A 72,089-nucleotide genomic window follows, 5' to 3' on the forward strand; every position below is an offset into this window, starting at 1 on the left:
GAGCTGTTAGGAGGTGTACTCCTTTGGTAAGTGAGGACTGTACATTTGCACCTGTAATGTCTCATCAGGGTGGACATCCTATATGTTTGGAAACCACAGAGGTGTTGATAGACTTCTATTGTAACACATGCATTGATATCAGAGCTCTGAATGTTAGTACCATGTACATTTTTGGATGATAAGTGGCTACACAGTTATTTCCTTAGCCAATGTGTTGTGGGCTTGCTAAATAGGCTAAAACATATTTTTCACTGGTTTTTGTCAACATCATGTGTACATTGTAAGGTTCTGTCATAAATCAACATTGTGATATAACATAAACATACTTTCTTTAGCTATTTTGGATATGTTTGGAATGCTTTTACTATGGAAACCTATTGTTTGTATTGACTACATTGTGGTGCAGGTGTGGTAGTTCACATTAACATGTGGGTGGAGTGGTATGTGTAGTCATTCATTTGGCTTGCTTCAAGGTGTATGTATCTTTCATGGTATCCTCAGATGTGGTTTGTGTCATTGACATTTTCCTATATGTTGCCACTCTTCATGACACGTTGAACTGTATGTGGCCTTCATGCACATGACAGGTGTCCATTGTATTTAAGGAATAGGTATGCTATCTTTGGTTATCTGTGGGTAAATGCTATAGGCTAAGTTGAACCCTATAAGTGTACAATACTTTGTTTACAGGTAGAGAATGACTAAGATGAGTAGGTCCACTAAGTATGTATCATCGTTTTCTATATCACTATTGGTACATGTGTTGGTGTAGTTTTTTTAATGGGAAGCAGGAGTTAGCTTAGCCTTCCGGCTTGTAGACTTGTGCCCCCGTCACTTAGTGACTTTGAACCTACTTAGCTTGCTCTGTTTTAGCGCATGTATTTAATTATATCTTCCCAAGATGGCAGCAGTGCTTCTAGTTAGGAAGATGTTTTGTTTTTCATTATGAGTGCCACCCTGCAAAGGCATCAATATCAGTGTCAAAAGATAAATAAGATGTAGTTATTCACATTAAGTACTTTCCCACTTTGTGCTTTTGAGGGAATTGTTATGTAATTGCTGCCCCAAGCATGTATTCTTATCTATTGTTTGGGAACAGTCATTGGAAGATTAGGTTTATCACAACTAGCTCTCTTTGGGTTAGGGGTTAGGTTCATCACACTAGGGTATCAGGATATAGATCACATCTCATGTCATTTTATGTTATTGCAAGATGGTGGGGGTCTTTGAATTTATGACTATTGTTTTTTTCAATTCTGTTTCTTGCACTGTTCATTATCCTAATCACTGCAGCCCATGCAATTTATCGTAGATTGCAGCATTGTTAATAAAAAAACTATTGAGCTTTTACTGCATCACTTTCACTGCCTGTGTGTGACTGAGACATGGTATTCATGTGAGAAAGTGGTAATCTCAGTTTAACCATGACACTCCCTGAGAAGTCGCACTCTTGAGTTCATGCATAAAGGCTGCACAAATCACCTTTTACTGTGTGGGTTTTTGGTGAGGTACTGCTTGTGAGCCAGAAGGGTTTGGATGACAATTGCGACTTGTTGTAGGATTGGCATAGTTGCCTACAAACAAAAGTGCTCTCATCCTTAAACCAGCAGTCTTTCCTAGAGCAAGAGTCAAACTACAACACTGGTGACATGTGTTTAGACTCTATCATACTCCAAATTTTGATATGCCAAATCGAGTAGGTCTATGTTTGCAATTTTCAATTGTGAAGGTTGGGAACTCTGTGACATGAAATGGTTTTGGCTTGTATGCAACATGCTGTCTTGTGTTTAGCATATGATAAGGTTCCTTTCCTGGGACATGACATCAGGTAATGTTGTAGGAATGTGTAGATTTGGTGTATGTGATATGTGGAAATCAATGTTACCACTGTTTCCCATAGCTTGTTTTTTGGTTGAGTATGTTGCTCTGGATTGGGACCCAGATTAATGTTGCCAAGTCAGTTTATAATGGAATGGTTAGTGTGATAGCTCTACTGATATGATGTTATTGTAGATGTGAGATAGGTTGCTTAAGTGGTATGTGACATTGCTTTTATATATATGTGTGTGGATTGTATCTTGTTGTGACATGATTTTGGCACAAAACCGGTTCCACCTGGGGGTGTAGTACACCTAAATAAAATGTTCATGATGTGTACAGTGTGATGTAAGTGTATAAAAAGAATGTGATGACCCTACCTCTCTTTCTGTTTTCCAGCATCAGCATCGGCAGGCGAAGGAGACAGCTGAGTGGGAAAGATGCTGGCCACAGGACCTCAAGTCATGATACCACCACCACCGAGGGACCCAGTGGCCTGGACTGCCATGGGGGAGACAGGATCCACCTCATCATCTTTGGAACTCCCTGGCAGTGGCAGACCCATCTGAAACCACCCCAGCACCATCTCTGTCCACTACCCCCATTTCTACCACCTCCCTCCCGGTAACTCCCCACCCAGTTGGCCGTGCCTGTTCACTGAAGAGGGTGGGCACCTCCTTTGCCGCAGGTACCTCTGCCCCAGCCTCAATTAACCCTGCTGCCCTCATGAATGCCATCCAGTGACTGGCAACTCAAGTCCAACAGAGTAATGCATTCCTCGAGGACATTCACGGTGCACTGGCTGTCCTACAGAGATCCTTTCAGGCTCTGGCCGCCACACTGACAGCAGCTACTCACTCTTTGTCTACTGTCCCCCTCCATGTTCCCTTCCCCGTCCAAATCCCCCGTTTCCCGACCCAAACAAAGCACACAAACAAACAGGCATGCATCCACCTCAACTTCTAAGGGTAGCTCAGTCAAACAAAAGCACTACAGGACACACCATTGGCAAGCACACAAGCAACATTCAGATGCACATACAGCAATGGTCACAATCTGACCTGACACCCCCACTACCCCAGAATCACAGACAGCACACCTGACATACCTGCAGACACCACACCAACATTCACAGATCTAGCTACTACACCTATCCTACCCACAGACAGCACCACAGCAGACCCTCAGACATCCACCCCAGTCACCACACCCAAAGACGCCACAACCACTGACACTCCTACATGCAGCACATCCACCCTACCTGCAGTCACCACCCCAACAGACAGCAACATACACACCACAGCATCCCCCAGCACCTCCACCCCCCCAGCCTGAAACACATAAATGCCATAACTCACTCACCCAACAGACACCCACCACCCACGTACCTCCCACAAACATGCACCCAAGACATCCACACCAACACCTCTACGACCACACCCTCTCCCTCACACCCAAATACTTTTGCTATGCTCATCCCAGTGTGTCTAAAAAGCTTTCCTTTCTGAGTTTGCCCTTTTCGCTACTCCTGTCTCCCGTGAAACCCCTAAACATGTTGTTTCCCTCCCCAAGTCCATCCCTTCAACCTCCGAGGCCTCCCCTACCCCACTGCAAGTACCCATGCCCCTCTCCCCACCAAGAAGTCTACCCCTCCCAGAAAAGCTAACTCTCCCAAGCCTAAACCAAAACCCCTGAAAGCCAAATTCCAAACCCCCCTCCAAAGCCTAAGCCCATCCTCTCCTCCGCCACTACCCCCAGATAATCCCTGAGGTGCCTGCTTGCCCCCTTGATGCCGCTACCTGTGGAGGTTACATGGCAGTCAGGAGCCAAGTTCGAGACACCAATATGTGCCTTTTGTGCACAAGCTATGGGCTGGCCTAGGGCTTTTGACTTACATCTCAGTTTTGTGAGAAATATATTAGGACCAACCAGTTGTTGGCTTGTCCTCCATTTCTTTTCCTAGGTTAGAGTTGTTCCTGGATGACATTGGCTGTGTGTCAGTACTTGTATGTGTGTGGTACTTGGTGTTCCTGTATTGTATGGCCAGTATGTGTGGGTGTGTGCAGTGAATTTGTCCCCCATGTATAGGGTGTGTGTTGTGTGATGGGCATGTGCATGTTGCAAACATGTTATTGTCATGGTATTGAGTGGTGTTTGTGATGACGTATTTGTTGCTGTGTTGTGTGGCTTTGTGTGCTTTGACTGTGTGAATGTGCGTCTTTTGTGCATGGTATGTGAGGTACAATGTGTTGTATGTGTGATGTGTGTGTCAATTGGTAAGTTGTATAATTGTGTGATTGTGTGTGTTTGTTCCCTGTTGGTTGTACGTTGTTTTGTATGTGTGATGTGTCCATGGGTAATGTCTATTGTGAGTGATTGGCAATGTGTTGATGATGGTGCGGATGTGGTGTTGTTGTGATGTGTTGTGGTGTTATGTGTTATTGTGTGAGACTGGGCCAGTGCTGTTTCGTGCGTGTGTGCTTTTGACATGTGTGTGTCTGTGTTGGCTGTAGTGTGTACTGTATATGTGCGGTTGTGTGTGTGGCTGTATGTGAGTGTGCGTGTCAATGTATAGTTAGATGTGAGTGGCGCCCTCGCACCCCCTTCCCGATGATTTGTTGTGTAAGCGTACAAATATTTTCAATATACAACAGTCACAGGTAAATTTGAGTACTTACGATTGCTGTTGGCGGCAATGGCAGAGATTCCAAAGTCTGTCGGTGAGCAGGAGCAGCGGAATGGGGTCTAGTTCTGGTTCCATGGCGGCTCCGGACGAGTATGGCTTCCTGGTGGTGAGTGTCTCCTTTTATAATGTTTTTTTCTGCCTGCCTTTCCGTGGTTGTGTGACCGCAGCAGAAATCTTGGCGGTGTGCAGCATTGTAATATGTTCGGCTGAAAGATGGTCTCGGCCGACCTGCAGGTGCCTTCCGTCATCGATGGCGGTCTGACTGCAGTGGATGTGCCAGAGTTGCTTTGGCTGTATTCCATAGGGGATACTGCCCAAGTCATAATTTGGCGGTCTTCTTAACCAGCCTGTTGCCGGTATGACCACCCCTGCCACCATGGTGGTACTGAGACCGCCAAGCTCGTACTGAGGCCCTTTGTCTCCAATCATGTATGAAGATGAAGAGATTGGTGAAAATCTGCATAGACTTTCATCCATTGTTTAGATGCGTGAAGATTAAAAGAAATCTTCTGTCAAACAGCTTGCAGCTGTCAAACAAAACTGGTGGTGGTGGAAACCATGTGACAACTCTGAATTCCAGAAGGAAAAGTCCACAGATAAAGGCCATGAGGATAGGAAAATGATAAGGATTGAGTAGTGCTATGGACAGAAATATTGTAGGAAAACTCAGCCAACGCTAAAAAGGATGACCAGTCACTTTGAGTAAAATTACAAAAACAGACAAGGTACTGTTCTAACCCTTGGTTCACTCATTTCATTTGACCATTAGTCTGGGGGTGAACCCCACATGATAATCCCACTTCAATTTGAAGAGATTTAGAAAAAGATTTCCAAACATGGGAAATGTACTGAAGACCATGATGAGACATTTTGGAGAAATAGTCAACAGTAACCATGATGACCTGATTCCCTTCTGAAGGAGGTAGAGCCATGATAAAATCTGTAGAAATAGTACGCCAAGGTTCTAGTGGAACTGGAAGGGGTTACAAAAGTCCGGAAGGATGGAAATGAGAGGATTTTCCATGAACGCAGGTTGGACAGGAACCAACCTAGAGTTAGTATCACAGATGGCCATCAAAAAGAGTGAAAATTAGCTAAAATTTAGATTTGATCCACTTATGGCCAGCAATAGGGGAATAGTGACAAATCTTGAAGGCGTCAGTTCTCAGATCTCTAGAGGGAATAAAAAGAGGCTTACCCCAAAAAACAAGATTACCCTTCTTATGAACAGAGGCAGACATAGTTCCCTATTCTTACTGGGAACTGAGAAATAACTGGCTCAAACTCTGTCACGAAATGACTGTGCCACTCCAAGGACATTTTGAGGCTGTAGAATATATTGGTCAAGAACTGAAGCGACGTCAGGATATCTTCATAAAATGGCATCAGACAGAATATTTCTGGAACTAGGAATATGAGTGATGGTAAGGTCATACTGATTAAAGAAATAAGCCCATCAAGCTTGGTGACTGTTCCAGCACTGCATATTCCGGAGACATTGAATATTGCGGTGATCAAGGAGAATTTTGAAGGGTATTCAAGCTCCCATTAAGAAATGCCTCCATTCAGAGCATGCCTTCATCATAGCTAAAAGTTCTCTTTCTAGAAATGAGTCATTTTTATAATCTGATAGAATTTGAGAGTGACAGACTGTTAGAAATGGGGTCTTTGGTTGACAGTCAGGTTACCCCCTGTTCAAGCAAGGACCCTCACTCTAGTCAGGGTAAAAGAGAATCACCCTCAGCTAACCCCTGCTTACCCCCTTGGTAGCTTGGCAGAGCAGTAGGCTTAACTTCACAGCGCTAGGTGTAAAGTATTTGTACCAACACACACAGTAACTTAATGAAAACACTACAAAATGACACAACACCGGTTTAGGAAAATAGGAAATATTTATCTAAACAAAACAAGACCAAAACAACAAAAATCCAACATACACAAGTCAAGTTATGAATTTTTAAAGATTAAACTCAAAAATAGCGCTTAGAAACAAAAAATGCTTCAATGAGATGTTAACACGGCGTCGTGACGGAGTCGTTCCCAACAAGCCGACACCAGCGGCGCCAGACACGGAGTAGTGTAGACCCCCAAGTACAGTACCTTTGGTGAAGAGTGAAAACAAGCCGATGCGCGAAGTCGGGAATCGTGGCGTCTGTGCGAAACGTTGAATCCGTGCACTTCAAGCGGCGTCAGTCACAACGTGGTGCGGCGACTTCCACGGAGTCGCGGACTTCAGCGGGGCGGCTGCAGCGACGGGCCTGCAAAGAGTGTCGCATTCCAGCGAAGGTCACGGCGTCAGGTGCAGGCGGCGTTACCGGATTCAGCAGCGGCGTCGGTCCGGAGTCGTCCGAAGTCGATTTCCTTGGATTTCCACCAGCTTTCCTTTCAAGGGCCCAGGGACTGGACAGGGCACCACTTGTCAGAGCAGGAGTCTCTCCAGAGACTCCAGGTGCTGGCAGAGAGAAGTCTTTGCTGTCCCTGAGACTTCAAACAACAAGAGGCAAGCTCTAACTCAAGCCCTTGGAGATTTCTTCACAAGATGGAAGGCACACAAAGTCCAGTCTTTGCCCTCTTACTCTGGCAGAAGCAGCACTGCAGGAAAGCTCCACAAAGCACAGTCACAGGCAGGGCAGCACGTCTTCCTCAGCTATCAGCTCTTCTGCAGGCAGAGGTTCCTCTTGGTTCCAGAAGTGTTTCTAAAGTCTGTAGATTTGGGTGCCCTTCTTATACCCATTTTAGTCTTTGAAGTCACCTTTCTTCAAAGGGGACTCACACCTACTTGTGAAATCCTGCCTTGCCCAGGCAAGTCATCAGACACAAAGCAGGGGGTTGGAGCCGGCATTGTCAGAGGCAGGCACAGTCCTTTCAGATGAGAGTGAACACTCCACCCCTCCCTCCTAGCAGAGATGGCTAATCAGGAAATGCAGGTTACACCCCAGCCCCCTTTGTGTCACTGTCTGGTGTGAGGTGAAAAACAACCCAACTGTCAAACTGACCCAGACAGGGAATCCACAAACACGGCAGAGTTACAGAATGGTTTAAGCAAGAAAATGCTCACTTTCTAAAAGTGGCATTTTCAAACGCACAATCTTAAAATCAACTTTACTAAAAGATGTATTTTTAAATTGTGAGTTCAGGGACCCCAAACTCCACATGTCCATCTACTCTCTAGGGGAATCTACACTTTAATCATATTTAAAGGTAGCACCCATGTTATCCTATGAGAGAGACAGGCTTTGCAACAGTGAAAAACGAAATTGGCAGTATTTCACTGTCAGGACATATAAACCACATTACTACTGTATATGTCCTACCTTATCCATACACTGCACCCTGCCCTTGGGGCTACCTAGGGCCTACCTTAGGGGTGCCTTACATGTAAGAAAAGGGAAGGTTTAGGCCTGGCAAGTGGGTACACTTGCCAAGTCGAATTTACAGTGTAAAAATACACACACAGACACTGCAGTGGCAGGTCTGAGACATGATTACAGAGCTACTTATGTCGGTGGCACAACCAGTGCTGCAGGCCCACTAGTAGCATTTGATTTACAGGCCCTGGCACCTCTAGTGCACCTTACTAGGGACTTATTAGTAAATCAAATATGCCAATCATGGATAAACCAATTATATACAATTTACATGGAGAGCATATGCACTTTAGCACTGGTCAGCAGTGGTAAAGTGCTCAGAGTTGAAAAGCCAACAGCAACAGGTCAGAAAAAAATAGGAGGCAGGAGGCAAAAAGACTGGGAATGACCCTGCATAAGCAAAAGTCCAACACAGACTATAGGAAATTCTAATCCGTTGTCTTTTTGGAGCTGAAGAAAAATGTCTCCAATCGCTTGGTCAAAGGCCTCAGTCTCAATGATAAACTTTTTTATTGGATCAGGGTGACGCAAGAAGGATGAATGAGTAAAGTCTTGTTTTGGAACCTGGATGTGTTCCTCAGGTAAAGATTTCCATTTAAACTGTAGGTAAACATCTCTTTTTTTATGCACAAAAGGATGTAGCTGGTTAACTGGGCAAAACTGTTAATGAACTTACAGTAGAAACTGGCTAGACCAAGATAGCATTGATTTTCCTTGGCACTTGTAGAAGATGGCCAATCCAGAATAGTGGAAACTTTGCGTGGATCCATGGAAATTCCAGTACTATTTAAGCGAAAACCTAAGTAATCAACTTCAGACTGGTTGAATTCGCAATTTTCAAGCTTGCAGTAGAATTGATTTTGGCGCAGTCTGGTTAACACTTGTCTGACATGCTTGTGATGCAACTGAGTAACTTTTGAGAAGACAAGAATATTATCAAAGTACAATATGATAAATTGATTGAGTGTGTCTGAGAGCATGTGATCACAAAACTCTGAAATATGGATTGTGCATTGCATAAACTGAAGGATATAACCTGATATTAAGTAACCTAGTTGAGTCCGAAAGGCAACCTTCCATTCTTCTTCCTTTTTCCAGAGAAGGTAGTAAACTCCTCAAAGATCTAGTTTTGTGAATGCTTTATCATTCCTTATTGGTTATAAGATGTACTTGATAAAAGGAAGAGGTTATTTGTCCTTCCTGGTGACCTTGTTCAAGCCTCTTAAGTCTATACATGGTCTCAGCTCTTTGAATTTTTGAGGGAAAAAAAGAGTGACACCCCACCAGGAGAAGTGGAATGGGTTACAAGGCTATTTTGTAGATTTTCTTGTACATATTTCCTTAGGTTTTCTTTCAGATTTAGATAGCGAATACACTCTTCCAAAAGGAGTGATTGCTCCGGGTGTGATAGGAATAGCACAGTTAGACTTTCAATGAGGAGGCAGGGAGGTTTCCTTTGGTTTCTCAAAGAATGGTTTTGAGTGGGAACTTCTTGAGGGAGGTTTATCATTTCAGAGTATTGTGCTGAAGCCATTTCCTTAGGAGTTTAGTAATCATCTGATGAATAGCAATGGTTATGACAAAACTGTGAAGATAAAGACACAGTTCAGGTTTCCCAATTTGATATATGGGTTATGGTGGTTTCAGGGTATCACCCTTCATCAGCTAGGCTAGCTTGAATCCAGTGGCACAGTGAGCAAGGGACCCACATGAAGGGTGATACCCTGAAACGGGTCCCAGGATGCCTGTTTCCAGTCCAGGGAAGTCTGACATTTTTTCTTGTGTTTTTTCTTCTGTTCCAGGGAGTTCCTGCTGTAGAGGTTTTTCCCTTTGGGGTTTTTCCCTCTGGGTCTCCTTCTGGAGGGCACGGACTGCCTTTTGATGTACCATTATCAGCAGCACCGTGGCTACCAGAAAGGGCTGCCCTTACCTTGTCCAGAGCAGGACCTACAAAAATCGATGTCATCCTTCACTTCCAGCAGACCAAAACCATAAGCGATGGGTAGACCATGACATAGTTAAACAGTGCTAGCATTATATATTTGCATGACTATACAGATTTTTTTTTTAAATGTGCAATCCTTTGCTGACTTGAGGTGTGGGTGGTAGTAATATTGTACGGCACGAATATTGCATGAATATTTAATATGGATATGTAGTGTGAAACATCTGGCTAGTAAGGGAGACAGGATAAATGTTCCATATGGTTTGGTGTTCATAAGGTCAGGTTAAGTTTACTGCCATTGATAGCTAAAATAGTGGATTTTAAAATGTTTAAAAAGTTTTGCTTACCTTCTATTTTATTGTGAAATGTGTTGCAGTTTCTCTAGCTCTGTCAGATAGAATCAAGGCCTTGGAGCAGGAGAGAGATGTTGATAGGGTAGCTTTTGTGTTGTATTAGGAAGGATTTTGCTATTTATGCTTTCCTCCAGCACATGCTTGCAATGGCAGAAATTATACTCCAAATATGGCAGAATGAGTAGTGGCCTTCCGTCACTCCCTCTGCTGTATTTAGGGTATACTGCCAGCAACAGAAGAAGGAAAATACAACAGGAGTGATGGGCAGTTGACAGACTTTTGTTTGTGAACGTGCCATACACTACATCAAATGAACCTCCATAGTAGTGGATGAGTAAACAGGCATTTTTAATGCCCTATCTGCCTCTGCCAAACTTTAAATCAGATGGCCTGTTTTAGAGATTGGGTGACAGTTTACTCCTTTGCAAGCAAGGCGAATATCCTGTCTGCCTTGTTACAAGTCCATTTTGTCCTAATGCTCTGGTAATAAGACCAATAAAATATCTCTCACGTTTGCAACAAAATAACTTGCCTGCCAGATTCTAAATTAGCCTTTAGTCGAAATGCAAACAAGATAAATTGAAATAATTCCCATCATTACTGCTGTTTATTAACTGAAACAAATCTAAGTACGCCAGGAATAGTACTCACTTCTAATCCAATGTCAGGAATTACCATGAAGGAACTCACCTGTGATAGATAATACCATTCATGAAATTAAGGGACATAGTTACAAGAAATGATGCATCCCGGTGTTGCAGCAGCGATGCTTCAAAAATAGTTACAATGTGCAGAAATCTGTTAAGACGCCATGGTTGCGCCGTATTTATAATACAGGGCACCATGGTGCATAGACTCAAGCTGCATCAGAAATTCTGGTGCAGCTGTGGGAACTCTGCAGTAATGAATCAGCACTAAAAGTGGCACATCCCTGAAGTTTTGACTGACACAAGTAGCCTAATGTGTTAGGACCAAGTGAAAGACTATAAAATGGTGGATTAGCGCCTTTAAGATCTCACATTGGTCCTGGAGGTAGTGTAAGTAGTATGGCTATGTGTTACTTTAAAGGGGGCATATTCTACTTATGTGTAGGTGGAGACCTGAGTATGTGTTACATAGAGAGTGACAGTGTTATGTGATTGAATACAAGTATATATCATGTTAAGTGAAAATACATATATCACCAACCTTATGTCTGTGATTACCTGTTGTGCTTTGGAGTACGCATACCTGGAGTTGGGGACCCCTTCTTCCATGGAGAAGTGACAATCATATCCTGTCCCTTGCAAAACATACACAACATCACATAGCCATGTTGCAGAGGATACTAAAATCATAGGTGCCATGGTCACAGGTTGGTAAAGGGATCCTATAACATGACTGCCACATGTGTAGACCAACTAAACTAGTGGGGATGTGAATAACAGACATCTTCCAGGGTGTGAGATGACTTCAAATGGCCAGATTCCTATTCAAAAGCCACTGTGTCAGTCCCTGTGCCAGGGTTTGAGAGGCATGCGAATTCTGACGCATTGCAGGCTTCGCCAGACGCATCTGACAGATATCTCAAACAAGCAAGATCTTCCAAATCTCAGTGCCTCCGTTGCAAGTTAGTTTTTTCGATGGAACACCCACTCTGCATGCATTAATTTCTATGTGATGCAGCAGGACCCCTCACAGGTTTTTTGGATGCAGGCCCCAAAAACCTCACATTTGGCCACACGCGTCACATTGTAAATATGGAGCTGCTGCTATGTTAAAAAAAATGACACAGTGGTGGCTCAAGCTCCTTGCAAATATCCCCCTTAGTGTCAGTTTGGAGTTAGTAAATACAGTCAAATATCACTGATGTGAAGAACACAAGAGTAGAACTGAATCTAGACAGACAAGCAAATCCACAATCAACCATCCATAGCAGAGCGTTGCCGGAAATTGATGTCGGAGAAAGGTGCTTTCCTTTCGCAAGTCCAGATTAAATAATCAAATGCAAATTACATGTTATGCCGGCCACGGTTGTATAATGGACCTACGCATTCCGTTGCAAAGCACGTTGTTACGACACGTGCATTACAACGAGAATGCCGTTACTATGCATATCCTTTACCAGGCATGCCTTTAAAATGAATTTTGTGGTAAAAGCATGTGTTTTAAATGCATATGTGTGGTAAAGGTCCCAGCGGGACACCCCCCCCAGTCATTCTAAAAAATACCCCTCCCTCGCCCTCTGCCCTAGATTAGTTAGTACAGCCCTAAAATCGTCTCTCCACCCCAAGCCCGAAAACTGTCCCCCCACCCTAAAACTGAAACTCCCACCTCCCTCCCTAAAATAGTACCCACCCCAACCTCTCAGACATATCACTAAGCCCCAAGCCCGAAAACAGTCCCCCTGCCTTAAACCTAACCCAACCCACCCTGATCCTCCCTAAAACAATAGCTTCCACCCCCAGTCCCAATCTCCCTTACCCGAAAGCCATCCCACCTGCTTGAAAACCTAACCCCGCCCACTCCCTAAAACAGTAGCCCCTGAAAGCCATCCCCTTGCCCTGAAATGTAACCCTTCCACCCTTCACTCCCTCCCTAAAACAGTAGCCCCGTCCACCCCAAGGCCCAATCCCCCTTACCCAAAAACCACCCGCTCTAAAACCTAACCCCCCCACCCCTGCCCCCTTCCTAAACCAGTAGCTCCCCAGGCCCATTCCCCCTTACCTCACTCCTAAGGTGTGGCACAGCTCATTTTGAGGAAACTGAAGGATCTTTTCTTTTCCTCTAACTACCCCTATGGTCTTTACCAGCATGACCACACAAAGCCCTTACCATGCATACCATTGCAAGATAATTCATTGAAATGGTATGTGTGGTAAAGGCTATTCGTGGTAATGGCTCATTCATTGTAACACATGCATGGTAAAGGCTAGTCGGGGAAGCAGCCGTGTTGTAGTAGCTGCTTTGCGCTGGCCACAAATACATGCACAGCAGCACCCCAGTTGTCATTACAGATGTTTCCTGAGAGGGACTTTTTAAAGTAGAATGGGACTTGACCTGTCAGACGGCAGTGACTGCTATTTTATTTGTATATATATGTTCCAACCTTGTTGTGTATCTTTAAAAAGAATACTACTGACACACACACACACAAACACAGCAGAATCTACCAAATATGGGCCTCATCATGTCCACATGACGAGCTCCAGGAACAACAGAACTATGGTCCCCTTCCAAAACAACTACAGCTGTACCTGATAATGGGTAGGTTTGTAAGCCACGGACTGCCCACATAGGAGAAGGAATCATATGTGTGAATAGCATATGTCTTTGAGTCAGCAAAGTCCTGGTGACAGCATCCCAGGACATTTTGCCATCTTCCCTTCTGGTCTGATGAATTTGTTTTTGTTGGCCTGAGGACTGTGTACATTTTACCACTTCCAAACAGTGTTAAAGTGGTTTTGCTCACTCACTAAAACTTGGTAAAACTGACTTACACCTGACTCACATATTACTTTTTCCTTTAAGCCCCTGTAAAGTGGCATACCATATACCCATGGTCTGTAAATTTAATGCACTAGTGGGCCTGCAGCACTTATTGTGACACCCACTCAAGTAGCCCCTTGAAACATGTGTCCAGCTTGCCATTGCCGCCTGTGTGTAGTCTTAAACTGCCAATTTGACCTGGCACTAAACCTCTTGTGTTAGAACTGGCATCCTTGGTATGGTTCTCCCCCTAACTTTTTGCATTCAGCCCTACTGTCTTCATTTTTGCTGGCCTTAAGACTGCACACTTTACCATTGCTAACCAGTGCTACAGTTCTTGTGCGCACGCCTTAAAACATTGTAGAATTTGGCTTATATCCAATCAGCATAATTAATTTGCCTGCAAATCCCTACTAAAGTGGTAGTATGTGTACCCAGGTACTCTAAATTAAATGCTACTTGTGGGCCTGCAGCACCGATTGTGCCACCCACTTTGGTATCCCTTTAAACATGTCTCAGGTGTACCATTGCAGGCTGTGTGATCTGTTTTAAACTGCCATTTCAACCTGGCAAAATGAGCCTTTTGCCAGGCCTAAACCTTCCATTTTAATACATATAATTCATTCCTAGGGTAAGCCCTGGACAGCCTGGAGGGCAGGGTGCTGTGTATTTAAAAGGTTGGCCATTTACTTTTGAGTGCCTGGATAGGCCACCACTGGCAAGATGGGAAGGCAGAGCTGGGCACGCCCTACCTACACTTGAATAGGCCACGTCCTGTCTCCACCCAAAGGACTGCATATCCCCTGTAGTTCGCCTGGAGCCAGGGAACCGGAGGAAAACCTCTAGAAGCTCCCCCCACTTCAAAGAAGGCACCTTGTATAAATATTGTACCTCAGACCCCAACTCTCGAGTACACTTCTGGACCTATGGAGACTCTGCTAGGAAGAAGGACTGCTCTGCTGCTGAAAGGACTGCCACTCTGCTGGACTGCTGCCTTACTGGACTACTTCTTTGCTGCACTGCTGCCTTGCTGGACCGCTGCACTTCTCCCTTCCTGCGTGAGTCAAAGTGATTTAGACCTGCACCTGAACACAGGACTCCCAGAGGGACTCCAAGGGCTAGTCTGTTGGCCTCCCATTCAGATCCACAGGGACATACCAGGCTACTATCCACCTGAACCAGCACCTAGACCCAGCTGGAGCACGTCCCTGTTGCCCAAATGGTACCCCTCAGGTCCTGGACCCTTGGTGTGCCTTCAGAGAGGCTGAATTAAAGTGTTTGGGTTCTTTGTGACTTGCAACTAAGTTAATCTTGACTGCTCTATTCCAAGCTACCAGAGAGTTGAGCACAGGTTTATTTGTTGTTTGTTTGTGCCTCACCTTGACAAGGATTGTGTTTGCTGCCTGAGTAGGTTTCACCCCCCTCAACCAGTAACCCATTTTCCCACACCGTGCCAGGCCTAAAACTCCCTTTGTATTGTATATGGCACCCCTAAGGTAGGCCCTAATCAGCTCTTAGGGCAGGGTGCATTACAATTAAAAGGTTGAACATGCACTTTAACGTTTTATTTGATGGTAGTGAAAAACTCACACACTTTTTCTTTTACTACTGTGAGGCCTACCTCTCCGATAGGATAACATTTGGTTACCTTATTACATTTATTAAGTGATAACATGTGTTTGGGAGCAGGTAGAAGCATCATGTTTGGTGCATGACACTTGCTTTTCTGCTTGAAGCCAGGATTTCCAAACTGACTCCAAGGTTAGTAAGCTAGCCTCCTAATCACAGCCTCAGAAGCAGAGAAGAAGACTCCAGCCATCTTAAATCTGCAACTGGACTCAGCCTAAGTGAGTTCTGGCTCTCCAAGTGGTGCCCCTCCAGTCCTGGACCTCTGGAAGTGGTGGGAAAGGTGAAAGAAGAGGCACAGTCTTTTGAAGTGTAAGTGGGGCTGTGCACAGTCACACCCCCATCCAGCCTTAGGTGGCCCATCCAGGTACACCTTGTACCTCTATTCTGTGGCTGTCAGGGAGCAACACACAACAGCCTACTACCAACTACACCTAGTAATGTTGTCCCAGGAACAGGCTGCAGGCACCAGATGGCAAAGGCCAGGAAAATGCTAACTTTCTAATGGTGGTATTTTCAAAATTGTAACTTAAAATCTGACTTTACCATTAAAGAGGATTTTAATTACACTTTCACAGACACCAAACATGAAACCCTTACTGATCCCAATCAAAAGGTAGCACTTACTACCTGTAATAAGGTAACCCAATGTTAGCCTATAGGGGAGGTAGGCCTCACAGTAGTAAAAAATGAATTTAGTGAGTTTTTCACTACCAGGACATATAAAATGTAAAACTGCATGTCTAACTTTTCAATTGCAATGCACCCTCTCCTATGGGATATCAAAGCCTACTTTAGGGATGACACATATAAAAAAGGGGAGTTTTTGGCCTAGCAAGGTGGATATTTCACCAAGTCAAACTGGCAGTTTAAAACTATCAATAGGCTGCAATGGCAGGCTTGAGACATGTTTTAGGGGGGTACTGAAGTGGGTGCTGCACGCCTACTAGCAGTATTTACCGTACCAACCCTGGTTGGCACTTATATATACATTTAGTATACCAATCAGGTGTAAGCCAATTTTACCTTATTTTAGGGAGTGAGCACAAGCACTTAGCACTGGTTAGCAGTGGTAAAGTGCACACAGTCCTAAGGCCAACAAAAACAAAGTCAGAAAAATAGAAGGGGTAAAGGTAAAAAGTTTAAGGGAAGACTGCCCTAAGCAGGGCAGATCTAATAATTACACTTAGTAATTGATTGCAAATGAAATATACATTTGCATTCGATTCACCAAAGTGATAACTCTCAATCCCCTCCTCGTTTTTGGTAGAGATATAATCAATTCCATGAAACCATAAAACACAACCAAATCTGTATTTTTCCTTATACTATAGTGACATAAGATATTTTGGATCCTTTTGTTGTAATACTATAGTATGTTCCTGTATCCTTAATTTAATTGCACATACTGTGTGCCTCACATAGGTCATGTTACATTGACATCCAATAACATGAACAACACATTTGGTGTCACAGTTCAGAAAATGCTGAATAGTAAATCCTACTCCCCATTCTAGGTAAAGTTTTTCAATTTATCTTTCCCATGTTTATGTTGCATTGTTTGCAAGTATAGAAGACTCAGGGCTTCGTGGGGAGCCAGCTGTTAACTTCCAATGTGGTGCAACATTACTGGGGCATAAGAGATTATTTTAGTATGTGATTATTACAGAAAATGGCCCTTGTTTTTTTCCAATAATTCGTCTAAATGCCCGGCACATCCAGTAGTAAGGGCCAATGTTTATGGAGGATTTTAAGAATATGGTCACTATACAAATTATACTTGGTGATAAAGGCCTCCTGATTCTTTGGATTTGAGTCTCTCCCATCTTGTGTTTTGTACTTCAGAGTGTCCCTCCTAACCTTAGTACAAATTCTCCTTTCTGCTCTTAAGCAGCAGTTATCATAACCCTTTTCCAGTTTTGGCAAGATAATGATTAAATGTTTGCTGTTGACTACAATTTCATTGTTCCCTAATCATCTTGCTGTTGAACATTTCATCCTTGGCATGGTCTCCCTTAACTTTTTGCCTCTGTTTCCCAGGTTGTTGATGTGTGCTGGACTCTGATTTTGCTGTTTTTGTTACTCTGGGCACTTTACCACTGCTAACCAGTACTAAAGTGCAAGTGCTCCTTTACAAAATGTGTATGTCATTGGTGTATCCATGATTGGCATTTTTGATTTACTTGTAAGTCCCTAGTAAAGCGCACTAGAGGTGCCCAGGGCCTGTAAATCAAATGCTACTAAAGGGCCTGCAGCACTGGTTGTGCCACCCACATAAGTAGCTCTGTACTCGTGTCTCAGACCTGCCACTGCAGTGTCTGTGTGTGCAGTTCTAACTGTAAATTCACCTAGGCATGTGTACCCACAGGCCTAAACCTTCCCTTTTCTTACATGTAAGACACCCCTAAGGTAGGCCCTAGGTAGCCCCAAGGGCAGGGTGCATCGTATTGTAAAGGTAGTACATATAGTAATGTGTTTTATATGTCCTGACAGTGAAATATTGCGAAATTCATTTTTCACTGTTGCACGGACTGACACTCTCATAGGTTAACATGGGGACTACCTTTAAATCTGATTAAAGTGTAGATTCCCTTTGGGAGCAGATAGACATGGGGAGTTTGGTGTCTCTGAGCTCACAATTTAAAAATACATCTTTTAGTAAAGTTAATTTTAAGATTGTGTGTTTGAAAATGCCACTTTTAGAAAGTGAGCATTTTCTTGCTTATACCATTTCTGTGACTCTGAATGTTTGTGGATTCCCTGTCTGCAGTCTCCAACCCCCTAGTGTGTGTCTGGGGCCTGGCATGGGCAAGGCAGGATTTCACAATCGAGAGAGACTTTCCTACTTCAAAGGGCAAAATGGGTATAAGAAGGGCACCCAAAACCACAGACTTTAGAACACTTCTGGAAACCAAAAGGAACCTCTGCCTGGAGAAGAGCTGAGGAAGAAGAGCTACCCTGCCTGTGACTGTGCTTTGTGGAGCTATCCTGCAGTTGCTGCTTCTGGCTGTGCTAGAGAACAAAGACTGGACTTTGTGTTGCCTTCCTTCTTGTGAAGATCTCCAAGGGCTTGATTTAGAGCTTGCCTCCTGTTCTTTGAAGTCTCAGGGACAGCAAAGACTTCTCTTTTCCAGCACCTGGAGTCTCTCGAGAGACTCCTACTCTGCCAAGTGGGGCCCACCCAGTTCCTGGGACCCTGAAAGGAGAAGCTGGCAGCCTAAGAGTGAGAAATCCAAGTACATACCATCGTGCAGGGAAAATATCGAACCAACTCGGATCTGCAGCTGGAAAATCGACCCGCCGCCTGCCTCGCAGCTAAAAATCGATGCTTGCCTGCAACACGACCGAAGATCCACGCCCGGGGCTGGATAAACGACGCACAGCATCGCTGACGGAGGCTCATGAGATTGCAACCGGCACTGCGTGGTTTTCGGATCATCGTGCAGATGGGTGTGTAGAAACGACGCAAGGCCTGCCTGGACCCGGGAGTGCTGACCGGATCGACGCTTCACATTGGAGAGAAGAAACGATGTACGCCGACCTGACTAAAGGAGAAACGATGCAAGGTCTCACTCGTGAGTGATATCTATGCGTCGCAAGCCCTTTTTGATGCACACTTGCCAGTGCAGGGTTATTTTTGACACACCTAAGGTACGTTTTCACGCTAACAGCGTTAAGGTTGTGTTTAAAATTACATGAAGGCTCTTTTTGCATTTTTAGTGATAACTTGACTTGTGTATTGTGGATTTTTGTCATTTTGGTCTTGTTTTATTTAGATAAATATTTTCTATTTTTCTAAACCTATGTTGTGTCATTTTGTAGTGTTTTCATTAAGTTACTGTGTGTGTTGGTACAAATACTTTACACCTAGCACTCTGATGTTAAGCCTACTGCTCGTGCCAAGCTACCAAGGGGGTAAGCAGGGGTTAGCTGAGGGTGATTCTCTATTACCCTGACTAGAGTGAGGGTCCTTGCTTGGACAGGGGGTAACCTGACTGCCAACTAAAGACCCCATTTCTAACACTCGCCATAGTGAATGCTGTTAATAATAGATTTTGGGTGGGCACTAGAAGCATATAGGACAAGATTCTTTCTGTACAATGTGCTATATATACTTCCATACTGTACATACAAACTGAGGTCCATAAATTCAATGCTCTCCCTACTGTGGTTTTCTGTCAATTTCACATTGACTGGGGTGTCAATGAAAAAACTAAAATATTCTATAAATGTTTTTCATCACTTGTCCAAAGCATGAAAACATCATTAATGTACGTTTCTAGCACAATTTGCAATTTGTTCAGTTGGAGGCACGCTCAACCCAAGCATGCTCTCTCTCTCTCTCTTACCAACTCATAAATCGGCAAGCATAGGAGGAAGCACATTTGTAATCTGTAGCAGTTCGCCATAGTTGGTTGAACCATTGTCACTATTATTTATCATTTCCATACTCTTGCAATTATGTTCACATGAGTCCGCTGGTAGTGTGTTAAGAAAATACTCCACCGCCATCATACCAAATTCCATTTTAATACTCACATATAACCTGGTTGCACCCATTGTAACAAATATCATATCCTCCGTCCAGGTTGTGTTGTCAAATGTATTCAAGATGACTTTACCCTCTTATACCCTAGATGGTATGCTGTGTATAAAGCCCTGAAGTTATCCACATACTGTGACATATGTTCAATGGGGGAACCAATCCTCGATATTATTGGGCTACCAGAGGAGAAAACCCAATCCATGGATGCATAAATGCATGAATACCCAGGCTCATTAATTCATAAGTATTTGTGTTCTTCCGCCAAAATTAGACAATTCTCTTTCCAATCCGAAAGTTTCATGTTAATAAAGGCTGTTAAATTATTTATGGGATTAAAAGTAATCTTCTCATAGCATGCGTTGTCAGATTGCTATTAATCTATAAATAATAATTTCGCCAATATGATCTACTCTATTTATCACAACTTAATTTCCACACTTATTGACCTCCCTTAAAATGATGGCCTTATCTTCTTTTAGTTTAATCAACACTTGATTTTCCTCCTAAGTTAGATTTATATATTACTTGAGTGCTTCTAAATATATTTTTTATATTTTTCTTTTGCAATTCACAAAGGTAATGTGCTACCCTTTCATTAAAGATGTCTATATTGTTAGAGTGTGTCCTGGGTGGATAGAATTTAGATTCCGTGTGAGGTCCACCATTCAGATTCACATGTTCAGCAATATTCAGCATGCTCAAAAGCGGTTCAGTACTTTCATCGTTTTCCAATGAGAGTGATAACTTCAAATCACGGAAATCAGAAACCATGTTTATTGGTGAAGGCAATTCAGGAAAAGTTTTTTAATACTTTTATTGAAGTATTCCTTTAATTTTCATGATCTTACAGATGTATTCAAATCTACACTTATGTTCACAAGATCACCAAACTGACATGGACAGAGGTTAAGCCCTTTACTTAATACACCAGTTTCAACATCACACTGACTTCTATCCGACAACGTAATAATTTCCAATTTGTTTGTTTTCGCAATATCTTTATTATCATTATGTGGTATGCATCATCAATGTTTTGTATTCACAATACACCACAGAGTTCTTTCTGGTGTGAATCTGCACCACTGACTTTCCACTTTTTTTCATTTTCCACTTGCTGCCTCCTCAGCATCTTTTAGATCTGTCCTTGGTTGTTTGCGCCCCATACACAATTATCTTGTATTGTAATTTAGACTTACTGCTGCTTCCCTAGGGTAATTTAGACTTGCTGCTCTCAAACGAGGAAAGGGAATCATCATTTGCACTAACCTGCTCCGTTCTTTCTGTTCTTTCTCTTCTCTTTTGGTTGCACTTTATCATATTTATGAGCAAAGGTATAAATTTTCCCTCTCTGTAATCTATCTTCCCTCTAATTTTCCAAAGCTCTTATCCTTCAATTGCAGTTGATAATCAAGTATCACCTTCTGTAGAACACCATTATTCTTCTCGGTAGCCTCTTTGAAATCCAGCTTCTCAATCTCTCTTTCTATTTAATCGATCTTTGATTTTAATTTCGGATCTATCTCTGTGACTGTCTCCACTTGTACAGAGTAACAATTTTCTATCTACCTCATGAATATCTATGAGGTAGTTCGAACTGCGACCCACTACGATTTGGAATTTGTGAACTCACCTATTAGTACATAAGTCTGTTTGGAAAATTCCACATTGGTTGCAAATATTTTGGTCACAATTTTAAAACAGTATTTTGGACCACTGACTACATCTGGCTCTCTGACAGCTGAACCAAGGCCTAAGCCACAGCAGCAAATAATTGAGGCGAAGTTAAAGCAGCTGCTCAAACAGCAACGAAATCAACATTTCTGTCAAGATTTTCAGGCACATCTTACCTAGTGTGGCCATGCCAATACTGAACTCTGGTCGGTACTCCGAATAATACCACCCAGATCCTATGAGAAGACACAGAACTAACACAAAACTGAAATCACACCTTATATCATCACATACCAATTGCCCATCTGCAAAACAAGAGGCCTGTCTTATGGGAAGCCCCTGTTGAATGTGATAACTGCATCAATTAAAAATCTAATAATGAAGCCTTTGGATTTCATCAGACGCAATAATTGTAATGATTTTGGTGCATGTCCCTTTAAATGCTGGGCCACCTGCCCTTGTTAAATTCCAACCTGCCAAATTTTAACAAAGGGGCAATCTTTAGCACACCTGTAAATTACAGAATGTGATAAACATCACACCACTTATAACTGAGATGTGTGCACATGGATCGCAATTTAACAGGTCACTTGTAAACAGGCCCTGATTTATCACCATGCCATTGGTTTGATAGAACAGCAGACCCAGTTTGATTGGAAACAGCTTTAAGACTGTTTAGATGGACGAGTGGGCCCGGGCCCTGTGTGCGGATCCCACTTCAAGAAGCAAAACCCTTTGATGAGACCTCCACCCACAAGGCAATGCCATCTCTTCACCGGAAAAGCTTGAATAAAATGCCTTAAAAACAAGAAGCATGGGAAAAGGCCATAACTGAAGTGTTGCAAAGCTAGTTCGATAGTTAATTAAACAAAAATATATAATATGCGCAACTGACACAGAAATAAAAAGAGAAAAAATTACCCAAAAGAGTTAAAGTAAAAAATAAATGCAGATAATTGTAATAGAACTCTGTCAGTTCTTTGTGTCAAGGGGGTACTCTGAACAAGTGTAGAGTACATTTAACGTTTTAATGTGCTCCTAAAGGAAATATTATTCTTATTAGACCAAAGAAAATGTACTTGAATTTTTGTAACCTTGAATTATTGTCACCTGCAGGCATTCATTGTGGGCATCATTGTGACAGAGCTTTTATAATAGTGTGGAATCTCTTTGGCCTATGTCTGCGTCCGTACAAACTATATATTTTTTGGCACAGTCAGGGCTAAATGTTGGTACATATCACCCATTAATATCTCAACGTACCCAAATAAAAGAGACAGACAACTAAAAAGAACTAAAATAAACAAAATGTAAAATATGTGAGGCCAGGCAACCTCAGAAGAACATACATGAAAAACAAGAGTGAAATGAACTAAAATAGAATTTACATTAAAACAGGTCTGAAAGGACCAGACAACCTTTAGTCTGAGGACTGGGGCTGCAAGGAAATAACAAGCATTTGCAGTGCAATGTGTCTCACATATTTCAAACAAGTTAATTGTCATCTTTTGACAACTGCTCCCACGAGCAAAAACAAAAAAAAAGAGTGAAAACTTAGAAAAGACGACTTAACCAAATAAAATTAAGTTAGCTTAAAAAAATAAAACTTTGCAATATTGTTTGCCCTGCTGGGCTCGTTTTTGCCAGTCATAAGCCTTCTGTTTGCAGGGCGCTCAAAGTTAAAACAAAAAAGTACCTCATTCACGTTTGGATCAGCGGACAGGCACTAATTGAGTTGAAATCAATTAGTGATTGATCCCTGCTCCATACCGAGGAATGGAAATAATGCCAGGCCTGTATTTGTCGAACCGACTGTAAAGAAGAGTTCCACGCAAACCAGTAAATGGTGAGCAACAGGTGGGCTCCAAGCCCTTTACTGATCACAACAGTGTCTCGCTAACGAGACGCACGCGCAAGCGCTTGCACTCACTAGCTCGGCCCTTAAAAAGGGGGCAGAGATTTTCATAGACCTGTGAAAGTCCAGACATTTAGGAAACAATTAGGCAGGGGCGGAGGAGCGCCACCCAAACAGGCTAAGAGCCAGCAGCTGAAAACTAAAATAATATGTTATTATCTCTGCCAGCATGTGCAGGGACGGGCAGGGCTGGGCCATGGGGGGGGGGACAAGGAGTGAAGTGCACTAAGTGTGCATGTCCATTTGGCCGGCCATCTTAGGCCGGCCAAACTGATATGCACACTTAGGTTTTTCCAACCCAGCTGTGCTGCACAGACAAGTTTGAGAAACTGCAAAGACCCCAGTGCACTGTCTGAGCGGCAGACCAAGCTGCTGAGACCAATCCTGACGCTGGTCACATACTAGGCATAGCATGAGAGCAGCACTAGGATTGCTGAGGAGCCTGTGCTCATGTGCCAGGGACTGCTGGGACACCAGGAGAGCAGAGGAGTGAGGCGACAGGTGACATCGGTGTCAGAACTGTAAATTAGTTTTTTTATTATATGTGTTTCTCCCATCACCCTCCCTCAGCCCCCTTAACATGTGTGACAGCCACTGCTGCAATTATGATGTCTGGTGCCATTTTTGTACAGACCAGAGGCATGCCAGACTGTGCTTCGGGTGAGTGGAACAAGCACAGATGTCTGATACCCCCACATCAGGCACTGATCAGGCACCAGTAAACTCTTTCCCAACAACCCCAACACCAGCAGGAGTTTGTCCCCCACCATAAGGACAAAACCAACTGCCCCATACATTATATGAGCCTCCTGGAGAAACACTTTCATGATGTACATATAGGTGAATAGCGCAGCCATAGAGATTGAATGGGAGGAAAAAAACATTTACAAAGTAAAGTAATGGCCCACCAATCCTGGCACTGAAGTGCGCTTCTTGTGAGACAACGGGCACATGTTATTGGAAAAATGGCATCACAAATGGCTGAAGTGGACTGTCCTTTTATCCCATGCTGTATGCTCTGTTGTGTGGACGAAAAATATGAATGACAATTGAATGGATCAATAGCTGAAGGGAGATTATGAAAAAATATATTTATGTATGTATGCACTTCTTCTTTATGATTTATTTGATTACATGAGACCAGTGCCAAACCTAAACATGCTCACCATGAAAGACACAATTCTGCTTTGAAAACATCCTGGAGTAACACAATTAATTGCCTGGTTGAGGCACTTTCACCAGATCTGTAACCTTGCCTTGCCATTCTGAGGCACTCTTTTCAGATATGCAACCCTTCAGGCTCACTTAATAAAGGACACACACCTTTGTAAAAGCTCAAAAAAGGACAGCATATAAATTGTCTAGCACTAAAGGTAAAACATTTTGAAATGAAACTCATAAGGCTTGGGGAGATGACAGAGCCCAGAGAAATTCACATACTTCAACTACTCCAGTTGTAACATAGAAATTAGGCATGGCATCACTTGGAAGAGCTTAACCAGCCATGCAAAAAACCTGACTGACATAGTATGAGAGACCTCGTAAGACAACTGAAGCACCATACTAAGACTTCACCAATACATCAATATCTTCAATAGTATCACACGTACCACAGGCAGTGATCACCAGCCCCCACTGGCCACACAGCAATGACGTGTGAGGTAGTTTCAAGAAACATGAGATACCGAAGCTTGAGTTCCCAGTCAACACAGGTTTTGCTTTTTCTCCTGCAGGTGTGAATATTTCGTACAACTCATAATATCAAATCAGGAGCAATAATACGTTTACACCTGATTTAATATTAAAGCCAACTAAACATTTTGTGGCAGTCTCAATGCACCACTTTTCTTGTGCCCCCCCTACCGCCACCTAATGACACCATGGTTGCTCCGTATTTAAAATATGACGTACCATGGCAGTCGTTAGCACAATAGCGTCAGAATGTTTCACACTATTGTGGCGCTTTGCTGCACTATTGTCAAAAATGTTGACGCTAGTGCAGCAAAGCACAGGGAGGCCCATAGGTCAATATAGGTGCATCATTTTAATGCCTGCTCTGAGCAGGTGTTAAAAAAGATGGAAAAAATGGTGAAGTGAAATGTTGTAAATTTCCCTGCGCTATTTTTTTGGGCCTCCATGTGGGGGAACACCTCCTTGCATACATTATGCCTGATGCATAAACAGAGACGCTGGAGCTTTCCTGGGAAGTGAAGCATTGTGTGATTGATGACGTTGAGGTCAGATGCATCACGCAGTGGGAGCTCAGGTTGTTAGGGGCAACGATGAGCGCTTTTTATTACAGAGAGGTTTATTCTTCAGCGCGCCCTGACGAAGTGTGGAGTCATTGTTGCTAGTGGCATCTGGATCGTCTGCACATCGAATGAGACACATGCTTCGTCGTTTTTGAAACATAACTTGTACAGTTTATCTTTTACTGCCTGAGATTGCAGTTTTTACAACAGATTTGGTGTAATTTGTGACTTTGTCCGACATAGTTGTTACATGATTTCAGAGCCACAGTTTATTGATTTATTTTAAAAAAAGGGAAAAAGAAGAAGTTAAGAAAGAAAATAATATTCTGCTTTGACTATGGCGTCTAACAACAATGTTATTCAACCAACTCCATTTTTACAATGTTCTGGAAGACCTACAATAAAATGGAGACAGTGGTTGTGTATTTTCGAAAAATATTTGGTGGCTATTGGAGTGGCAAGATATGAGTCAGACCGTACAACTGTGTTACTGTTGAACCATTTAGGGGTAGCTGGCCAAAAAGTCTTTGACAAGTTGCCTGTAGTGCCTGCACCTGCTGCCGAAGGTGTCAGGTGGGATATATATGAAGAAGTGAAAGAAAGAATGCGAAAACAGTGCTATGAAGAGACTAGTGTACTACCGGAGAGGCACAATTTTGCTAGAAGGAAACAGGGAAATGATGAGTCAGTAGAGGAATATATTGCTGATCTTCGTGTGTGGCTTCAACATGCAAATTTTAAAATAACGTGGACATTTATATCCGGTATCAGTTTGTCTTCAATTGCTTTTCACAAAAAAAATCAGGAAAGATTGCTGACTTGTAGAAATCCTACTCTTTCTGAAGTTATTGATGTTGCAAAGAGTATTAAACATTCAATTCTTTCCTCAAGAGTGTAATGTTTGCAGAAAATTGGAACACTTTAAGGCCATGCGCAGAGCAGGGAATCAGTTGTTTAAAGGGGTTAACAATAGAATCAAAATTAGTAGTGTGGATGTATGTGTACAGTAGTTTGAGAATGTATTACTGACAGTTGAAGGTAATAAATATATGCCAAAGATTAAAGGACCTCTGGTTCAAGAAAAATATGAACAACAGGCATATTTTATTCATGGCTGATGCAGGTGCACCTGTTACCATCTTAGCAGATCATACGTTTATGAAAATGTGTCCACAGAGCTTTAAATTAGAGTGCATGGACATCAATCATAAAGCTTTTGGGGAGTTCAACATTGAAATGTTGGGCTACTTTGTTGGTAATGTAGAGTGTTTAGGTAACACAAATTTTACGTTGGTGTCAGGGGACATGACATTGTGGGTTGGAAGGATCTGGCTAAACTTGGATTAGTATTGAGACCAGGTCATGATGAACCAGTTACGTTAGGTGAATTACCAGTAAACGTCATTGAGGATTGTGAAGATGTGTTGGGACAGATTATGGATAAGTTTCTAGAGGTATTTAAAACAGACAGGGAATGTGGTAGGTTTTGAACATCATATCAAATTAATGTCTAAAATATGTTGTGTAGTACACAAAGTATGCCCAATACCATTAAGTCTTCGCTTTGATTTGAAAATGTTATTGGACAATTTATGCAAGGAGGGAGTGATACAACTGGCTGGAGCTTCAGAGCGGGTTTCTCCCATTGTCCTCACAAAGTAAAAATCAGGTGAGTTGAGGTTGTGTATTGATTTAAGGTCACTCAATAAAAACTTATTGGTAGATTGCCATCCTCTACCGCACATACAAGGCATGTTAGCAAATATTAGTGCGGCAAAATATTTTTCCTTCATTGATTTACATTCAGCGTATCATCAGATTCCATTAGATTAATGTTCACAGGAGCTTACCAAATTTGTGACACTGCTTGGAGCCTACAAATATTTAAGGTTGCCATTTGGGCTTGCATCAGCAGCTAGTGTTTTCTAAAGGATGATGGATTATTTGTTTGGTTACTTAGATTGCGTACAAGCTTTCCAGGATGATATTTAGATTTTCACAAAGAAAGACAAGAACACATAACACAATTAGAAAGAGTATTTGGTATTTTGAAGGAGAGGGACATGAGTGGAAGACCAGAGAATTGTAAAATCATAGTTAAAGAGGCGGAGTATCTTGGACACCTGATTTCTGACGGAGGCATCAAACCTAAGTGTAGTAATTTGGAAACAATCCAAAAAGCACCGGAACCCACGGATAAGGATACCCTTAGGTCTTTTTTTGGTCTTTGTGAACACTGTGCCCGTTTTGTGCTGGGCTATGCCATCATTGTTCAGCCCTCAAGGGAGTTGCTTCATAAAGGGGTGAAATTTGTCTGGCCTCAGGAAGTTGATGGTGCCTTTGAAAAAGTTAAGGGTTGATAATTAGAGCTCCGGCTTTGAAACTGTTTAATCCTAAAGGTGATTGTTTTATCACTGCTATTGCTAGTCTCAAAAGACTGGGAGCAGTTTTGGGACAGTTTGTGGATGGTTGTGAGACAACTGTAGCTTTTGCTTTTGCGTCAAGGACGCTATTGAATGCAAAAAAAACCTATAGCACTATTGAGCAGGAGGCTTTGGCTTGTGTTTGGGCTGTGCACAAATTAAAAATATATGTGTGGGGCATACCATTTGATCTGTTTACTGATCATAAGCCATTTGTATTCTTACTTTCAGGAGATGGTCTGGATAAAGCTTCTGCTAACTTGGTTCGTATTTTAGCCAAATTGCAGTAATATGACATGCGTGTAAAATATGTTAAAGGTGGGAAAAATTTGAGAGCGGATTGTTAATCGCGGTGGATGCTTTACAAGGTGTGGGGGGTAGCTTTCTGAAACCTATTGGGAAAAAGCCATGGAGAGTGATGTTGCATTAGGAAAAGTGTTGAAATATAAAAGAGAAGGGTGGCCAAGGAGAGTTGCAGAGTTTTGAATAAATGTCATCGGAACTAACATGTGAGGGAAATGTCTGCAGGTAATCTAGGGGTTTCAACCACTTGTAAGAGATTGAGACAGTTTTATTGGTGGCCTAAATTGGATTCAGAAGTGAGATCTTTTTTATTGATGTTTGTCCTCAATGTGTAGTGTCCGACAAACATTGGCTGACCAGAGAGAAACCACTGACACCTGTTACACTACCAAAAGGTCCTTGGGACAAAGTGGCAATGGATTTCTCAGGGCCCTTTCAATTGTTGCCTTACGGAAGTCAGTATATGTTGGTTTTATTTGATTATTTAACAAAATGGATTTATTTTGATTTTGTGGATTCCACACAATTAAAAAATGTGATTAACTTTCTTAAAAAGGTATTTTGCGTGGAAGGTGCGCCAAAAGATCTAGTCACAGACAACGGCTCACATTTTCTGTTGAAAGACATGCAACAATTTTTGCATTTACATGATGTTAAACACTTTCAAGTAGCTCTATATAGCTCTGATGCTAATGGACTTGTAGAAAGGGCAAATCGTTTTTTAAAGGAAGGAATTCAGACTGCATTATCATCTGGTATGGATGTTTTGAGTTATTTGAAAAAAAAGTGTGGGCTTAGCATACCACACCTCACACAACTACAGATGTTTCGCCTTTTTCATTACTCAGAGGTCGCAAGCCAAATGTGAAATGTTTTCGAAATTGGTTGTGCAAACAGAAGATATCAAAGAAAATGGTTGAGGATAAGCAGTTGTTACAAAGCAATACTTTGACAAGACAAGTCATGTGAAGGAAATTGAATTCCAAAAATGTGGTTGGGTTATATTAAAAAAAACATAAGGGTCTTGAAAGGGGAATCGAAATGTTATAAGCCTACCAGAGTACTGAGAATTGGGAAGAGTGCTGTGTTACTTTCTGGGAAGGGGTGGTGGAAAAAGAACAGAGTTATACCAATTACTGCTCAGCAAGCAAGGATTTACCTGGAAACGTGTTCAAAGGACATGGAAGAGGATGAATCTATGTTAAGCACAGACATAAATGTTTCTTTTTCAGATAGGAAGATGAGTGTTCGTGGTGCGGAATCATTTACTTCACAAGTGGAGGCAACAAAAACTGTCAAACAATCTTGTTTTCAAAGGCCCATTATGTTGCCATCAAGATTGTCGTGTTATGATCTCACTTAGTGTGTACTTAAGGAGAGTTACTTTAATTTTGTTTTTGTGAAAAGAGGAAGGTGTGTAGTATTGTTTTTGAATATGAGTTTGTTCTTGTATTGTTTCTTTAATGTTAATTTTATTCCATGACATGGTGGCGTTCCAGAGGTTTGGGGTTGTAATGGTGGTGAGCGGCATTCCTGGTAGCTGACCACCGGACAAGCCTGACCTTCGATGCGGCTTAGTGTTGTGGGTTTATTTACATAAATAAACTTATTGTTGACATTCTCCTCGTTTCCCTGGCTGTTTGGATGCATCCCTGTTCTACAGCTTGTAAATACACCCCTTTGTGTTTTCCATCTGGAAGTACAACTGTGGGATAACAAAGTGTGTGCAAGCGTCTACCATTACTACAGAGTGGCAATATAATGTCAATATAAAACATGAATTGTGGTTCTCTCTCAGTGGCAGTTACACCATAAGTAAGCAGGCCTTAGTGTACATTGTGCCAATAGAACGTTTATAAAAGTTTGACAACCGTAAGGTTTTTTTAAAAGTTAGATTGTCGCCAAAATTACAATGATGGTGTTGCGTCACATTCTTTTTGCAGCAACATTCTGAAAACATTGTTATCTTTTGCAGTTTAATCAGTTTGAATAACTCTAGAATGATAACATGTCAAGATAGTAATTCCCGCATCGCAGGTGCTGTGGGACTGGACTCAACATAAAGTTTACTCTCTGAAACAGCTTTAACTGTTTGGTAAGACTTTTAGTCAGTATAACACACAACATATACAGTATACAGAAAAAGCTTTTGGTCAGCCCCCTTCATGCATTTGTTTCCTCCAGTGAGAACCCTTCAGGAATTGGCTAGATTGAGTATTCATCACATTTAGGATCAGCCCAAGGCAAAGGCAGCACGGATGACGTCTCAAGGCAGAATAATCTGGCCATCTAGCTGTGCCCAGCCTTTCTCTACCACCTAGGTTACTGCTGCTGAGCAGAAGTGGTTGACATGCTACAATGACGGACCACAGGCTGAGGCCAGTTTTCCTTTGCCACTGGGGTCACTGCTGCCGAGCAGAACTGGTGAATTTGTCACCACAATCGACTGCAGGCTCTCCCCAGCATTTGTGCATTTAATTCTCTTTGGACTTACTCCGACTTCTACTTATTCCTACTTGTTTCTCCTGTTTCTTCTAAGTACTTCTAATTACTAATCTTCTACTTACTACTTTTTGACTCTTCCTCCTGGTTACCTTTAATACTTATACTCACAGGAACCTACTCCCACATACCCCTGCATCTACACACTAAATCATATTTTTCTACTACATATTCTTAATCTATTAGTGCTCCTAGATACGTTAACCTACTTACCCCTATCATTACTCAAGCTCTTATTCCTATTCTTACTCAAACTTACTTGTTCTTCTATTTCTCCTCTTATTTTTACTCTTACTCTTGTTTTTACTCCTACTCTTACTACATCTATTCTTACTCCTGTTTAAGCCTCTTTTTATTCTTACATAGTCTACTTCTACATAATGTTCCTATGTTCTCATTCTGTTACTTTGACCTACTCCTACCTTCTTTCACTGCTCTTACTCATATATAGTTCTGCTATTTCATACTTGTCCCTAATTTTCTTACTACTATTCATACTCATATATACTCTCACTCCACCCTACCTACCTACCCTCTACTATTATCATACTCTTATTTCAACTTACCTGTGCTTCTGTTTACTCCTACTCTTACTGATACTTACACCTATGTATGACTCCTACTCTTACTTACTTACTCTAGGCTAACCCTAATCTGTTTTTTGCTAACTCTTAATCATACTTCTACTTATTTCTTCTCCTAATTGCTCTTACTACTACTTATCCAAATCTTATTCCTACTCTTTGACATACTCCATCTTCACCTACTGTACCTATTTATCTTCTACTTGCTATTGCCTATTACTGCCTACTTCCAGTTTATGCTACTCTTACTTCTATATACTAATATGTACTATTAACTTCTACACTCACTGTTACTGATACACAATCCTTCTTACATGTAATTATACATTGTGAAATTCTCCCTATTCTTATTTTCATTACATAGGCCCTCATAATGTCCCTGGCTGTCGGCGGTAATATGGTGGAAAGCACTGCCAACAGGCTGGCGGCACTTTCCACCATATTATGACAAACCGCCAATGTACCACACCGACTGCCACGGCGGTAACAGCTGCCGGGCTGGAGATATCAATCTCCAGCCCGGCGGCCGTCACTGTACTCCTTGTGGGATAATGACCCCACCTACCGCCATGGTTTCCGCGGCTTCCTTACCGCCCCGAAAACCATACCTGTCACTGATAAAGGTCTTCCCCACCCCCCTCTCCAGATACCCACCACCCCTCTTCCTCTCCAAACCCCCCTACATTCACGCCCCCTTCTCACACACACACACGCATACACACACCCATTCCCACATGTATCCATGCATGCATACATCCATTCACACACACACACCCACACACACACACAACAACCCCGCCCCCTCCCCTGTCAGAGCACCCACTTAACTGTGTGCAGGGGTTCCTCCGGCAGGAGATGGGACGGTCCACCAGCAGAACACCGCCACGCCATATTATGGGTCATAATATAGCTGGTGGTGGTATACTGGCATGGCGCTGCTGGTGGCAGCAGCGCCACCTTACCGCCATCCGCCGGCATGCCCACAGCTGGATTTCTGCCATTCTTCTGGCAAAAATCTGGCTGTGGTCATAATCTGGCGGACGGCGCCGAGGCTGTGGGCGGTTTTTATCGCCAGTATCATAATGAGGGTCATAGTCTTTTACGTCTACTAGCTCCTAAGCTCAATCCTACATATGACTACTTTTACTCCTAGCTAAGCATATTCTCACTGCTACTCACACTTACTCCTACATACTGCTACTTATTCCAACCTATTTACTCCTACTCTTAATTCTACCTACTCCTATTCACCCACACTTCTATCTACATCTACTCTTCTACTTAACTAACGCTTACTCATACACTTACCCATTCACAAGCTTTTACTCCTATGTATGCCTATTCTCACTCCTACCTAAGCCTTTTTTGTTCCTAGTTACTTCTACAATTACTCCTAGTCACTCCTATAATTACTCCTACTTATGCCTATTTGTATACTGGTTACTCCCCTTTTAGCCCTGTGTACTCTTACTTGCTCCAACCAACATACTCCTACTCTTACTCCTACATACTTTACTCCTACTTATCCATATTTATCTTCTACATATCCCTACTTAGACCTATTCTTGACTACTCTTATTCCTACTGTTACTCCTTCTCAACCCTACTAACTGTTGTTCCCCTTCATCCCTCCACCCATCTCTATGCCTTTATCATCCATACTCACACAAGTCAAATGTTCATCCATCAAACTACGAGCATGTTTCCGTACTCCCAAATTTGCATCCATCCAGATATGCAGCCACCTCTCCATTTCTCCACCCAACCACCTTATGCACCCAGAGCCAACAACCATTCATTATTGTATACATCAGCACAACCATGAATTAATCGACGTATCCAATAACCATCCACGTGTACCTGCATGAGCTCTATGAGTGTTGTCTGACTGTATATGTGTCTGTGTATGTGTGCATGTGTGTATGTGAGCATATGTATGTGCTTCTTGGCATTTTCTGTATGGATTTGGGTGTCTATGTGTGATTTCCATTCGTGAACCCAAACATATAATACTACACACCAGGATATGGCTTTTACAACACACAAAACATTCACCTGAAACAAGCCAGAACTATTGGCTTTGCCAGTGCTTGTATCGTTCAGCTGGCAGAGGGGAAGTGAAGTCTGCACGAGACCAGAGGGCGTTGCATTCATCTCTTTGTATGCGGAAGCTCCCCACAAGCAGGCTGATGCCTCTGTCAGACACTGTCTGCCACAGTAACCATGCCAAAAAGATGCATAGTTAAAATCCCGACATCATCACGACAGAAAACAGCATTTTGGAAAAGCTGGAGGTGACACAGACTGTGAAAATTAGCCACTGAATAACAGCTCAAACCCGGCCTTTGAGCGCACGCACCTTTCCATGACAATCACTAGTCTGCACCCTGCACTAGAGGACCCGTCAGTTGTTAATCAACTACGACACTTCATTTAACTGGGGATGGTCTAGTTACTGCCCTTTGTATACTGTAGAAACTGGCACGATAATGTTTACAGAGAGGGTGGCGAGAGCACAGAGGTCAAATATGGCCCATTACTGAAAACCCCAAACTCGATGGTTACTGTGGGATAGATGATACTATATTAGTATTTTTCTGTGCTGTCTAAATCTCCTGCGGCTCTTCAATAGTGTCCCAGAGAAGCTACAAAATGTGAGCTATATCCCACCAGTGACGAACCTCCTCATACTGCGGAGAAGGGGATCCCTGTGTAATATGATGTAGGAAATAGCCGCACTACACAAAGAAAATACAAAAAGAGTGCCCCCTCCTCCTTAAAACCAATGGATGGCGAATGTGAGCTGATGGTGAATGTGAGCTGATCAATAGATGAATGTGAGCTGAAAAACAGCCCAATAATGCTCAAAACAGCAAATGGCTGTCAGGGCTGATCCTTTCCCCCCTCTGTATTGATAGCATTATCTATGTGAATTATGTTGAATAAAGCAGGTTTATTTTGTAATAAAGCCCGTTTTCCTTAAAGAACAACTGGATGCATTTCAAAAAGAGAACTAAAAAGTTTTCTTTTCATTTATTAGGAGCAAGCAGCCTGCTCTTAAAAAATGTTTCACCCATATTCACAACGGGGGAGGAGTTCCTTGGCGACCCCCTTCCCATTTGCGAATGGGTTATCACCTCCTGTGCAGAGTTGGTAAAATATGAATGTTTTGCGACCGCATTTCGGTCGCAAAACATTCATACATGCCAGTGATATTCGGTATTAGTAAGAGACGCCCTAAGCAAGACCCTTCCAAATACAGATCTTTGTGCATGGCAAATTGCTGTTTGCGACCGGTAAAATGGTTTGTACATCTGGCCCTTAGATTCACAGATATAAACAGTAGTGGCAGGGATTTTATGGGACATTGAAGTTCAGAGTGACACAAGATCATGTGTACATAATACAACACCAACAAAATAACAACCTTTTGCAATTTATCAAATGTAGCTGATATTATCCAGGGTATTCTAGGTAAGATTTACTCAATGTATTTAATGGTTGAATCCATCTTTTGGAACTGTAAATAATTCTTAGTCTGATGTCATACTCCTTGGGATTTTCCCCATATCTTTATGCATCTCTAACTTCTTTAGATGCAAGGATCTCTAGTACCCTAAGAAGCTACATTTTTCTATCCCTTACCCAGACCGTGCTCCTGGGCACCACTTGCTAATGGAACTGAAAACAGTAGCATGGCATATTTTTGTTTTAGACTCTTCTCCAAAATCTCTTATATTACAGTCTGCCATTGTATATTGACTGTAACAATATTTTGTTTGTTACAATGGGCCCCTAATCATTATTCATTTTCTAAAGGTAAACTCATTTTAGCTTCTCTGTACTTGTGCTAAATTGTTATGCTTCTGTAGCATAAAGTGTCATACGCTTGCAGCATGGAAACAATTGTGTATCAAGCCTGCTTCTGATGTCTTCTCATTGCCAAAACAAATACTTTCAAAATGTCAGATCTCTCCTTTCCTGGATAAGACTTTTCGTAAAGCTCCTTTCATATCCTTGTTCCTCAAACTGTAAATGAAGGGGTTCAGCGTGGGAGCTACCACAGTGTATACAATGCTGACAATTCTATCATAGTCTATGGAATAGGTAGAGGGTGGCCGCAAGTACATGAAGGCGATTGTGCTGTAGAAGAAAATTACAACAGTGAGATGTGAGGAGCAGGTGGAGAAGGCTTTCCATCTACCATGGGTGGAGCGGATCTTTAGTATGGTGGAGATGATGCGGATGTATGAAATCATGACAATAAGGAAGGGGATGGCAACTGGCATACCTCCTTCTGTGTAAATAAGTAGCTTGTTGATGGTGGTGTCGGAACAGGAGAGTGTCAGCAGGGGGGCCATGTCACAGAAAAAATGATGAATCTTCTTGTGGCCACAGAAAGAAAGTCTCAATGCCATAAGACTGTGCAGCAGAGCGTGCAGGGAGGATAACACCCATGAGAAAGCTACTAAGAATATACATACTTTCCTACTCATCAACATCATGTAATGCAAAGGGTTGCAGATGGCTACATACCTGTCAAAAGCCATGGCAGCAAGAAGAATACACTCAGTGCAAGCAAAGCAAAGAAAGAAAAAAAGTTGGGCAATGCAGGCATGAAAGCTTATGGTTTTCTTTAAGGAGACCATGTTCTTCAACATTGGGGGAACAATTGAGGACGTGAAACACACGTCGACAAAGGATAGATTTCCAAGGAAAAAGTACATAGGGGTGTGAAGATTAGTATCCAACCTTGTTAAGGATATGATCATTGTATTTCCGACAATGTTGCTCAAGTATACAGTCAAGAATACTACCATGAGTAATGTCTGGTGCTCTGGCAGATCTGATAGCCCAAGCATGATAAATTCTGTCTCTGTGGTCCCGTTGGACAGCTCCATGCTTCAAATATCTGCAGAGATGATACAAGTGTTAGTATGACATTGCTATGGGATTGATAGCTCCTAACAAATTCTTCTTTGAATACATCTATTAATTCAACTTAAATCAGGGGAGTTATTCTTGTATTATTTTAACATTTACTGTGCAGAAATCTATGGCCCACATCTGTAATATATTCAATATCAAAATTGAATATCATAAAATATTTTTATATGGACCACAACACCGTCAAAACCAATTGGCTCATTTTTTTGGGCTCAAATATGTTTACAGTGGGATTATCAAACTTTTCAGTAAATAATAGATGTATTGATGGGAGTGCATGCGGTTGCTTAGAGTCACATCCCCTAGTACAAACATGTCATAATAGCGGAAGTATGTATGTGACCCTTCCATAACTTCCCTTTCATTAAGCAGATACAAAACATTCTACAGATAGAAACAGAAAGGAGGTGGAACCGAAAAAGGTGTTGGAGAGGGCTTGGGGCTGAGGGTAAGGAAGAAGCATGGTCGATCAACCTGCAGGATCCATACAGACCAGGGGGTGACATCAGTGCCATGGTAAGGCCATCATAAAAAGAAAAGGGAGAAGGGAGTCCACAGGGTGGGGGCCTGTAATCAATCAAAAAGCTGTAAAGCACGTAGGCAAGGTGATGAGAAGCACAGATATTGCAATCTAGACATGTAATCTATAAGGGGGCACCAGGTCGAGGTGAACTTCTTGTCAGTGAAGGCCAGTGATTGGGAAATTCATTCCATCGCTACGATATGCCATAATCTGTTGAACCACAAAACCATAGGAGGGGCCTCTCTTTTTAGCCAAAAAAGAGGAATGAGTAGGGGTGGGCAGTAAACTCTGTTCTGCCAGTCGAGTTTGCAGAGTTTTGCCACTCGGTGCTCTGCTTGGAGCGCAGAGTTTGGCAAAAACTTTACCAACCGCAGCGTGGTGGATTTTTCTGGCACACCCACATTACAAGCCGAGCAGCAAGGCAGATTTTAGTTTGAAAGTGCTGATTTACACACGCTCATGGCCTTCGACCAATCAGCAAGCTGGGTTCTTTGGTGTTTGGAGCAGGAAGCTGGCCAACCTGACTACCACTTTGGCGGTCACAAAAAGGATAGTTGAGGTGGACGAGCAGGTCAGGGCCCGGCTGCAGGTGTGGCCAGGTGAAAAGAGGTGGCAGCAGCCCCACCGCCACCACCTAAACCACTACTGCCAGTACCTGCTGCCCGCCCCCGTCCTGCTGGAGCTTTGGCTTTCCCTCTGAGCCATGCACCGCTGGTTAGGAGGAGGAGGGTGTGGTACCCGGCGAGGGCTGAAGTCTGGCCCTTGCAGAGAGGAACTGTACCCGCTCCACTAGCTCACAACACCGCTATGAGATCGTGGCCGAGCTGGAGCTGAAGGAGGTTCGCTGGTTCTACCGGGAGGACAAGAAGACCTGTAAGCCCTTCATCGGCTACGAGTCCTTGCACAATTGAGCTGACCTATCAGCAGTTGTGGGACTAGTGGAGCACACGGTGCCTTCTAAACAAGAGGAACGGAGCACTCGAGTCCCGGGGAGGTGTCGTGGGGAGGTGGCCGAAACAGCATGAGAAGGGGGCCTGACATTGAGCATAGTGCCCTCAGACCTGCTGAGGATCGTGCCAGTGTAAGTGCCTAGTAGGTCGATGTGGCAGGAGGAAAGTGCTACCTGGTATACTGGAACTGTAAGTACATGTCTGGTGCTTGTCACTGTGCAGCAGGGTATGTGTACCCATGGGAGGGACTACAGTGGTAGCCTCAAGCTGGAAAATAAAAAACAGGATGTAAGAGTAGCATTGTCTATGTACCATTTCCTACAGCCACCTTTGGGCCTGTGTTCATATATGACAGCACCTTAGCACTGTTGTAAGGCACTGATGCAGTGCTGCACAACAGTACTGCACCACCGATAGGAGAGAAAAAACACAGCACTTCACCACAACACTGTAACAGCACAGCACTGTAGCACAGTGTTTTACAGTTGCACTGCAGCAACATTGTAACGGTGCATGGTGCCGTGGCATTATCACAGAGCCATGGAGCACAGCTCAGCATTACAGTAGCGAAAGCTAGCAGTGAAGTGCCTTTCACCTCTATCTGGGTAACTGCACCTAGCATCTTCGCTCTCAATATATTTCAATGCTTGTGTGGTAGTTTTTTGGATTGTCTTGTGCAGTTATGTGAACAAAATTGACAGAGGTTTGTTTGCCTCTAGCACAGACCACAGCATAATGAGAGCAGGGCTCATGTATGTGTCCCAGAGATTATGCCACTAGTGGGTGTGCCCGCACCTTCCTGGCTGGACCCTCTTGCACAGGTAGGCTGTAAAGTGGTGGCTGCCAAGAATTTGGCAGCTAGGAAGCAGTGATCTAAACTCGGCCCGTACTGCTGCTAAGCTTCCTTCCACAAACATTTAACTCCCCCCCAGCCCATCTCCAGCACCTTAATTTTCATCATCTGACTCTTGTTACTTAAGCATGTCCCAGGAATATCCACTGTACATGACGGTCGCTAAATCCACGCAAATATTTTTACACTTTTCAATTATAATTGTGTGGTTTTACCAGTGTTTTCAATGTTTGTGCACACACATTATATACTGCTACAAGTTAACCAATTCCAGCGTATGAACTTTTAATTATAGATCTGTGCAACAATCTTTCACAGTAAAGAGATGTTTTATATTTGCTAATTAAAATCATCTGCAAGTAAACATAAAAACATGAGCTGTCATGATTGTACATAAACCAGCAAATACTTTTGAAGAAACATTGCTGAACTGTTTTTAGTCAACCCAATCACAATTTAAAAACACACCTCCTTGTACGGCACTTAACATTTTCAGATTGATAGTGTAAGTGCTTAACACATTCTTCTATTGCCCCCTAATGTTGTATGAAAGTATCACATAGAACCTGCCAGATGTTCGGTAAACATAGACAAAAATGGAGGTTGGCAGAACTCCGCGGAATCTCACAGAGTTTATGTAACTCAGCGGAATTCTGCAGAGTAAAACTCAGGGAGTTCCGTCCACCCCTAGCAATGAGTGATTTCCCTGCTCCCATCATATAAGTAATGGTCCTCCACAAGCCAGTACACTGCGCCCGAGTGCCTAGGAAAAAAGAAGAGGAGACATCAAACAAAGACGCTAACTAAAGGATGGTCTATTCTTTCTCTCACTATATGTATAAACAGCCAATAAAACTGAACTAAGCTCCCTGTCCAGAATTCTGTGTAATACATTTGTTTCCCATACCACTACAGCCCTCCTCATACCCTTTAACATACATATAAGTCACCCCTAAGGTAGATCCTAGGTAGCACATAGAGCAGGGTGCTATGTAATTAAAAGGCAGGACACATACCTTTGAGTTTTACATGACCTGGTAGTGAATAACTGTCAAATTTGCTAGTCATTACTGTGAGGCCTACCCTTGTCATAGGAAAACATTGAAGATTCCTTATTCCACTTAGTAAGATGTAATTTCTAATTAAGAAGGAGTAGACCTGTCACGTTTAGTACTTATGGAATTGTAATGACAAATCCTCCTTAACAGTAAAATTGAATTTTTTATTACAATTTTGAAAATGCCACTTCTAGAAAGTTGGCATTTTTTTGCTCTTAGTCCTGTGTGCCTGCAGCATTTCCCTAGTTCACGTCTGGGGTGGGGTGGAAGCTGGACTTGGTCATTCCCTCAAGACAGCTACACACAAAGGGAGCTTAGGTGTGACTGATGGGGCTTCAACATACTGATGAGCCATCCAAGGCAGGATGGGAGAGAGGGGCTGACACTTACACCTGAATAGCAAGTGCCCTCTCCCCACACAAAGTACTCCACACCCCTTGTAGTGAGTTTGGGGCCAGGGCAGGATGGGAGGACCACTGTGCACTGCAAAGCTCTTTTTCGAAGTCTTCCCCACTTCAAAGATACCACCAGGTATACGAAATGAACTTCTGACCATACCAACTCAGTAAACTTTCTGGACCTGTGGATACTCTGCCAGGATGAAGGACTGCTGTGCTGCTACAAGGACTGCAGCTCTAGAAGAACTGATTTTCTGCTGTGCCGACCTGCTGCCCTTCTAGCCTGGGTGAAATGGACTGAATCCACAATACTTGAACCCATAACCAGACTCCAAGGGCTTCCTGGCTTGCCTCCTGTTCTTCTGAAGTCTCAGGGACACAAAAGACTTCTAAATCATCACCTACAACAGTCTTGCTCTGCCAAGTGGTACTAATCCAGTCTTGGGCCCTTGGAATTGAGTATACAGTGCTACTCTAGTCCAAAATCCATGAATCAACGATGTTGCACTGCTTGGAACCAGCGCATCTCCATCGACACCAACACATTGCTGCTGCTGCGAGGATCACGGGCTCTACATTGCAGCCAACTCTGGCATATTGCTGCTGCTGCAATGATCAGGGACATGGCATCTCTGACTGTGGGCCGCATCACTCCATTCCTGACGCACCTCCATCTTAACGCGGCTCGAAGCTGATGCATCTCCTTGGTCTTTGGGATCTACACTAGTGCAACGCCTCCTTTGCTCCTCGCATCTTGTTCTTGACTTCAATGCAACTCCGAACCGAGATACTGTTTTGTGTGGTGTTTTCACTGTTTTACTGATTGAAGTATTGCACAAATACTTAACACATTGCCTCTTAAGTTAAGCCTGTCTGCTTTGTACCAAGCTACGAGGAGATGAGCATGGGTTAATTTAGGGTGACTTACCCTGACTAGGATTGGGGTTCCTGTTTGGTCAGGGTGCATACCTCTGCCAACCAGAAACGCAATTTCTAACATGTGGGACTTGGTTAGCTTATATTCAGCTTTGCATTGGGTAAACGATTAAATGGTACCCCTCATGAAGAGTTCACTCAGTGTTTTGCATTGACCCCGCTCACACTTGGGGAGTGACGACGGCACCAACGCTGGTGTGAAGTGAGGATTCCCAGCTATCAGGGTGATAGAGGAGGAAAACGTGGTGATGCCTCTTTTCACAGATATTTTATCCTACATATCAAGTACTGTTTTGGTGGGGCTCGCTATGTATGGCCTTTTGGGCCGGATGTGGCATGGGAGCCAGGCCATGTCCCGGGGTGGGGGGGCGACATGCCACCGCTTTGTGCACGTGGAACCATGGTTTCTGCCTGTCCGTAACCACCCTATCTGACAAGTAGAATAGGTGTGCTGCATGCCACCTTCATTTGTGGGTAGCATCTGGTTCAATTCCCGCCTCAGCGGGTCTTGGGCTCAATTCCCATCGACCAGATAATTCTCGCCTCGGTGCCTAATCTAATTAATGGGTCCCACTCTGTAACTCCGGGCATTAGCTTGCTTAATCTCCACAACAGCCCTCACAGCGCTTGGATGCCTGACTTCACCCTGGGGGTTGCCCAGGAGTGGGCGTCTCACAGGGAAAAAGCCAGGAGGGGTTCCACAGCGGTATGCGTACAGCGCCTTGAGACCCTAACGGGTGAGTAGTGTGCTATACAAGTGCAAAGTTTACAGCTTTTTTAACATCTGATTTTTTGCCCTGATTGGAGTTTTTGTTGCCACCCCATATGAAGGAGAGAAGCCTAGTTTGAAGCAGTAGGATATTAACGGTAGTGATGGGTGTAGGGAGAGTCTGAAATAGATAGAGGAGCCTCAGTAGAAAATTCTATTCTATTTTACTCCAGAACATTAATGCACCCCAGCCATGATATGTAAAGAGACTTTCACCTCCTGACTTCGAGAATCTATTGACAATAATCTGTCCAGATAGCTTCAGTCCATCTCTCTAGGGTAGGGGAGATGTTAAAGCTCAGGCAACAAATGTGCGGGCCCACTGGACTGGGACTAGGGCATATAAAGGGGAAACGTCACAAAGGGGGATCATTTGGTTGAGAATATGTGATTTTAATTTTAAAACCCAACACTCTTTCAAATTCTTTCAAGATTGCTACCAATGCTGGCAGCGATTCAGAGAAACTGGTTAGGGTGAGGAGTAGGTTGCCCATGAAAAGGTAAATCTTATGGATTCTACCCCTGAAGGTGATTCCTCAGATCAGAGGGGACTGCTGGATTTTAATACTGAGGGGCTCCACCACTAAAGCAAATAATAGAGTTGACAGGAGGTAGGGCAGTCTAGTACACCCAGTGAGCATGATAGATTGTGTAGGCCTGCTATTCATCCTAATAATAGCTGATGAGGTGGTGTATGCAGAAGGATTTTGTCCCTCATCTTGGGGCCAAGGCAGATTTTCTTGAGTACAACCCGTAGAATGGTACAACTCACTTGGTCAAATGCCTTTTCGGCATTTAGCAAGAGAATTATAGCTGGGATGTTCCTCAAACGTACCACCAGGTGGGTAGTCGCACCCTCACAATGTTTCACAAATCAGACCTGGCCATGATCCACCAATGAGGGGAGCAGAGGGGTGTTACAGCCAGCATTATCATGTATAATTTAACGTCTGTATTTAATAGGGCTATAGGGCAAAATGGTACACAGTCTGTTGGGGATTTACTAAGCTTAGGAAGCAGCACAATCTCTGCCTCATGGTGGGGGTGAGGTTTGAGCAAAAGGTAAAAGAGTGGAAAAGAACTAGTCGATGATCTTGAAAGAGTGGGAGGAATATCCTATAAAAGGAAGGCAGGAGCCTGTCCAGTTCTGTCGATTTGCCCAGAGTCATGGCTTTCAAGGCCAGACATAGCTATGTTTAGGTCCATACATTTTTCCAGCAGTTCCCTGTGGTGTTCTGTGATTGGTGTCCAAACATATTCCCTAGCGTAAGTTTGAGCCTCTATAACGTCCTCTGAGGCCCATATGTAAAGTTCTTGATGGAAATCATGAAGGGTGGATTGTTTGTCTTTTTTTTTAAATAGCCAAAGTTGATGGGCCAGTGTAGATGTGAGCTATGTGGGCCTTAATCCTTAGGCAGCAGAGGTTGTGTGCTAATAGGGTATCCACCTTATCGCCGTTGTCAATATATCTTTGTTTCAGGACCAGCGAGAGGCGTTCCCCCTGATTGGCATGCAGAGCTGGCCCCTCAGGATGGTCAGCTGTCTACAGCCTCATTTTGAGGGTTGTTGCTTAACTATCTTCCCTAGAGCTTGGATTTCTGAAGTGCAGGACTGCTTATACAGCCCTGCCTCTCTCCCCGGCAATCGCCATAGTGGAGATTGTTCCCCGGATGGAAGCTTTAAATGTGTCCCAGAGTATAGGGTTTCAGGTTGGACATTAAAGGGGTCATTATGATGCCGGCGGTCTGCAGAAATATGGAGGAAAGTACTGCCAACAGACTGGCGGTACTTTCCTCTATATTATGTCAGTGCAACACCTATGGCCACGGGGGTAACGGCCGTCAGGCTGGAGACAACAATCTCCAGCCCGGCGGCTGTCACTTGCCCACCTGCGGGATTATGCCCCGCCTACCGCCATGGTTTTCGTGGCTCCCTAACCGCCATGAAAACCATGGCAGTGGGCACTATCAGTGACAGGGAATCCCTTCCCTGTCACTGATAGGGGTCTCCTCCGCCCCCTCCCCCTCCACAAGTTCCCCCCACCTTCCTCCCCAGACCCCCCTTCATACACGCCCCTCCATTCACACACGCACACACGCATACACACACCCATTCCGACATTCATCCACGCATGCATGCATCCATTCACTCACACATCCACACACACTCACATGCATACACGCAGATTCGCATTTAACACTACTCAACATACATGCACTCACACCCCCAAACATGCACACACATACAACACACACCCGCATACACACACACATAGACATACACACACACCCCCACACACACACACAATACCCCCCCACCCCTCCACTGTCAGAGCACCCACTTACCTGGATCCTTGGTGTCCTCTAACAGGAGACGGGGAGCTGCTGCCAGCAGCAGTGTCCGCCAGCAGAACACCGCCAGGCCGTATTATTCTCATAATACGTCTGGTGGCAGTCTACTGGCGTGGCGCTGCTGCTGGCAGCAGCGCCACCTTACCGCCATCCGCCAGCATGGCCACAGCCGGATTTCCTGCCATTCTTCTGGCGGAAATCTGGCTGTGGTCATATTCTGACAGACGGCTGGTAGCCACGGCGACGGTCTTATGGTGGCTGTCGCTGCGGCGGTACGCAGTTTTTACTTCTGGGGTCATAATGAACCCCTAAGTTGGAAGTATTCAGTAATCGCCTTAGTAACAGTGGGTCCATCTGCCAGATCTCTGAGGATATGTGTGGGGAAGCGCCAGTGCAAGGGCGTACCAATTGTGTTTCACCAAGTGAGGGCAATGTGAGCATGGTCAGAGATAGAAATATCAAAGATAGTGATGGTATTGGTAGTGCACAAAAGCGTGTGGGTAGTGAAAAGGTAGTTAATGCAAGATTATGATCCTTAAACATGTGAGTAGTACAAAAGGTCTTTCAGGTCTGGGTGTTTATAATGCCAGAGGTCAATCAGACCCAGCTCTGAGATCTCTTTTTTAAGTAAAATTGACATTGCGTCTACCACCTGGTAAGAGTTGTGGCTCTTATCCATAATAGGGTGCCATATCATATTAAGATCTCACCCTGCATTTATGTCTCCCTGTGTCTTACCCAACTGTTCTCTCAATACTCGTCAGGGGAAGGCGTCCTGTGTTCTATTCAATATTATGAGTGTTGTTGGACCCCGTTGCTGATTGAATGTCAGATATCTGCCCTCAGGTTCTCTTGTAACTGACAGGGGCTGGGGGGCAAGATGTGCTTTCGCAAAGGGAGCAACAATACACCTATAGTTTTTGTGGGGGCTGATGCCCAAAATTGGAGGGGATATTCGCTATGCTGTATTGATCTTGTTTCAGGAAATGGGTTTCTTGAATGAAAAGGATGCCAGGGTCACGTTGTAGTACATATTTCCAGATCTGCCAGCGTTTATTAGATGAGTTAAGGCCTCGTACACTGAGGGATAGCAATGTGCAGGTATTAGTGTCAACCAGTGTAATATAAGGCAAGGCTAAAGTGATATAGACTGGACAGGGCAGGGAAGTACAGAAAAGAAAAACCACCATGTCCCACCCTACAGGGCCCAGGGATAATACATTGTAAGAGAAACAACAACAAGACAAATAGCAAAAGGCCAATTGAGCCCATTCTCATTCCTCTTATTGTCCATAATGAGAGCAGAGGGAGTCCATTCCATGAAGAGGTGCAACCCTCTCCTGGCGGGGGGAGGGGGAGGGAGCAAAGAGAATTTAATGATGGCAAGGGGGAGGTATGTGGATTGTTGAGTGCCCACATTATCCTTACTTTCCAAGGCCACAGAATAGATGTGACTGGCTCCCTCTCGACCCTACAGTGCAAGGCCTCTGTGGGAAGTTGTTTCAAGTGTTGCTTCAAGTGTTGGATGCTAGGGGTTCTCTGGTGTACATTTGGTGGAGGCCAAAATGTCCTATTGGAGTGGTTAGCTCTTCATGTTTTGGAGGTGGCGGATGATGTATTTTGTCCACTTCTGAGGTTTTGTCCACAGTTTTGCGTCCTCTAAATCTGCAGCGAGGAGTGTGCCATTTGAGGCGGATATCCTGCTGGCTGGTGTTTTGAGAGTGTATGGGGTCTCCATTCCCTATGTCAATGTCAAGACCCAGGGTGGATTTTGCCTTATTCAGAGATCACAGTAGATATTGCTTTCCTTAAAGATGAGGCTAAAGGGGTGGCCCCATTGGCAAGGGATTTTGTGATTGCAAAGCAAGTCTGTGATGGAGTGAAAGTCTTGGCGCTTTTTAAAAGTAAGAGGAGAGGCCCTGAAAAAGTTGTACAGTTGAGCCTTTGCAAGCCAAATCTGCTTTTTCTTTGGCCACTTTCATGATAACCTCCAGCTTTGTGAAGAAGTGGACTCTTGTGAGAATATCAGGAGTTGTATCTGTCTGGATTGCTGTAGCAGGGTTTTGGTGAAAGTCATTAAATCACTTCCCTCTGCCCCACGGGTATGCCACGAATATGAATGTTGTTGAGCCTGCTCCTGTCTTCTGAGTTCCCCTGCCTTTGTTGTATTTTCACCTGTTGTTCCTCTAGTAGCTGCAGTCTGCGCCAGGAAATCTCCTGATCCTTCACCCAGGAGTCAGATGAGCGCTCCAGGTAATCAACCCTCTACCCCAGGTCCCAGGCACCTCTGCGCAGGTCTTGGAGACATGTTGTAAGGCCAATTCTGAGGGAAGCTATCTCCATGCATATTTTGCCTAGGAAATTCTCCATGTTTTCTCAGGCTACGGGAAGTTGCGCGGCTCCCTTGCCAGGTGGAGGGGGTTCATCATGGTGGTTGCTCCTCTGGCCCTGGGGCAGTCTTTTCCAAAGGTTCACCACGGAGCTTTATCTCTGTATCTTGTCCTTCACCATTGCCCAAGGAGCCTTTCCAGGGTTAAACACAATAAGCCGAGTAGATCCATTAGAAGGAATGACGCAGAGTGGTACAGGGTTGTCCTCACGGTGCAAGTTCCATGGGAGTGCACCTCCAGATATTCGTGGCAGAGGGCGTAGGCTTGAGGTAACTCAGACTTCGTGTAAAAGAGGGGATGTGCAGAGGGACAAGAAGAGTTTGATAGATGGGCTCAGAAATCCCTCATTATGGTATCAACCCACCAAATATAGAGGGTTAAAATCCTAGCAATATATGGTCAAGTGATAATGGTTGGGAGACTTTGGGGAAGAGAGAAGGTGAGAATGCTCAGAAGTGGCAAGGCACACTTGTGTACCATAAACAGACCATCCATCATGCCATGGGTGCATAGTCCAATTGTGGTTGTATAGGGTCTGCAGGAGCAAAAAGAGGGGGCACAGGCAATGAGGGATAGTCACCACAAAATGGTGCTGTCAGGGAAAGGTTTGTGTGCGATAGCTAGGCTCACCTCCTGAGAAGACAATGCAGGTGGAGGGCCTCAGACAGTAGGAAGCCTCAATCCTGTTTACACAACCTCCACTGCAGCATCCACGAAGATCCCCAAGCTGCTGCCGGTGCAGCCGAGACCAGACCCCCAGCCTCAGAGAGGGAGTGGTCCACACACTGTGGCTCAGAGTTCTGGAAGGGTGCTCACAAACCCAAATACAGGGCTGTCAGCTAGCAAGGGGCCCCAGCCATACTGCAGGCTGGTACCCTGCGGCTCCCAGCCCGGGCCTTAGACTCCCTACTGTTGAGCCACCCACTGAGGTTGTAGGCAAACAGGAAGGCTGCGCACTGACTGTGCCCAGAGTGTGTGAGCTGTCTTTGACAGGGCCCACTGGACGATGGAGCGGTACCCTACTTGTGGTATGTGGCACTCACAATCCCCTCTTTTGGGAAAGTCCAGTCTGCAGCAATGATTCACTGGGGAGGATGAAGCTGCTCAAGATGGCAGTTTGCCCAGAGCTGCTCGAGCAGCTGCAAGCGGTCGAGGCCCAATCTCCACAGTGGGCGAGCTCTCCATCTGGCATGGGACACTGGGATAAGCTCTGGGTCCAGAGATGCCCTCGAAGGTAGTGCCCACCACTAATGATGCCCAGTGTGGGGTGCTTTTGAAGCAATAATGGCTGTAAGAGAGAGGAGCCAGCAGAATCCACACCCTACTCCATTCATGGCTTTGCCATGCCCCCTTCCTGGCTTGGCCACCACCCCGGCTCCTCAATTAAATGAGGGGAACATAAGAAGAGATAGTTTGCAAGCATCTCTGGGATAATGATACAAAAAAATTGGAATTAATTATTATTACTCAGACTTGTAGCTCTTTTCCATTTAACCTCAAACAAACAGCAAGGGGAGACATAGGTATGTTAGAAGCCTGTAACAGGCTACTAAGACATTAATAGTTGTGATAAGCATGTGGCGCAACAGATTTGGGCCATCTAAATAATTCACAATATGTCCCTCATTATGATATGGCTGATGTGCGTGAGGGTGGTTTTGGAAGAGATACAGCTCAGCCAGTTCTGAGTTACCTAATGTTTTCCCACACAAAAGTACTGGGCATGAGTATACCAGGCCCAATTATACCTGCTGTGAAAGCTCTTCCTGAGGGTTCCAACTTGAGAAAATGAGTGATGGCTTCCACACGTAAGATCATTGTCAGGTGGGGCAAGCTCCGCTGTTATCTGGTGGCCAGGTCAATATTTTATACTGGTGGATCTAGTGGAGACTCCACCTGTGTAAACCCAATTCGTCCCCCAATTCTAAATACAGCGTGGGAATCTTGAAGGCCTGGCAGGAGCACCAGTGACTTAAAAGTGTCTCTATAAAAATAATAAATGTCATGCAACTAAAAAGGTATGAGCATGAATGAGAATAAATTGCAGTAGAATAAAATGTGCAATGCCTTTTGTGCAGCTGTCACAATCTCCATACATTTTCTAGCTTGAATTTATACTCCAAAATCCAGAGCAGCCTGTTTGCATTGATCTCTGTGGCACAATATAGTGAATTACATTCAAGCACCATTTGATTTTTATCTTTTAAAAATCCCCAGTACCTTTTACACTTGCTTAAAGAAGACAAGAGATACAGTCTTAAGAACACCAAGACATACGCATATCCTTCAAAACAATACACACAGTAAAACAGGCATTTTGTTAAAGTTACATGGGAAAACCCTTAGATGTAGGGGGATTATTTAGAGTTTGGTGGATGCAGGGCATCTGCCGAAAGTAGGAAGGTCACATCATATAGCCACGTGTACACTCTAAATAGGGCGACTTAGACAACCACCAATTTCTGGTGGATATCTCTCATGCACCGAACTTTAAATAAACATCTTAAATTATCATCAGCTTGTCATATAACACAACTTTTTTATTCAAAATGTGTCTTGCTTCATTCTGCAATAAATACATTTAATGAAAAAAACACTAGACTTCGCTCATTGCTAGAGACAGAAGTAATATCAGCATGTTTAAGTCCATTAGATGCCATTTGAAAAACTTGATTTAGTTATACAACAGGTTTTATCGCTCTGCAGCAAGAGGAATTTTGGACTTAGGTCTTAGACCCAAGCAATTATCTTTTTATCAAATACATGCATATTACAAACAGTCAATTAAAACATTTTGGCTTGCTAATACCTTATATTTACTTGAGTATCTCAACTCCCTGTTAGCAGAACTCATCAAAAGCTGAAATTAGTTTGGTCAAAACCTTTACTATTTGTGATGAAAGGCTAGTGCTATTTATATTAAATAAGAATAAGGAAGTTGATGGCAGCTTATGAGAAAAGTTTCCAACTGTTGAATTTCGAGCTATGTTGACCCCATTAACACAAAAGGTTTATAGGATTGGGACAGTGAAACTCTTTTTGAAAGTGGGATAGCCTGCATAGGTTTCCTCTTAGGACTACATCAAGTCCTTACAAAGTGTAGTGTAACTTATAGTGCTCAGAATCACTCATCTGTGAATATTAATAGTTATTTGCGGCCATCATGTGAAGTCCAAGATAAGCACTCCACGCTTTCATTAAAACCTGTAGATAAAGTGTGATACATGGGGCCAGATGTAGCAAAGGTTTTTACCCATTCTGTGTCTATGGGAAAAAGTCTTTGTACATATGGCCCATAATCACCACATGGTCGCTGGATGTCTGCAGCCACGATCAGGGAATAACCTCACTCTGTGGTGCACGTGTGTGACCTTCACTAACCTTTACTTGCGCCTGCTTCCAAGATGCAACTTTAGTCTCTGTTGCACATATGCGAGATCACAATATATATGCAGCCAATTTCAGTGCTCAGACTAATGTCTGCAGCCTGATCTCTGTGGATAGTGTGTGGAGGTCAGACCTTTATCTTAGCATATTTCCGGCTCAGGTGTCTTTCCCCTTGGTCCACTGTTTAATTTACTACTTGAATTTACATGCAGAGATGACTAATTAAGCACCAATATTCTCGTTCACAGGTCACAAGATGGATCGTGGAACTAAATGTACGTGATACATTTTACTGCTCGTTGTCTAGAACTCATGTGCTGTTGAGAAGGGTGATAATGTATTGGGCACGAACAGGAGGCTGCAAGAGATTCTCTAGGTATGACTCCATGATTACATGATTAATGTCACCCACAATTCCTTTCCCTACAGGACTCCAAAGATTTTGTGCAGGACTTATGCATGAGAAGGGTTTTCCAGTTGAATAAGGTGCCCAGCTGAGGAAATTCGCTGTCAGCATTAAAAGCTCCTCAGAGATATATGTCTTCCCATTCCTAGTAACATTTGGCTTACTCTGGCATTAAAAGCATTAAAGAGGCACATACATGTAATATTGTGCCATCCTTAAGAAGATTCTCTCTAGGGCAGTGTGTATTTTTTTGCACAAGTGTAATCTCACGTAGGAGCTCCTTGCAGGGTTTGCCTGTAGTTCTCATAGATGTGCTCACAGAGTCATGTAACTTTTTTGTGCAACTGGTATTTGTCTGGCTTATTCTAGTGTGTGTATTTGTTACAGAGTCAAGCAATACTTGCGTTCCACTTGCAACATTGTTTCTGCTAGGTTCTCAGTTTTGATGGTCAAAAGCGTCCTTTTTTGTCAGAAGCAGTCAATTAAAAACTAAACTTTGTTACCAAAAAGTTGAAGGAGTTCACATTTTTGTGCGAGGACAATATTTACAAGAAATGCACATAATGCCCGTGGTTCTTAAGTGAACTATGTATACTTATTTTGAACACCTCTGGATAAATTGAAATGAAAGAATGACTGTGAGTGTATGTGAGTGCTTGGTTAAAATTACAAACATTGGGCCAGATTTATACTTTTTGACACAAAACTGCCCTAATGCAGTTTTGCGTCAAAAAGTTTAGCGCTGGCTAGCGCCATTTCTTAACGCCACCAGTGCGTCATATCTACACTTTGACACTGGGTGGCGCTAAGAAGAGTTTAAAGTAATTTTTCCTGATGCTAACCAGTGCGCCTTGTCGTAAGGCAAAATGACATTAATGCAGGAAAAATGACTCTAATCCAGTTTACGACATGTAAAATGCCACAAAACGGATATGCTCCAATTTTCCCAACAATAGCGTCAAAAAGTGACACAAACAGAGCAAACAGTGCAAAGGAGCCCCAAAATGGATCCCAGAAGCCAGGAGAGACCCCAGGGAGACCCCAGACAACCAGGAACCAGCAAGGAGGACACAGACAAGACCCAGGGGAGAGACAAGAAGAAGAGGAAGTGTAGCTTCATCGCAGAGGAGCATGAAATACTAGGGAGAGAGGTGACAGAGCACCAGCATCAACTCTTCATCACCTCTAAATTGCCAATTGGGAGGAGAGAGGCAATTTTGCAACGGGTTGTGGACAAGATTAACAGTGTGGCAGAGGTCAGGAGAACTGTCACTGAGTGCAAGAAATGCTGGCATGACTGCAAGCCGAGGACAAAGGAAAAAATGGCAATGAACAGGAAGGCAGCACTGCAGATCGGAGGTGGGAGTCCAGCACCACAAGAGGACTTGGATGAGATGGAGGAGATGGTTGCAGTGCTCATCCTCGGGGAAATCGTCACTAGTATCGTAGGACAGGACAGCGCAGACTACCAGGAAATGACACATATGCAGGGTAAGTTGCATGGGGAACCAAAATGCCTAAATGTCAAGTGTAAGAAGGGGGAGGCACATACCTACTACACAACGCATGTCAGCCCTGCGAATCAGGCAGTGGAAAGGACAAAGAGGCACGGCACGGGACTTCTTGCACTGCCTTTGCCAGGTGCATGGGCTGTGCAGGGGCATCCAGGGGGACAGCACAACACCAACAACCTTTGCATGGGGATACACCGCCATGCCAAGGCTGCTGGAAATGCTAAAGCAGACCAGGAGGGTAGGGTATAACGTAAAACTGGTCTGGTGTCAAAGGACAGCTGATATTGTCAGAATGTAACCTAAGGACAATGCCCAGTCTCAGGCCACTGCCTCAAGCAGCATTCCCTATTGACAACATTTGCCACAACTACCTGTGCTGTGTGCGCTGGTCAATTAGGAAATGCCAGTTAGGTGCCCATGGAACAAACACACATTAAATGAGGGTTCAGTATGACTACTTGATCAATCTCCATCAATCCCTATCCAAGTGCAACTCCTGTCAACTGGTCATGTCCATAGACTCTATAACCATCAGGCACTGTCACATACATAATGATGTACACAGCAGTAATCTCATACCCATGCTGCCCACCCCTGGGTTTACCCCTGTGCCTGTGTCGCAATAGCTTCAATGACACCAGACAACTGCATTATGGGGGAGGACATATGTGTGTAGGAAGGCAAACACACCCACAGAGTCACAAGATGAAATGGAACTCTGCCAGGTCCATCAGTGCAATGCAATGTAGCACACATATGCAAACATCAACATGAGAAACTACTAATTTTAACACATGCATTGTCTCATGGAAATGCCATGCATGGTGTGGTGCTAGGTCTCAGCACCGCATAGGTGTATGTGGAAAATTATAGACTGGGACAGGGACATATTGTTATGTGTGGTGCTGTGGTATCAGCACACCAACAATCATTGCAATGCCTCACCATGCAAATGGAAGCAGAGGGAGGGTTGATGAGGACAAGGAGGTGGCAAGCCACAATTTGGACAGAACCTACACCTAGAAGATGCGACACAGACAATTGCCCAAACTGCCCATACTACATGTGACATGCAGGTAGGGCATAGGGCTGAGAGACTGCAAACATTAATGACAGGAACAATGCATGGGAACCAAGATGATAACATACCACCAACAGGAAGTCAGTGATGTCACATTACAACTGGCACAACACAGACACACCAATTGTACAATATCTTATTGCAGAGGACGATGGCTCTCCTGTGGATCTGCCTGTCCTGGACTACCCTTATGACCTGGATGACCAGCTGACAACCATCAGCCAGGAAACCCTCCAAGATGTCCTGGGAAACCTCCAGACACCACCTCCAGTCGCAAGGAGGAGCATTCATGTAGCAGTCATCCCAGAGGACCCACCCACCACCCCAATAGTACGACCTGTCAGCTCAAACACAGCTGATGACTCTGATGACACAGGGACCACCTTTGAGAGGACAGTAGTGGGAGTACAGCGGGAGCTGGCCAAGGAGGTGTGGGTGGGGATGCAAACTATGACAGCCAGCCTTGAGGGGATGCGCATGTGCATGATGACGTCCGCAAAACAGACAGCAGCCAAACAAGTTACACAATCCATACTGCATGGAGTCCAGCAGTGTGTAACAGACCTAACCACTGCCGTGAGGGAATTGCCACAACACCTGCCCTCCCAATCTTGCTGCTGCGTGCATGACAACAAGCAGGACTCCCTGCAATGGGAACTGGCCTCCCTCAGGGCAGACATAGCTTCCTATCACAGGGATTTTTCTGCCATCCTCAATAATCAGCAGCTCCTCCTTGCTGCAGTGATGCCATATATAGTTCCACAGATGGCAGCTGCCGGGAATTTGGTGTCCACTTCTCCAACCACTGAAGTGTGTGTGGCCCCCTCAAACCCACCACCATCAAGGGCAGAGGAGATGACACACACATCAGAGGATGAAGATGTGGAACAGATCATCTTCGCCCTTAGGAGTACCTGGTAGCACCAACCCATGCCACATGGGCAGTGATTTTGCTTTGTCCTGTGCTTGACAACATGCCAGTGTTGCTACAGTTGGTAACATGCACTCTTCACCAACACATTGTTAACCTTTCCACTATGGACTGCAATTGTCTCTCACTACTCCATTGGCAATTCATGTTCCCCTGCACTAAAGGGCACTTAACCTCAGCATGTCCAATGACATGTCCCTCAACCTTGCATTTGTGTTGTGTCACAATAGAATGCTTTCCACTTATGGGGTCACATACCTGGACTATGTAAATATTGCACTACAGCACTTTAAAATAAACAGCACCTACACACCCACTTTGTCTCTGTGTAATGTGAAACATCTACCTTGCTGGAGATTTGTGATGTGTGTAACATGTCTATGGTCACAGAGTGTCAATACCAGAGTGAAGAAATAATGTGGGCAGATATCTACGTACAACGTATCTACAAGATGAACGTCAATGGTGGCCACATCCCCTATAAGCAAGTCACTGTGTATGTGACATTTGCTTTAAAACATACATGCCTCACTCACCACATACAGCAGGAATGGCTGTGTAAGAGAGCTCGACCAATAACATCAGCTGGGAGTACAAGTAAAACACATTGGTGTGAAATTTGAATACTTGACCTCATTTGAAATTGGCACTACTCAGTTTAGCAGTGTTGACATGAACTTCAGGCTGCAGGCAGACGTCCCACAGTGCCCAACATCATGACACAGGATCAAAACAATTACAGCTTAAAAAAGCACACCTACCTGTCCAATACATGTGAACCATAGTCACGTTGAGTGGTGGGTACAATGAATGACAGATGCATTGAGATTTAGATTTGTTGTAGCTGCCAATGTGACAGCTAAATTGGAAGTGGGAATTAACATGTCAAGAGAGGGATGTGGATGCAGGACGGAATTCACAGGCCAACAGATAATTGGCACTGTTCACTCATGCAAAGACCCTGAGCCCCAAGCATATGACACATGCAATAAGGGAGTACCTACATTTTTAATAACTTTGTATGGAACAGAGCTTAAAACTATGAAACACACCTATACTAACTTAATCTATACTAACTATACATTACCCACAACTGGCCCTAACCACCCAATGCTAAGCTTACTTACCACATTTAACAACACACTCTAAACATTTGCCCCCCACTCCCCTTATATGACGAGACACATGCAGGACAACACATACTAACCTAAACATATACTACCTAATACTAAACACACACATATATATATATATACACGTATATAAATATATGTATATTTTACAAAATATATTTATTTTATTTTATTTTTTTAAATACACAAAAGCCCCAACATTAACCCCCAACAAACTAACATAATAATATGGAAAACCACCCCCAAACCTACTTATCCTATCAAAACAACTACCCTACTCTAACCTGTCACTAAACCCGTTAAACCCATTACAAAACAGGATGAGGAATGAGGAGGGAGGGGACTGAACTAGGGGTGAGGGGAGGCAAGAGTTCACAGGTTGGCCCTCCTCAGTGTCTTTTTAATTGCTTTCAGTCTCTGTGTGTTTTTGTCCACATCCTTCTGAATGCTGTCCAGCTTTTTTAGAACCTTCTTCATGTCCCTCTGGAGCTCCACAACTGCGGCCATGTCCATTGCAGCAGGTGTGGTAGTCTGTGTTGCAGAGGTTGATGGTGCAGCAGGTGTGGTGGTCTGTGGTGCAGAGGTTGACGGTGCAGCAGGTGAGCAGATGTGACGGTGGTGGCTGTGGTGCTGTGGGTAGTAGTGGTGGTAGCTACATGCCTTTCCCCCTTGGCTGAAAGTCCGCCATTCCCCTGTGGCTCGCTCTCTTTAATAGCGTCGTGCCATCTTTCGGTACCCAGACTCCACATCCAAGATGTGTCGGTATCGCACTGCCCGCTTCTGGAAAGCCCTGATTTCCGCAACATTAATGTTGGCAGCTGTAAAAATTAGACAGGCAACCATCAGTGTCATCATTGTGTGATGCATGTATAGATGATAATCTAACCCTCTGCCATGATTTGCACATGCAGTCCAAATAACAGTCCAGATAATACAATGTCCCTGATAAATGTAATGGCAACGCTGCCTAGCCATCATGTTTTTTACACCACAGTAAAGCATAACAAGAGTTGGACCAGAAAAAGTGATCTGTGCATTGATGTAGTGCAATGTGTCACAATGCAAAGGCAGCAACTACTTCACATGGGCCAGGCCAAATAATTTTTATCATCTGAGTCAACTCCAAAGCACACAAGACCAGTGACTTATAGATGTAATTGGCAGGATGGTATGCAGTTGCTAATCATAAGGGGTCAGTGTTGTTTGGGACACATGCATGCTTGAATGAGAAGACTGTCATCTACACTGTGACCATCACATCTACCTACATATATGTTGTTCCCCTACCCCTATGCCTCAGGGGTGATGGGCATGCAATACATCATCACAACTGTCAAGGACAACCACAAAGGAATGTCCACTTGTACATGGATTTAGTGAGTGGAACACATGTGAGGAGGGCTGCCACCTAGAATTAGGGTATCCATAGGACATTCACATCTACATTCATGTGTCCAGTTGTGGACAACCATCAACACCTGATCTGCCAACATAATTCCCAAAACACCCACATTGATGCCAGAACACGTCTGGCCTTAACCTGCATGCACCCCTATTACATACCACATAAGTGTCACATAAATTGAGTTCATCGTATGGGGCTAGATGCTGGGGGACAGTTATCCATACAGTCCTACATGTACATTACAATACAGGGATGCATAATTTTGTGTTGAAAACTGATGCATCACTGTGTTCTGAGAATGAGGGTATGACCCAGTGCCAATATATTGACACTGTAGCACTTCCAAGTCACATGTGGGCCTACATGCGGCTAGTAATCATCTTGTTCACACGCTGCTGCCTATTGCGCAGCACAAGACTCCCAAGATATGACTTGCTGCCTGTGAATGTGTAACCCTTGCATGGAACACTATGTCAACATCCAGCCGAGTAAGATATCATATGAAGTGCCAGCTCATCACATCTTGCAATGAGTGCAACACAAAGAGTCACTCACACAACAGCTGCAATCACTAAACGGGACAGACATTATCACACTTACTGGATACGTCTGGGTCCTGAAATCGAGCCACTTCCCCGATGGTATAGGGGGCAGGTCTACCTGTAAGACATTGAGTGAGCTGGTGATCCTGCTTGTAGACAGTACAACAGACATACCACTGAAAACTCACATTGACACTGACACTCCAGTGAGTGATAGCCACACATCTGCACACGTGTACTGGGCCTAACAATCATGTGGTGCTAAAACCCGACTACAACCATTTGTGGCTAATCCATTTCAGATGGTACTCCATGGCATGATTTGTATTTTGGTGACAGTTTCAATGACACTTCCCTGGTGCACTGCAATACAAGTGACTCAGGTATTGTGGCTTGTGCATCAAGGGACACTGAGTTACTGTGTGATGGACATGTGACTCAATTTTCAGTCTGCAATTATCATACATTCAGTGGTCCATGACAGATGTGGCACAGTTGTATGTAGGTAACCCCATTGGATGTGTCCCCTAAGCTGTGTATGCCCCCTTTGCCAACATAATGGCAGGGATCATGTGTGTGTAATGATGACAATGTAGCACTAAACATGGATTGCCCACTTTGCTGTCCTGATACAGTGAAATGCGGTATGCTGACAGTGTCTTATCTGATCATCATTGACAGAATGCATGAGCACAGGTGTTGCCATTGCATATGAAATGTGTGACTAAGGGCCACATGTACGAAGATCAGGTTTTGTGAGTCACACATTGCGAGACTTAGCAACTCGCAATTTGTGAGTAGGATAATCTGATGTACAACACTGTCAATGACACTGTTTGCAAATCACAAATGGGGTAGCAAATGACCTACCTCATGAATATTAGTGAGGTAGGTCTCATTTTGCAAACCCCTTGGGAATGGCGGCACTCACAGGGATGCTGGCCGGCTGGGCTCAGCAGACCACCATGTTTGTGACTGCTTTCAAATAAAGATGTATTTTCTTTTGTTAAATGCAGCCTTATTTCCTTAAGGGTAAGCAGAATGCATGTCAAAAACAAATATTGTAACTTATTTTTTTTTTTTTAAGCAGACAGTGGTCCGTTGGACCACTGCCTGCTCTGAAACAATTTTTTGGCATGCATTCACAAAGGGGAAGGGATCCCATGGGGACCCCTTCCCTTTTGCGAATGGGTTAGCACCAACTTGAAACAGGTGGTAACGACATTCGCGGTCACCAAACAATCAATCAGTGCACTGCGACTCGCAAATAGGAAGGGAATGCCCCTTCCTAAATGCCACTAGCAAACCCTGTTTTGTGATTCGGCAATGTGATTGCAGAATGGCAAAACTGGGTATGTGCATTGGAATAAACATTTTTTCTTGACGTAAACACACAAATTCTGAAAACTAGGCCATTTGTGAAAATTAAAAATAGTTTTGTACATGTGGCCCTAAGTGATAGTTGTACATGACTCAACAAACCTCAGGCCTGCATTGTTAACACGTATAGACATGTGTACTCCATCTCAGTACTGGGACACTAACACTTTGGGGGTCATTCTGACCTCGGCGGTAAAATGCCCTTACCGCCGGTCATAAGACCGCCATAACACCGCCGCGGCCGCGGTCAACCGCCACGGTCATTCTGACCCACAACGGCCAAACCTCCAAAAATCCGTCCTCCACTGCAGCCCGCCACATCGGCGCGCAGCGATAAACTGGAGATGACCAAACCTCCACCGTCACGCCAACAGAAATACGCCCATGCCATTACGACCCACGAATCCACACGGCGGTCATTCAAACGCGGTATTCCATTGGCGGTACACACCGCCGCGGTCAGAATACACACACATCACCAAAACACAGCCACATTGGACAATTTGAAATACACACACCTGATACACATACACACACCACTCCCACACAATCAACCAACTATAAAACACACACCCACATCACCCACAAACCCCTGCGACCCTAATTACTGAGAGAAGGAGAGAGAGACACAGCAGACAATCCATAGCAAGACACACTGAGGCACACTACACCATCACACACACCACATAGTAGCACAAAGCACCACTCACCAACACACTCCTCATCACATACACCACCCCACACCTCACCCACACCACCCCATGGCACCCCAAAGGCACCCACGCTTTTCGGACCAAGAACTCCGGGTCATGGTGGAGGAAATCCTAAGAGTGGAACCCCAGCTCTTCGGCTCGCAGGTGCAGCACACCAGTATAGCCAGGAAGGCGGAGCTATGGCAGCAGATCGTGGACAGGGTCAACGCGGTGGGACAGCATCCCAGGAATAGGGAGGACATCCGCAAAAGATGGAACGACCTACGGGGGAAGGTCCGATCGATGGTCTCCAGGCACAACATCGCGGTCCAGAAGACTGGCGGCGGACCCCCACCCACCCCTCCCGAATTTACATCGTGGGAGCAAGAGGTCTTGACCATCCTGCATCCTCAGGGCCTCGCTGGAGTAGCCGGAGGAATGGACTCTGGTAAGTCCCATCTCAACTACTATATCCCCCCCACCCCACCAGCATGCCAACCCACACCCCCACCCTCACCCCCAACCCCCCAGCACACATCCTCCCTGACAATGTCTCACCAGCACAACCCACCCATCCCAACACCAACTCCTGCATGCCAACACAAATCATGGGCACCCATCACCTAAGCATGACCACTGCACTAACCCCTCCCCCCCACTAAATACCCTCACAACACCTCCCTCCAGGGAATGCCTGCACTGGGGGACAAGGGCACCCACAACACGCATGCTATTGCACACACAGAAATAATAACCAAACTCTCTTACCCCATGCAGGACCCGAACGACAACACACCAGCCAGGAGGGTCCAGAAGTGTCCATCCCACCACCGGAACAGGCCCACACTGAGGATAGCAGCTCTGTCGACAGTGAACCTGATGACCAGCCCGGACCATCGGGGACCTCTGGGCAGTCGGTTCCCCTCAGGCAGCCACAGGCCACACCAGACCCGACCCCCTCTGCCGACACCAGCACAGCTCCCACCCAGCGGGCCCATGCCTCTGTCTCTAGGACAGCTCAATCAGCGGTGTGTCTGCCACTACAGGGCACCCAGGCTAACCCAACACCCCAACAACAACAGGGACCTGGGGGCAGTGGTAGCGGGCACACCGTCCAGGGGACAGAGGCTGGGGGAAACCGGGCAGCTCGGAGGGCTGCTGTGCGACAGGGGGGGGAGGAGAGGCCCAGGGAACCCACTCTCCAAGAGGCCCTCACCACCATCATGGGGGCATACCACCACTCCCAAGAAACAATGGTGACGGTACTGGCCAGGTTCACTGAGATCCAGGCACAGCAGGAGGAACGCTACATGGGGTTCAGGGAGGAGCTGAGAATCATCGGGACCGCAATGGGGACCATCGTCCTGGCCCTCCACAGGATAGAGGACGCGTTGCGGGACCATGGTGCACCACACAGGGCCCCTGTCACTAGCCCGGACCAGGAACAGCCTACCAACTCCGCCAGCGCTAGTGGACAGGAGGTCCCAACACCTCGACAGCCCCCCAGAACCCCACCTCCTGCTGAAGAACAACCACCCCGTAAGAGGAGCCTGAGACCAAAGAAAAAGACAGAGTAGGATGTCAAGACCCCCGCCTGCAGGACATACCCCCTCAAGTCTTCCCACTGTCCCACATTGCCACCCTGTCCAACCATGAACTGCCTATGCTCCATCCTTCCACAGGCAAAAGGACAATGCACCTGTGAGACTGAGAACTGGACTCTGCCATGGATATTCCTCCACCCCCACCCATCACCCTTAGAATCACATGTACCGATATCTAGCACTGTAAATAAATCACATTTTGCACACAAATCTGTTTTGAGTCATGCTGTATTATTGACAAATGTATTACATATTACTGTTCGATTTCTGTTCTGTCAATTAGTCATGACAACATACCAATGTCAATACGCTGTATTTCATGGGCGAACCAAGCAGAAGTCAGGTACTGAGTCAGACAGCACTGAGAAGGGAAGGGAAAGGCAAAAATTAATGAAAAACATCTGTGGGGAACTACAGAAAGTACAGATGCAGGAGGCTATAAGCAATTGTGAAATGGCGTGGGTGATTCTTACCTGGGTGTTACTGGAAATACTGTTGTATCACTCTGTCCCTATTGTCTGTGTCGTCCTCTGAGTCTTCATCCTCTTCACTCTCCACAGGCTCCACGGCTTCTACAACACCACCATCTGGACCATCCTCCTGCAGGAAAGGCACCTGGCGTCGCAAAGCCAGGTTGTGAAGCATACAGCACGCCACGATGATATGGCACACCTTCTTTGGTGAGTACATTAGGGATCCACCTGTCATATGCAGGCACCTAAACCTGGCCTTCAGGAGGCCAAAGGTTCGCTCAATCACCCTCCTAGTACGCCCATGGGCCTCATTGTAGCGTTCCTCTGCCCTTGTCCGGGGATTCCTTACTGGGGTCAGTAGCCACGGCAGGTTGGGGTAACCAGAGTCACCTATTAGCCACACACGTTGTCTCTGTAGCTGCTCCATCACATAGGGGATGCTGCTATTTCGCATCACATACGCGTCATGCACTGACCCTGGGAACTTGGCATTTACATGGGAGATGTACTGGTCAGCCAAACAGACCACCTGGACATTCATCGAATGATAATTTTTTCTGTTTCGGTACACCTGCTCATCGTCTTTTGGGGGTACCAAAGCCACATGGGTCCCATCAATGGCACCAATGATGTTGGGGATATGTCCAAGGGCATAGAAATCACCCTTCACTGTAGGCAAGTCACCCTCCTCGGGGAAAATGATGTAGCTCCGCATGAGTTTCATCAGGGCAGACAACACTCTGCTCAAAATCTTAGAAAACATAGGCTGAGACATTCCAGATGACATGGCCACTGTGGTCTGGAATGACCCACTGGCCAAAAAATGGAGGACTGACAAAACCTGCACCAGAGGGGGAATCCCTGTGGGTTGGCGGATGGGGGACATCAGGGCTGGCTCCAGCTGGGCACACAGTTCATGGATAGTGGCACGGTCAAGTCTGTATCGAAGTATTATATGGCGTTCTTCCATTGTCGACAGGTCCACCAGCGGTCGGTACACGCGAGGATTCCTCCTTCTCATCGCAAGTCCCAGCGGACGGTGCCTAGGAAGGACAACATGGAGCACAGAGTCAGGCAAACCACAGGTACGTACAGACAGCTTGCACAGTTAAAGAATGGCAATGGGTTGAAAGGCGTGTATGTGTGGCAATGCAAGGCCTAGGCCTGTGTGTCGCAGTCAAAATTAAGCCATGTGGGCCCTTGAAATGGTGGCTGCCTGACCTGTGAAGTGGGACAATGGGATGTGAGGTCAATGCGCTGGCGGGGCACACCGTGGCGGTAGGCGGTCGAAGACCGCGGCGCAAAGCCGCATTGGTTAACATTGAAGCCTATGGGTTTCAGGAGCCAATGACGAAGTGCGCTGGCGGTCGCGGTACGCACCGCCGCGGTACGCACAGCCGCGGGCGTGACCGCCATTTTCTATCTGCTTAATCACTCGAGACCTGATGATCCACAGGAGAGGACCTATACTGCAAGTGCTGCTGTGACCTCGGTCTGGAAGATACAATGGTGGTCATTCTGACCTCGGCGGTAAAAGGCGCCTACCGCCGGTCAGAAATCCTCCATAATCCCGCCGCGGTCGCGGAAACCCGCCACGGTCATTCTGACCCGCAGAAGGCAAACCTCCGAAAATCCGACCGCCACAACAGACCGCCAGACCAGCGGTCGGCGGAAAGGTGGAGGTGACAAAACCTCCACCGCCACGCCAACAGAAATACGCCCATCCCATTACGACCCACGAATCCACGCGGCGGTCATTCAAACGCGGTATTCCATTGGCGGGACACACCGGCGCGGTCAGAATACACACCAACGAACAAAACTCACCCACATTGGACGATTTGAATCCCACACACCTGATACACATACACACACCACTCCCACACACACAATACAATATAAAACACCCACCCACATCACCCACAAACCCCTACGCTTACAAAATCGTAAAGAAGGCAAGAGCGAGACACCAGCATCCAAAACATAACAGCCACAGCCACTCAACACCATCACCCACACACTATCCACACACAAAACAACACACACCACCACACTCAACTCACTTAAATACACATACTCCACCCCACACATCATACACACCACCCCATGGCACCCCAAAGACAACCCCGCTTCACAGACGAAGAACTCAGGGTTATGGTGGAGGAAATCGTTCGTGTAGAGCCCCAGCTGTTCGGCACACAGATACAATACACCAGCATTGCCCGGAGGACGGAGCTATGGCAGAGGATTGTCGACAGGGTGAACGCAGTGGGACAGCACCCCAGAAATCGGGAAGACATCAGGAAGCGATGGAACGACCTACGGGGGAAGGTGCGTTCCATGGTATCCAGGCACAACATCGCCGTGCAGAAGACTGGCGGAGGACCCCCACCTCAACCCCCACAATTCACATCATGGGAGGAGGAAGTCTTGAACATCCTGCATCCTGACGGCCTCGCAGGAGTCGGCGGAGGAATGGATACTGGTAAGTTGAAGCTTCAATACTGCTTCCCCCCCACCTGCATGCCAAATCAGACCCCAACCCTCACCCCCATCCTCGAACCCCACCCTCACCCCCACCCCCATCCTCACCCTCACCCCCACCCCCATCCTCACCCCCACCACCATCCTCACCCCCACCACCATCCTCACCCCCACCCCCAGCACACCTATTCCCCGCCAATGTCTCACCATCACAACCCACACATCCCAAAACCTAGGCCTGCATGCGTCCACTAAGCATGGACACCCATCACCAAAGCATGCCCAATGCATATACACATCCCCCCCACAAGCCACCCTCACCAAAGCCCCCACACACGAATGCCAGCACTTGGGGACACGGGAACCCACAGATACACCCATATGCCACACATTGAAACTATAACCATACCTCTATACCCCTGCAGGACCCGACCGTCAACACACCGCGGCGGAGGGGCCAGAATTATCCACACCCCCCACCCAAGAGGCCATCAGCGATGACAGCAGCTCTGTCGATCTGGACACCGATGACCAGCCCGGACCATCGGGGACCTCTGGACAGTCGGTTCCCCTCACACAGGCACAGGCCACTATAGACCCTAACCCCTCTGGGAACACCAGCACAGCTCCCACCCAGCGGGCCCATGCCTCTGTCTCCAGGGCGCGTCAATCTGCGGTGTGTCTACCACTACAGGGCACCCAGGATAACCCACCACCCAAACAACAACAGGGACCTGGGGGCAGTGGTAGTGGGCACACCGGCCAGGGGGCAGAGGCCCAGGGAAACAGGGCAACTCGGCGGGCAGCTGTGCGACAGGGGGGGGAGGAGAGGCCCAGGGAACCCACTCTCCACGAGGTCCTCACCACCATCATGGGAGCATACAACCGCTCCCAGGAGACGATGGCGACGGTACTGGCCCGGTTCCAGGAGATCCAGGTGCTGCAGGAGGAACACTATCGGGGGTACAGGGAGGACATCCGAGCCATCAACACCACCCTGGTTACCATGGTAGGGCTGCTGCAGGACCTCTTAAACAGCAGGGCGGACACTGAACAACACCCAAGGGCCCCTGCCACTAGCCTGGACCAAGAACAGCCATCCACCTCCGCCGGCGCTAGTGGACAGGAGGCCCCCGCACAGCAGCAGCCCACCAGACCCCCACCTCCTGCAGGAGAAGAACCACCCCGCAAGAGGGCCCTGAGATCTCGCAAGACAGAGTAGGATGTCAAGACCCCCGCCAGCAATGGATACCACCTGATGTCATCCCACTGTCCCACATTGTCACCCTGTCCATCCTCGAACTGCCCATGCTCCATCTCTCCACAGGCCTCTGGACAATGCACCTGTGTGACTGTTACTGTGGACTCTGCCATGGACATTCCTTCACCATAGCCCCCACCCACTTGAAACCACCCATCCCATTTTGAGCACTTCAATAAACACCTATTTTGCACCAAAATATCAGGAGTCTGGCTGTGATTTCAATAGATTGTAATTGACATGACAGTGCAAATATGTCCTTGTACATGGTGAAGTCAACAAACAGCTGCCACAAAGCTGTAGTCCATGGGGAAACGAAGCACAGGACTCGTAGTGGGGACCCCAGATCTGAAATAGGGAGGGAAAAGCCAAAACTCAGTCATCATACACTGGGGCAAATAGACAGGCAGCAGAGATGCTGCAGAGTAGTTAACATTTACTAAATTATCTTTGAAATGTTACCTGTGTCCTATTGGAAGTACTGTTCAATTATTCTGTCCCTGTTGTCTGTTTCAGCCCCGTCGTCTTCCTCCTCGTCACTCTCCTCAGGTTCCACCGCTGCCACAACACCACCGTCTCGACCATCCTCCTGCAGGAAAGGCACCTGGCGGCGCAAAGCCAGGTTGTGAAGCATGCAGCAGGCCACGATGATGTGACACACCTTCTTAGGTGAGTACATTAGGGATCCACCGGTCATATGCAGGCAGCGAAACCTGGCCTTTAGGAGGCCAAAGGTGCGTTTGATCACCCTCCTAGTACGCCCATGGGCCTCATTGTACCGTTCCTCTGCCCTGGTCCGGGGATTCCTCACTGGGGTCAGTAGCCACGACAGGTTGGGGTACCCAGAGTCCCCCACTAGCCATACACGGTGTCTCTGTAGCTGTTCCATCACGTAAGGGATGCTGCTATTCCTCAGGATGTAGGCGTCATGAACTGACCCTGGGAATTTGGCATTTACATGCGAGATGTACTGGTCAGCCAAACACACCACCTGGATGTTCATTGAATGGTAACTTTTTCTGTTCCTGTACACCTGCTCCCTGTCTCTTGGGGGAACCAAAGCCACATGGGTCCCATCAATGGCACCAATTACGTTGGGAATATGTCCAAGTGCGTAGAAATCACCCTTCACTGTAGCCAATTCGCCCACCTCAGGGAAAATGATGTAGTTCCTCACGGATTTCATCAGGGCAGACAACACTCTGGATAACACCTTTGAAAACATGGGCTGAGACATCCCGGAAGCAATTCCCACGGTTGTCTGAAATGACCCACTTGCCAAGAAATGGAGTACTGACATGACCTGCACCAGAGGGGGAATCCCTGTGGGTTGGCGGATGGGGGACATCAGGTCGGGCTCCAGCCGGGCACACAGTTCATGGATAGTGGCACGGTTAAGACGGTAGGTCAGGATAATGTGGCGTTCTTCCATTGTCGACAGGTCCACCAGCGGTCGGTACACGGGAGGATTCATCCATCTCCTCGCCCAACCCAGCGGACGGTGCCTAGGAAGGACAACATGGAGCACACAGTCAAGCAACCCACAGGTACGTACTCACAGCTAGCACAGTATACGATTCTCTATGCAGTGAATGGCGTGTCTGAGTGGCTACGCAAGGCCTAGGCCTGTGTGACGCAGTTGAAATTGAGCCATGTGGGCCCTGGAAATGGCGGCTGCCTGACCTGTGAAGTGTGACAATGGGATGTGAGGTCAATGCGCTGGCGTGGCACACCGCGGCGGGCGGCGGGCGAAGACCGCGGCGCGAAGCCGCATTGGTTAACATTGAAGCCTATGGGTTTCAGGAGCCAATGGCGAAGGGCGCCGGCGGTGGCGGGACGCACCGCCGCGGTACGCACCGCCGCGGACGTGACCGCCATTTTCTATCTACTTATCCACTTGCGACTTGAACTTTCACAGGAGAGGACCTATACTGCAAGTGTTGCTGTGACCTCGGTCTGGAAGGGACAATGGCTGCTGCGACTGGGGAAAGGGCCCCTGCCTTCACTGGAGAGGAGTTGGAGAAACTTGTGGATGGGGTCCTCCCCCAGTATGCGCTACTCTACGGTCCTCCAGACCAACAAGTGAGTTTAATTCAATCTGGATTTGGGGCCACTGGCTGGCTTGGGGGCCTGGCGGGGATGGGGGGCATGTTGGGGCTGGCGGGGGGCCTGGCGGGGGGCCTGGCGGGGATGGGGGGCATGTTGGGGCTGGCGGGGGGCCTGGCGGGGGGCCTGGCGGGGATGGGGGGCATGTTGGGCCTGGCGGGGGGCCTGGCGGGGATGGGGGGCATGTTGGGGCTGGCGGGGGGCCTGGCGGGGGGCCTGGCGGGGATGGGGGGCATGTTGGGCCTGGCGGGGGGTCTGGCGGGGATGGGGGGCATGTTGGGCATGGCGGGGGGCCTGGCGGGGGGCCTGGCGGGGATGGGGGGCGTTGGGCCACTGGAAAGGAAAATGCTGAGTAACTTGAACGTGGTATTTCTCCCTCCCTGTACGTGTCACATAGGTCCGCGCCCATGAGAAGATCGGGATTTGGCGTGCCATCGCCAAGGAAGTCCGGGCCCTGGGGGTCCACCATCGACGGGGCACCCACTGCCGCAAGAGGTGGGAGGACATCCGCCGCGGGACCAAGAAGACCGCCGAGTCTCTGCTGGGGATGGCCTCCCAACGTAGGCGGGGTGCCTGCCGTCAACTGAGCCCCCTGATGTTCCGGATCCTGGCGGTGGCCTACCCTGATTTGGATGAGCGCGTGAGGGCAGCACAGCAGACACAAGGGGGTGAGTCCAAGCATTATCTACTCTGTTGTCGCGCAGTGGAGGTGTCAGGGTGGGGGAGGAGGGCTGTGGGTCCCCCTAGGCCAGGGCGATATCTGTAGGCTGGGCACCCCCGTAAGCCCCTGTGTCCCCAGCCACCCCCCTCAGTAGTTTGTCAGTACAGCCATCCCTGGGCCGTGTCATCCATGGGTGCAGTTGTCAACTCTAGGCGTGTAGGGCATGTTCCACGGAATGCGTAGCGGACCCCAAGTGCGCAACTTAGTGCAGGGGGCATCTGTGTCTGTCATGTCCGCTAACTGTACCGGAGATCCATGTACTCAATATCCCTTTATTTCTCTCTCCCCCCCCCTTTTTGTTTGTCTTTCTGTGCTTGTGTGCATCAGCATCATCAGGCGGAGGAGAAGTGGCATCGGGGCAGGAGGGAGCTGCATCTCACATGGCCCAGGAGGGCCATGCCACAGAGTCAGACTGGACCAGTGAGACGGAGGGCGAGGGGAGCTCCACGACGGGGACGACTGGAGCCTGCAGCGACACGGACACGTCCTCGGAAGGGGGCTCCCTTGCGGGGGTGGCACCATCCGTGCCCCCGCCATTACAGGTACAGCCGCCACCCAGCGCACCATCTCCGCCCTCCCAGCAGCCCCTCAGCGTTCGCCCCGTGCCCGCTCTGCCAGGAAGCCGGGCATCTCCTTCGCCCCAGGCACCTCAGGCCCTGCCCCTGTTACCCCCGCTGCCCTCAGTGAGGAGGTCATTGACCTCCTCCGAACGCTCATTGTTGGGCAGACTACCCTTTTGAATGCCATCCAGGGGGTGGAGAGGGAGGTTCATCGCAGCAATGCGTACCTGGAGGGCATTCATTCGGGTCAGGCTGCCCATCAGCGATCGTTCCAGGCTCTGGCCTCAGCACTGACGGCAGCCATTGTCCCTGTCTCCTGCCTGCCTCTACTAACTCCCTCCTCCCAGTCTCCTGTTCCTCTGCCTGTCCCACCCACACCATCAGACCAGCCTGCACACACCTCAACACCCAAGAGAAGCTCATCCAAACATAAGCACCACAGATCACGCAGACATTCACACACGCAACATTCCGATGCAGACATGCCAACAGTCACTACCACCTCTGTGACCCCCACCTCCTCGTCTCCCTCCTCCCTCCCTGTGACGTCTACACTCACACCTCCATTCACCTCACCATCAGCCAGTGTTTCCATCACCAGCACACCCTCCACTCCAGTCCGCACACGTGCAGTCACCACCCCCACTGCCATTTACACGTCCCCTGTGTCCTCTCCCACTGTGTCTGTCACCCCCTCTTCCACACCACACAAACGCAGCCACCCACCCACCCAACAGCCATCCACCTCACGACAGCCTATTCCTCCTGCACCTGCACCCAAAGACAGCAAACGTGACTCACCTACAACCACATCCTCTCCCTCCACTCCCATTCCCACTGTACCTACCACTCTCCATTGTCCCAAGAAGCTCTTCCTCGCCACTACTAACTTCTTTCCTGACCCTGAGCCCCCCCCTCCTTCTCGTCGGGGTAAGAAGAGCACCTCAGCCACCACCAGCCCTGCAGCCCCCTTGACAAGGGTGCAGGGGTATTGGAGCCCGCCAGCCCGCATGTCTGGATCTTCGCCCAGCAGCAAGGGGACAGCCAGCCCACCCCCTGGGAAGAGGAGCAGAAGGCGGAAGGGGCGCCGCAGGAGCCCGCCTTCTACATCCCCCCCGGACACCACCCAGAGACAGTCACCAGCCACAGCTCCAAAGGGAGGAAAGGGCCACAGGCCGACGACTAAGGAGGGCAAGGGCAGCAAGTTGGAGAGGTCAGGCAGCAGGCCTGCTGCCCAGGAGGAGCCCACAACCCCCATAGCCGCTGCCCCGGGAGGAACCGGCACAGCTGCCCCGGGAGAGCCCACCAGCCCCATAGCCGCTGCCCAGGGAGGACCCAGCCCAGCTGGCCAGGAGGGCCCCACCACCCACAGCCCAGGTGGGCAGTGAAGGAGCACCATCCCCGCTGCCCAGGAGGGCACCACCAGGCATTTAGCAGTTGGCCATAGACCGTCCGCCGTCTCAAGAACCGCTGAACTGGGCCCTTCAAGGCAAGAACCGCTGAACTGGGCCCTTCAAGGCAAGAACCGCTGAACTGGGCCCTTCAAGGCAAGAACCGCTGAACTGGGCCCCGCCGTCTCAAGAACCGCTGAACTGGGCCCTTCAAGGCAAGAACCGCTGAACTGGGCCCTTCAAGGCAAGAACCGCTGAACTGGGCCCCGCCGTCTCAAGAACCGCTGAACTGGGCCCTTCAAGGCAAGAACCGCTGAACTGGGCCCTTCAAGGCAAGAACCGCTGAACTGGGCCCCGCCGTCTCAAGAACCGCTGAACTGGGCCCCGCCGTCTCAAGAACCGCTGAACTGGGCCCTTCAGGGCAAGAACCGCTGAACTGGGCCCTTCAAGGCAAGAACCGCTGAACTGGGCCCTTCAAGTCAAGAACCGCTGAACTGGGCCCCGCCGTCTCAAGAACCGCTGAACTGGGCCCCGCCGTCTCAAGAACCGCTGAACTGGGCCCTTCAGGGCAAGAACCGCTGAACTGGGCCCCGCCGTCTCAAGAACCGCTGAACTGGGCCCCGCCGTCTCAAGAACCGCTGAACTGGGCCCTTCAGGGCAAGAACCGCTGAACTGGGCCCCGCCGTCTCAAGAACCGCTGAACTGGGCCCTTCAAGGCAAGAACCGCTGAACTGGGCCCTTCAAGGCAAGAACCGCTGAACTGGGCCCCGCCGTCTCAAGAACCGCTGAACTGGGCCCCGCCGTCTCAAGAACCGCTGAACTGGGCCCTTCAGGGCAAGAACCGCTGAACTGGGCCCTTCAAGGCAAGAACCGCTGAACTGGGCCCTTCAAGGCAAGAACCGCTGAACTGGGCCCCGCCGTCTCAAGAACCTCTGAACTGGGCCCTTCAAGGCAAGAACCGCTGGCCCTTTGGCAGACGTGGCAGGGCAGGATCTATCTTGGGCAGGGCTGCAGGATGTCCTCTGGCCAACTTGCCTCCTCCAGTGGCAGTGGGGTCTGTTATGGACTGTATGGACTGTGGCTTTGCTCTCCCCAGGATGGCCCAGTGGGCAGGCCACCCACTGTATGGACTGTATGGACTGTGGCTTTGCTCTCCCCAGGATGGCCCAGTGGGCAGGCCACCCACTGTATGGACTGTATGGACTGTGGCTTTGCTCTCCCCAGGATGGCCCAGTGGGCAGGCCACCCACTGTATGGACTGTATGGACTGTGGCTTTGCTCTCCCCAGGATGGCCCAGTGGTCATGGAGTCCCCTCGTGGATCTGGCGTCGTGTACTCAAGTGGCTGAGGTGCCCCCCCTTCCCTTCCCCCTGAGGTGCCTGTCCTATTTTCTTTCTGATGCCCCTGCAGTGTTCTCTCCGTGGAGTTCTTGTCGTGGGACTGGGCCTTGCCCCTTTGCACAGGACCCCTGTGATCCACGGACAGTGGTTGGACTACATTTAGTAGCTGTATATATTTTGTACATAGTTTATTTATTTTTTGGGATTAATGGCGTACATATTTCAATATATCTGCCCGTTTATGATCTCTTCTTTTGGTCTTTGCATTATTTCGGAGGGGGGTGGTTTGTGGGTTGTGACAGTGATCTGTGGGAATGCATTGATGTGTGTGTTGTAGTGGGTGTGGGTGGGTGGGTGTGTGCCGGTAATCTTTTCCCTCCCCTGTGTCGTAGGTGCAGTACTCACCGATGTCTTCTGCGCCGCCGGGCGTGCTCCTGGTATATGAGGAGGAATAGGAGTGCGGGGATGACCTGTAACTCTGGCTCCATACTGCCGGAATCTCGCGTGGAGTGCGTAGAGGTGAGCGTTTTCCCGTTCGTAGTCTGTTTCCGCCGTGTTCTTATCGGCGGTGCTCCCGCCCCGGAAAAGGTGGCAGATTGGTGGGTCGTAATAGGGTGGGCGGTACTTTGTCTGCCGCCGGGCTGTTGGCGGGAACCGCCGCGCTGTTTGTTTGTACCGCTGTGGCGGTCGGAGTGTTAAGTTGGCGGGCTGTGTTGGCGGTTCCCGCCAGGGTCAGAATTGCATATTTTAGACCGCCGGCCTGTTGGCGGCTTGGCCGCCGCTTTATCACCGACCGCCAGGGTCAGAATGAGGGCCAATGGCTGCTGCGACTGGGGAAAGGGCCCCTGCCTTCACGTCTGAAGAGTTGGAGAAGCTCGTGGATGGGGTCCTCCCCCAGTATGCGCTACTCTACGGTCCTCCAGACCAACAAGTGAGTACACCGGGTGCTAATGGAATGGGCTATGCCTGTGTGGATTGGGGTGGATGTAAGTTGGTGGTGTGGGGGGCGAATGATGAGTGCAACGCCCGACAGATGAGAGCAT

The 72,089-nt window shown here is 46.4% G+C and overlaps 1 protein-coding gene across 1 annotated transcript; it reads right to left on the reverse strand.

Annotated features, from left to right (window-relative positions):
- Positions 1 to 35,232: 35,232 nt before the first annotated feature.
- LOC138274939 (olfactory receptor 1468-like) lies at positions 35,233 to 36,361 on the reverse strand. The gene has a single exon (XM_069219060.1). The coding sequence runs from the start codon at positions 36,359 to 36,361 to the stop codon at positions 35,426 to 35,428; it is 936 nt and encodes a 311-aa protein (XP_069075161.1). The 3' UTR covers positions 35,233 to 35,425.
- Positions 36,362 to 72,089: the final 35,728 nt, after the last annotated feature.

This window comes from Pleurodeles waltl, unplaced genomic scaffold (genome assembly GCF_031143425.1).
Source record: "Pleurodeles waltl isolate 20211129_DDA unplaced genomic scaffold, aPleWal1.hap1.20221129 scaffold_212, whole genome shotgun sequence".
In the NCBI taxonomy this organism is placed as follows: Eukaryota; Metazoa; Chordata; class Amphibia; order Caudata; family Salamandridae; genus Pleurodeles; species Pleurodeles waltl.

Coding starts and splice junctions, on each gene's coding strand:
- LOC138274939 (XM_069219060.1), bottom strand. CDS start 36,361: ATGGAGCTGTCCAACGGGACCACAGAGACAGAATTTATCATGCTTGGG.